This window comes from Lycorma delicatula, chromosome 13, assembly GCF_047948215.1.
Source record: "Lycorma delicatula isolate Av1 chromosome 13, ASM4794821v1, whole genome shotgun sequence".
Taxonomy (NCBI): domain Eukaryota; kingdom Metazoa; phylum Arthropoda; class Insecta; order Hemiptera; family Fulgoridae; genus Lycorma; species Lycorma delicatula.
The window spans coordinates 28,020,321-28,092,409 of NC_134467.1; positions in this window are offsets into that span (position 1 = coordinate 28,020,321).

The window sequence follows — 72,089 nt, forward strand, 5'->3', positions numbered from 1 at the left end:
GAGATGGGACAGATGCGTGACTGCCTCTTGGACAAGAAGAATGGTTCCTGACATCCATAGATGGATTAAAAGAAAACATGGTGAAATGAGCTTTTATACCACACAGGCCATAACAGGACATGGAAACTTCAAACATTACCTACATCGATTCGGACGTCGAGACTCCTCAACATGCATGTTTTATGTTGAGGAGGACACAGTGGAACATACCTTATTCACATGCCCCAGATGGTTACCCTTGAGATGGCGCTACGGGATACAGGTTTTGACTGCTTTAGACATGCTATCGTTCCTGACTGCCAATAAGAACAACTGGCATAAATTTGAATCTTTCGTGACCCAAGCAATAAGGATAAAGGATGACGAGGGAAGAAGGAGAGGATTTTAACATTAATAATGGGGTAATAAAATTCAAGACCGAGTCCCGGCCCTGCTGGGCGCGGTTGGGAACGACATAGTCGGGCCATGCCGGTGTTCAGCGGGGTTAGAGGCAGGCAAAGTACAAGACCGAGACCCGGTTCCTGGGGCTGGGGCTGGGGACGGCATAGCCGGACTCGGTCCTGGTCCTGGGAATTTGAGGCAGGCAATAATAAAAGAAAAGATCTGACCGGGGGGGCCAAACTGCCCTGCCGGACATACAGCCGGTGGGTGGGGCCCCCTTAGAGTAAAAGGACACTCCCTCGGGCTGCGTATACTTAATTGGATAACCAGCCCGGGGGAGTAGGGAAAAAAAAAAAAAAAAAAAAAGTTAAGGAGTGCATACTGGTGTTGTTTGATGGTTGGGTTTCAATTAAGTACACATCTCAGCAATGGTCGAACTGAGACTGTACAAGAATACACTTCATTTACACTCATACATATCATTCTCTGCAGTATTATCTGAAGGTAATTACCAGAGGCTAAAACAGGAAAAGAGGAGAAGAAAGGAATGACGTAAGGATATTGTTTATCAACAATATTGTTTACACCCTTTATGTCAAGGAAATGTTGAAAGGAATTTTGGATGACCAAAAAGAAGTAAGCATAGATGGAAGAAATATAAATTTTGTCAGATTTGCTGTTGATCTGTTGATTATAGTTAAAGACACTCAGACATTACATGGAATGATAAAAGTATTAGAAGTATTAGAAGAATAAAGAAATAAATGAGGAAAATAAAAGTTATGAAGGTGGAAGATATGGATGTTGTAACAGCAGAAGGAAATATTGAACAAGAAAAAAGATACAGATATTTCTGGACAGTACTAAGTGAAGACTGGCAGAGTAAAGAAGAGATTAAGACGGTAATTGTAATAGCAAAGGAAGCCTATTTTAGAAAGAAAAAACTTACTATGAAGCAACATTGATCTGAACCTGAGGAAGAAACATATTTTTGTATGGTAGTTAAACATGGACATTGGAGAAAAACGAAAAAGATAAGATCGAGACTTTTGACATATGAATCTGGAAAAGGATGGAGAAGATAAAACAGGTGAACAGAATAAGTAACTTAAAAGTGTTAAGAAAAAAGATGAAGATAGAACAATATTGGTGAATATCAAAAAGAGGGAAGGAAACTGGATTGGGCATATTATTAGGGGAACCAGAATAATAAATACAGTTTGTGAAGGCTCCATTGAAGGTGACAAAAGAGAAGGAAGGAAGAAGCTGAAGTTAATAAATAATATAAAAGGTAGTGAAGGTTATGATGAGATGAAAAGAAAACCACGTGACAAAAAAAATATAGGTAACAGTAATGCCAGGGACCTGCTAACAGGTAGAATATCTTATGATGATGATATTGATAAGTTTTTAATTCCTTTCAGATAATTTTATAAATTTTGATCCTTTTATTAGCAAATTTCTACTCATTAAATTTTTTGTAATGTTTTAATGTATCAGTTTTTTATTGCATTATACGAATGTTCTAAATATCTTTTTAATTTTATAAGAATACATTAATTTTATTTTTTATATTTTAGTCTTTTTATTAAGTGTAAAACGCAGTAAACATTAGAATGATATGTCCAGTACGTATGATAAATGGTTTTTTTTTCGTAGGTAGGTAAGAAAGCTTAAAGTAACGAGTACCTGATTCGTCTTCCCGAAAATTTCAACATATTTTCGTGTTTCATATTCCTCTGACCACAAAAAACCACTATCAGCTCAAACGTATATATATATATATATATATATATATATATATATATATATATATATATTTCATTCTCTTGTGGAAACGATAACTGCCGTAATTTTGCGCCAATCACTTTCAAATTTTTCCTTAAAAATAACTCGTCCCAAAATCTTGGTGAGTACGTTAACAGCCAAAATCGGATCATGGAGGGGGGGGGCTTTTTCGAAAAAACAAAATATCCCTATAAGATTTTTATTAAGTAAAATATCAAATTCGTTTAAAGTTCGTACTATTCTTTAGGTAAGGCTCTAAAACTTATCTAAGTAAAGTTTTTTTTTGATATCACCAGCCAATGTTGGAAAAAACTAATAAATATTCCAAGGCCAAAAGACATAAAATATGTTTTCGAATAAACAAAAATATAACAATCTAAAAAAAATTTTAAAAAATAACCAGAAATAAATTTCAATATGTGCACACCATATTTCCAATCATTTTCTGCCCATACTCGAAATTAACAAATCTTCTGTTATTGTTACAATTGCTTCATTAATCCTCTCCTTTAAAGTAAACTACGTCACGCATTTTTTGAAAAAAAAATATTGTTTTTATATACCCCCACAATAAAATAATCACAAGGTGTCTAGACTCGTTTTTGGTTCCACGGGGTTGAAAAAATGGGGGAATTTGAAGACAAAAAATCATATCTCCCTTAATAGGCACAGTATCGAATCGAAAAAAAATGGTCGTTAGTCCTCTAAACATTACCTAAAAACTTTTGTCTGAAACAATTTTTAACATGACCAACCCTTACGGCAAGGGATGACCAAAATCTTGCTGGAATTAGAAGAAGATGGTCCTTGTCGTATACTATAACATGCAAAACTTTTTTTCACATGCAACCGTTTTTATATTGAGTAAATTTGTTCTTAACTTTAAGGTAAATATATTTTTATCTCCTATTTAGCACCGGTGAAATCAATTTCCGCCTTCCGACGTGTCAAAAGGATTTTTTTATTACATTATACGTATGTTCTGAATATATTTTTAATTTCACATTTATTTTTTTTGTAAGGTAAGGTAAAGGTTGGTAGGCTAGAAAATTTAAAAAGGGAAATGGGTAGGACAAATGTGGATATAGTAGGAATTAGTGAGGTTCGGTGGGAAGAGGAAGGCGACTTTTGGTCAGGTGATTTTAGAGTAATTAACTCAGCGTCAAATAATGGGCAGGCAGGAGTAGGTTTCGTGATGAACAAGAAGATAGGGAGGAGAGTGGAGTATTTCAAAACGCATAGCGATAGAATCATTGTAATAAGGATAAAATCAAAACCTAAACCGACAACGATTGTTAACGTCTATATGCCTACAAGCGCCCATGATGATGATGAGGTAGAGTATGTATACGAAGAGATTGATGAAGCAATTAAACACGTAAAAGGAGATTAAAATTTCATAATAGTTGGAGATTGGAATGCAAGCATTGGAGAAGGCAAGGAAGGAAATATAGTGGGTGAATACGGGCTGGGCAAAAGGAATGAAAGAGGGGACCGACTTATAGAGTTTTGCACGAAATATAATTTAGTAATTGCCAACACCCGATTTAAAAATCATAATAGAAGAATATACACTTGGAAAAAGCCAGGCGATACTGCAAGGTATCAGATAGATTATATCATGGTTAAGCAAAGATTTAGAAATCAACTCGTTGACTGCAAAACTTACCCTGGAGCAGACATTGATAGCGACCATAATTTGGTGATAATGAAATGTAGCTTGGGGTTTAAAAACCTGAAGAAAAGGTGTCAGATGAATCGGTGGAATTTAGAGAAGCTTGAGGAAGAGGAGGTAAAGAAGATTTTTGAGGAAGACATCGCAAGAGGTCTGAGTAAAAAAGATAAGGTAGAAAATGTAGAAGTAGAATGGGAGAATGTTAAAAAGGAAATTCTTAAATCAGCAGAAGCAAACTTAGGCGGAATAAAGAGAACTGGTAGAAAACCTTGGGTTTCAGACGATATATTGCAGCTGATGGATGAACGTAGAAAATATAAGAATGCTAGTGATGAAGAAAGTAAAAGGAACTATCGGCAATTAAGAAATGCTATAAACAGGAAGTGCAAACTGGCGAAAGAAGAGTGGATTAAAGAAAAGTGTTCAGAAGTGGAAAGAGAAATGAACATTGGTAAAATAGACGGAGCATACGTATTTGGGGTATTTGGGCTATTATGTATTTGGGATACATAAATTAAAATCTAATAACGTGTTAAACAAAGATGGTACACCAATATATAATACGAAAGGTAAAGTCGATAGATGGGTGGAATATATTGAAGAGTTATACGGAGGAAATGAATTAGAAAATGGTGTTATAGAGGAAGAAGAGGAAGTTGAGGAGGATGAAATGGGAGAAACAATACTGAGATCTGAATTTAAGAGAGCATTAAAAGATTTAAATGGCAGAAAGGCTCCTGGAATAGACGGAATACCTGTAGAATTACTGCGCAGTGCAGGTGAGGAAGCGATTGATAGATTATACAAACTGGTGTGTAATATTTATGAAAATGGGGAATTTCCATCAGACTTCAAAAAAAGTGTTATAGTTATGATACCAAAGAAAGCAGGGGCAGAAAAATGTGAAGAATACAGAACAATTAGTTTAACTAGTCATGCATCAAAAATCATAACTAGAATTTTATACAGAAGAATTGAGAGGAGAGTGGAAGAAGTGTTAGGAGAAGACCAATTTGGTTTCAGGAAAAGTATAGGGACAAGGGAAGCAATTTTAGGCCTCAGATTAATAGTAGAAGGAAGATTAAAGAAAAACAAACCAACATACTTGGCGTTTATAGACCTAGAAAAGGCTTTCGATAACGTAGACTGGAATAAAATGTTCAGCATTTTAAAAAAATTAGGGTTCAAATACAGAGATAGAAGAACAATTTCTAACATGTACAGGAACCAAACAGCAACAATAACAATTGAAGAACATAAGAAAGAAGCCCTAATAAGAAAGGGAGTCCGACAATGATGTTCCCTATCTCCGTTACTTTTTAATCTTTACATGGAACTAGCAGTTAATGATGTTAAAGAACAATTTAGATTCGGAGTAACAGTACAAGGTGAAAAGATAAAGATGCTACGATTTGCTGATGATATAGTAATTCTAGCCGAGAGTAAAAAGGATTTACAAGAAACAATGAACGGCATAGATGAAGTCCTACGCAAGAACTATCGCATGAAAATAAACAAGAACAAAACAAAAGTAATGAAATGTAGTATAAATAACAAAGATGGACCGCTGAATGTGAAAATAGGAGGAGAAAAGATTATGGAGGTAGAAGAATTTTGTTATTTGGGAAGTAAAATTACTAAAGATGGACGAAGCAGGAGCGATATAAAATGCCGAATAGCACAAGCTAAACGTGCCTTCAGTAAGAAATATAATTTGTTTACATCAAAAATTAATTTAAATGTCAGGAAAAGATTTTTGAAAGTGTATGTTTGGAGTGTCGCTTTATATGGAAGTGAAACTTGGACAATCGGAGTATCTGAGAAGAAAAGATTAGAAGCTTTTGAAATGTGGTGCTATAGGAGAATGTTAAAAATCAGACGGGTGGATTAAGTGACAAATGAAGAAGTGACAATTGCGGCAAATAGATGAAGAAAGAAGCGTTTGGAAAAATATAGTTAAAAGAAGAGACAGACTTATAGGCTGCATACTAAGGCATCCTGGAATAGTCGCTTTAATATTGGAAGGACAGGTAGAAGGGAAAAATTGTGTAGGCAGGCCACGTTTGGAGTATGTAAAACAAATTGTTGGGGATGTAGGATGTAGAGGGTATACTGAAATGAAACGACTAGCACTAGATAGGGAATCTTGGAGAGCTGCATCAAACCAGTCAAATGACTGAAGACAAAAAAAAAAAAAAATTTATTTTTTTAATATTTTTGTCGTTTTATTAAATGTAACATACATTAAACATAATGATGATATGTGCAGTACGTAAACCTTTTTGATAAACCATTTTTTTAATTTTTCAATTATTCGGATACAGCTTTGCAAAGACCAATTTGGATAATCAACGTTGTATTATAATTATGTATCCTAAAACTAATATAAAACAGCATTTTAAATACAATTTATAATTAAACAAATTATTTAACATGAAAATAATAATAAAGTTCGTTTAATATTTAAATAATTTTGTTTAACCATACAGATTATAAATTTAGGTGTGGGTATCTTACTTAACTTTAAAATAAAAAATTAAATTTAATTCTATCCGACCACGATAACTGCTAGGCGAATGTTAACACATTATATTCTAATCAACTTGCCAACACGTGATAGTAGTTTAAATTAACTACGCTCCATATACCTGGACTGTGGACGGGAAACCGTCCCCACGTTTATAACAATCAAGAATAAGAGCTAGTCAGTGGTATTTAAGCAACGATTTTAAACTGAGTAATTCTATTCTAATTTGTGGTTTCAATTACTAATTGCAATTTAAATAAAAATATTGGTATAAATATACTGGAAAGTAATTAATAAGGTTTAACGTAAAAATTCCATTTTCAATAGTTAAGTAACATACAGGTTGTTTCTAAAATGGTAAGCTGGCTATACTTTTTTTGGATTCTACTTGTAAAACTAAACAAAAAATATCCTTAGGAAAAATAACAATTTTTCCTTTGTTTTCTTCCTGTCCGCCATTTTGTTATTTTTATATTAAAATTTATATCTCAAGTTGGGATAGATGACTCATATTAATATTTGGTAAGCGTCTTGATAATAGTTTTAAAAATTAGCAAAAGGTCAGGCTTTAAATATCTTCGGAAATTGCAAAAAGCGGTCATGTTTATTTTTCAATCCATTATATCACCATAAATATAAGTTTTATCAAAGTATCTGTTTATACCAAAATATTAAGCCTTTTATTTTGAACAAAATGACATTTTATTTTTTCAAATTGGTTAACAAAAAGTCGAGTTACAGTAGAAAATTGATGATGTAATTTTGTTTCTGTTTTCATGTCCTCCACTTTATGTTCAATCTGATTAAATATTAATTGTTTTTATTTATTGTTAATTCTAGTATTGTAAATTAGAATCAAATTAAGTAATAATTAATTCTTTGGTGGTTGGGTTTCAATTTACCATACATCTTAGGACCGGTCGACCTGAGACTGTACAAGACTACACTTCCCTTACACTCATGCATATCATCCTCATTCATCCTCTGAAATAATACCTGACGGTGATTCCTGGAGGATAAACAGGAAAAAAAGTAGATGACGCAGTTGTCATTCATCTCATCGTCTAAAGTAATACCTAAAGGTGCTCCCGGAGGTTAAAAAAAAAGAAAAAAGTAGAAGTGAGGATTAATCACGCTAGGAAATGTCTTGTATGCAATATTTGCTAATCCGCTAACTTACATTTAATTTTTTAATTTATTTCTATGATCATTTATTTATAAATTATATTTATTTATTGATTCTGTTTTAAATATATTTTGTAGATACAGAGTGTCCCACGAAGAAACGGAAAAACGTTCTGGTAAAAATAATGGAAAATATTCATATAATCATAGATACGCTTTGTTTCCGAGTTATGGCTAACGAAAGATTTCGCATGGATTTCAGCTCTTCTAATTAAAAAACCCTACGGTATTTTTGCGACCTAAATAAATTATAGTTTTTCCGATGTACTTTTACTATTTTATTTTTTTTTATTTTCCCATACCTAACGTTTAAAAATATCGTAAAATGATTTGATTTGCTGATAATATAGTAATTTTAACTGAGAGTAAAAAAGATTTAGAAGAAACAATGAACGGCTTGGATGAAGTCCTACGCAAGAACTAGCGCATGAAAATAAACAACAACAAAACGAATGTAATGAAATGTAGTAGAAATAATGAAGATGGACCACTGAATGTAAAAATAGGAGGAGAATAGATTATGGAGGTAAAAGAATTTTGTTATTTGGGAAGTAGAATTACTAAAGATGGACGAAGCAGGAGCGATATAAAATGCCGAATAGCACAGGCGAAACGAGCCTTCAATCAGAAATATAATTTGTTTACATCAAAAATTAATTTAAATATCAGGAAAAGATTTTTGAAAGTATATGTTTGGAGTGTCGCTTTATATGGAAGTGAAACTTGGACGATCGGAGTACCTGAGAAGAAAAGATTAGAAACTTTTGAAAAGTGGTGCTACAGGAGAATATTAAAAATCAGATGGGTGGATAAAGTGACAAATGAAGAGGTGTTGTGGCAAATAGATGAAGAAAGAAGCATTTGGAAAAATATAGTTAAAAGAAGATATAGACTTACAGGCCACATACTAAGACATCGTGGAATAGGTAGTTTAATATTGGAGGGACAGGTAGAAGGGAAAACTGTGCAGGCAGGCCACGTTTGGAATATGTAAAACAAATTGTTAGGAATGTGCAATGGATGGCCTCTCCCTGGGGGAACCGCCTTCGTGATCACGGTAACCCCTACGCAAGGTCAGTATTGTGAAAAATAAAAGCGTTCAAGAATCTAGGAGGTACCAAGCGAAACCAGGTGAAATAAAGCAAGATATCTCTACTATAATGTGTAGTGATGCTTCTACGATTCAATTTCCGTTTGTCAATATTTGAGAGAATGGGCAATATTGAGATATAGCTTTGAGTGTGGTTTACACGTTTACACACCAAAAAAAAAAAAAAAAAAATTTATAAAATATATATAAAAATGTATTAATATACTGAAAACTTACAAGAGGAAATTGTTTTTTGTTGAGGGGAAGCTGATGATGGAGCTCTGGTTTGTAGGTTTTATCGGATAAGTGGTGAAGGAACTTATAGATTCTTAAACTTTGTGTTTCTTATATTATAAGTTTATAAAAATTTGTTAAAAGATACTGAAAACTGTCATAAGGTAACTGTTTGTTGTTGACGGGTAATTTAAGGTGGTGCTCTTGCTTGATTGTGATGACGGACAGCCGAAGGTGGAGCTCATACTCGTTCGTGCTTGCGTGGATGGGCAGAGAGGTGAAGAAATCTGAGGACTCCGTGGCTTAAGTTTTAAACTAATTGGTTGGGTTGGTATGATATCATATAAAAAAAAGAGAGAGATTAAAGAATAGGGGTGACTGTAGCTGAGAGAACAAGGGTGGTGGACTCTCAGTAATCAGTGTATGATGAATATCTATAAAATAAATAAAAGAGTTAACCGGTGAACTGACCTGCCGTGCCGGACATACAGCCGGCGGGCGGGGAGGCGAGCTAGAGTAAAGGACACTCCTCTGGCGCGAGTCAAACTTGATTGTAGATCCGTTCCAGAGGAGTAGGTGGGAATATAAAAAAAAAAAAAAAAAATTGTTAGGAATGTAGGATGTAGGGAATATACTGAAACGAAACGACTGGATACGGAATATAGAAGACTAGAACCCGAAGACATCCTAACACGTGGTTGCATACCGGAGACATTAACTTCGTCACAACTCGGTGGAATGGTCTGTTTTTTCTGAAGGAAAAGGAGAACCATCTGGCCATCCAATCAATCTGTTATTTCTATGATTCCGCCAGATTTGCTGAAGGAAGAGAAGTCTAGCAAAACTATAATGTGTTTTCAGCTGATCTTCAAGTTACAGAAGCTGTAGAACTTTCAAAATCATTTTCTTCATTCACACGAATACTAAACATATTTTCATATTGTCGTTGATTCATCCACAATTTGGAAAATAAATAATCTCATATTATCAGATTTGTCACCAGATAGGGAATCTTGGAGAGCTGCATCAAGCCAGTCAAATGGCTGAAGACAAAAAAAATCGATACAAAAAAAATCGATAGATTATAATCTGTTTTTTTAAAATTTGTATACCTATTCTTTCTAATTTATTAAATTTTATTATTTTCAATACGTAACAATATTATAAAGAAGATTTAAAAGTAGATAAAATGAAAAAAAGAAAGTTTAAATTAAAATAGATTTGAACGGGGTTTGCGTAATTATTATAATCTCACACTGCATCAACCGTGAATGATAAACTGGTAAAATTCTCTACTGGTTGGTTGAGTTTTAATATAGCGGAAAATTTTCTGCATTCTTCATAGAATAAATGTGTTTTTTTTTTGTTTTTTTTTTTTAAATACAACGGTCTATTCCGGTCGAAAAGTTGCGTATTAAAGATTAAATAAAAAAAAATTTAATTAAATATTTGATATACAATTTAAAAAAAATTTAAATTCCATTTTACTCTGCTCAAATAATCCATTTATTTTCATTTCCAACTGGAATTTAATAAAAAATAAAAATCTAAAAATTGTTAAATATTCGGTTTTAAATTCTGATGGTAAGTTAGCTAAGTTTACAAAGTTATACTTTGTAAAACCATGAATGATAATTTCTTAAAATTCTATTAGCAGATTGGATTTTTTCATTTATTTCTACATTCATTAAATACCGTATGATTCAAAAGAACTTCACAGATTTAAAAGCGTATAAATATTTTTTTAGATAACTTACAGATTCAGTTGAGGTCTCATTTCATAGAAAATCATATAAAGTTTTTCACCCAACATTAAGTTTGGTTCGATATGAATTCCATTTGTAATGCGATATACATCCCAGCTGAAATCGATTTTATTTCAGACTGTAGCCAGCTAGTCAGGAATTACTTCTGTAGCTGCGGCATTCGCAAGTCTTACTTCAAGAAGATCAAGAGATAAAGGCGGTACATAAACCTGATCTTTATTAAGACCTCACAAGAAAAAATCTATCGGGGTCAAATCTTTCTTTCTTTTTCCTGTTTAGCCTCCGGTAATTACCTTTCACATAATACTTCAGAGAATGATATGTATGAGTGTAAATGAAGTGTAGTCTTGTACATTCTCAGTTCGACCATTCCTAAGATGTGTGGTTAATTGAAACCCAACCACCAAAGAACACCGGTATCCAAGATCTAGTATTCAAATCCGTGTAAAAATAACTGACTTTACTAGGACTTGAACGCTGGAACTCTCGACTTCCAAATCAGCTAATCTGGGAAGACGCGTTCACCACTAGACCAACCCGGTGGGTTATCGGGGTCAAATCTGGAGAGCGAGGTGGTCACGCAATTGGATCTATACGACCGATCTACCGACCTGGGAATCGAGTATCAAGACCATCTCGGACTTGTAGGCAATAGTAAGGTAATGCCCCGTCTTGCTAATAGTAATGGAATCCATCTTAATTATCATCGTCTAACTGAGGAGTTACAAAATTTTGAAGAATATCCAAATAAACGATATTATTTACGTCTTTCTTCTGGAAGAAGAATGGACCGTACAATCTTTGTTTGCTTACGGCACAAAAAAATATTGACCTATGGGCTATCACGAATTTGAAAAGTTTCATGAGAGTTTTCACCAGCCTATATTTGGTATGGATGTTCACCTTGCCATTGATGTGAAACGTTGACTCGCTAAAAAAATTACATTGTCTAAAAATGTATTGTCTACAATTCTATTCAACATTTCCACACAAAACTGCAACCAAGTAACTTTGTCGTCATCAGTAATGTGTTGAACCAGGTTTATTTGTACGGCTTCTAACGTAATCGTTTACGAAATACGCGCCAAGCATCGTTTATGAAATTCCAATCTCACGTCACGTACATCGAGTTGATTTCTTCGGACTACATGCAATGCTTTCTCTGAGATATTCCACAGCAGATTCAAGGACGAGTGGGCGTCCTGGTATTGTATATTTCATAGAAAATCCCGTCCCAATGAAGGTTTGGTGCCAAGAGTAAATTGTATTCCTACTAAAGAGGCTTCCTACCGTACTCTACAAAAATTACGTTGGATTGGAGTTGCTGACTGCAAATCATGAAACCAAAATACACAACGAGCACGTTCCGCACCATTAAATATATCCATTTTTAACAACACTGGTGGCCAAATTTAGTACTAAAGAACTACGTGAGTCAAAATTTGATATGTTTTGCTATGAAATGAGACCTCAATCGAATCTATAAATACGTTTTTATATTCTTTTAAAGTTGTGAAGTCATTTTTGACTCACCCGGTATAAATGAACGAATATTTTTACTTCCTTGTACCAAGTATTGTGATCGCGAAAAATTTCGGTTTTCAGATTTCAACGGAAATATCCATTTTGGCCATCCCTAAATCCTTTTTGACTAGTTTCGTCATGATGCCTTTACTTATGTATGTATCTCGCATAACTCAAAAACGATTAGCTGTAGGATGTTGAAATTTTGGATTTAGGCCTGATGTAACATCTAGTTGTGCACCTTCCTTTTGGATTGGAATCGAATGAACCAAAAATATCCAAAAAAGCCCAAAATCGGAAAAGAAAATTGGATTTTGGACTTTTTCTTAATCGCAGTGATAAGCCCTCATTGAGAGCTTTTCAACGATGTATCATATAAGTGGTACTTATTTTCATCGGTTCTAGAGTTATAGTCAAATGAAATTTTAATTAATGAAATATTTGGATCTTACAAGGGGAAGACACATCGGTTCAAATCAGACTTCATTCCTTTTTTTTAACTTTCTTTTTAAATTAAATATATTGATTTATTAATAAATTATTAACTTCTGATTGTTGTAAAAATGTTTTACAATAAATAATAATAATAATAAAAATATGAAAAAATATCAGAAGTAATTTACGATATAAAATTTTGTGTACTTTTCATTTTAAAAAAAGTGTATATGTGATTTAATGTGATGTGATTTAAGTCATGCGGTGCCCACATCAGATTTTTTCCCCGTTTTTGCCTAAGGAAATGATACTGTATGATTATTCAAAGAATATTAACTTTGTAATTTATTAAATAATTAAAAATAAATTTTCCTAATTAAAAGACAATTAATTATTCAGTTTTTTTTTCTTTGCACTAATCTTATTGAAAATACTTCTTTTTTTTTTTTTTTTGTCTTCAGTCATTTGACTGGTTTGATATGCAGCTCTCCAAGATTCCCTATCTAGTGCTAGTCGTTTCATTTCAGTATACCCTCTACATCCTACATCCCCAACAATTTGTTTTACATACTCCAAACGTGGCCTGCCTACACAATTTTTCCCTTCTACCTGTCCTTCCAATATTAAAGCGACTATTCCAGGATGCCTTAGTATGTGGCCTATAAGTCTGTCTCTTCTTTTAACTATATTTTTCCAAATGCTTCTTTCTTCATGTATTTGCCGCAATACCTCTTCATTTGTCACTCATCTGATTTTTAAAATTCTCCTATAGCACCACATTTCAAAAGCTTCTAATCTTTTCTTCTCAGATACTCCGATTGTCCAAGTTTCACTTCTATATAAAGCGACACTCCAAACATACACTTTCAAAAATCTTTTCCTGACATTTAAATTAATTTTTGATGTAAACAAATTATATTTCTTACTGAAGGCTCGTTTAGCTTGTGCTATTCGGCATTTTATATCGCTCCTGCTTCGTCCATCTTTAGTAATTTTACTTCCCAAATAACAAAATTCTTCTACCTCCATAATCTTTTCTCCTCCTATTTTCACATTCAGCGGTCCATCTTTGTTATTTCTACTACATTTCATTACTTTTGTTTTGTTCTTGTTTATTTTCATGCGATAGTTCTTGCGTAGGACTTCATCTATGCCGTTCATTGTTTCTTCTAAATCCTTTTTACTCTCGGCTAGAATTACTATATCATCAGCAAATCGTAGCATCTTTATCTTTTCACCTTGTACTGTTACTCCGAATCTAAATTGTTCTTTAACATCATTAACTGCTAGTTCCATGTAAAGATTAAAAAGTAACGGAGATAGGCAACATCCTTGTCGGACTCCCTTTCTTATTAGGGCTTCTTTCTTATGTTCTTCAATTGTTATTGTTGCTGTTTGGTTCCTGTACATGTTAGCAATTGTTCTTCTATCTCTGTATTTGAACCCTAATTTTTTTAAAATGCTGAACATTTTATTCCAATCTACGTTATCGAAAGCCTTTTCTAGGTCTATAAACGCCAAGTATGTCGGTTTGTTTTTCTTTAATCTTCCTTCTATTATTAATCAGAGGCCTAAAATTGCTTCCCTTGTCCCTATACTTTTCCTGAAACCAAATTGGTCTTCTCCTAACACTTCTTCCACTCTCCTCTCAATTCTTCTGTATAAAATTCTAGTTAAGATTTTTGATGCATGACTAGTTAAACTAATTGTTCTATATTGAAAATACTATTCTTTTTATATTAAAACATTGCAGATATTTTCGTTTAAATGTAATATTTCAATGTTATATCTATATAATCGATTCTGAATGGCGGTAATGTAATTTAAAGTAAAACTATTTATACTGCGAATAGATTATGAACAGAAATTTAATTAAAATCTTATTGGTCGATTGGATTTTAATATAATATACAAATTTTTTTGTAATAAATATCTCGTTCTTCTTAAATAGTCATACATAATCTACTGATAAAAATAATGAAGAATTTTTTTACTTCCTTGTACAAAATAAAGGAAGCATTGTGAAGATGAAAAATTTTGGTTTTCAGATATCAACGGAAATATCCATTTTGACTAGTTTCGGCGTAACATCTATACGTACGTATGTATCTCGCATAACTCAAAAACGATTAGGATGTTGAAATTTTGGATTTACGATTCTTGTACAATCTAGTTGTGCACCTCCCAGTTTTGATTGCAATCGACTGGACCAAATGTGTCCAAAAAGCCCAAAATAAAAAAAAATTAGATTTTGAACTTTTTCTTAACTGCAGTAATAAGCACTCATTGAGAGCTTTTCAACGATATATCGTAAGTGGTACTTATTTTCATTGGTTCCAAAGTTATAGCCAAATTAAATTTTAATTAATGATCTTACAAGGGGAAGGCACATCAGTTCGAATCAGATTTCATCTCCTTTTTTTTACATTTTTAACTTTATTTTTTTTTTAATTTTTTTTTTTAAATTAAATATATTAATAATTATTAACCCGTGATTATAATAAAAATTATTCAATAACAACAATAAAAAAAAATATTTAAAAAATCAGAAGTTTTAGTGAAATGAAATTTTTATGTACTTTTAAAACTGTGTATTTGTAATTTAATAGGGATTATTACATATGTTTATATATAAATGAGTGGGACTGATGATACAGTGGACCACGTCCTCTACGTCTGTCCCCGGATATACGAGGTCGAACGTTCACGAGCTGTTAGGGAACTTGAGAGAATACATTCCTTTCTGGATCTCCGTATTAACTCGATGATCCGCGAGAAGTAGTCTATAGTGGCTGGTTTTCTTCGCGTCCTTGCGGTGTATAGGTCTGCAGAGGGAGTTTAATCGAGGTACTCGATCGTGGTAGAATCTCGGGCGGTTAGGGTTCCAGCTTAGGAATTGGATTGGTTGGAGGTAGGCGCATTGGCATCGTGCCACGGTTATTTTGATATTGTTTGTGATTCGCTTTGGGGCTCCTCTGATGGGAGTGGCCGCGCCGCCGGGGTATGTTAACCCGTGCGAACGGGGGCGTGGCTTCCCTTCGCCGGTGGCGGTGCTGATGGTGACTTGGTAATGCCACGCGAGACACCATGATGTGACCGGGTGGGGATGCGGGGTTTGTCCCAGGCTCCTGCGCGGATTGGAATGAGGTTGCGTTCCTCTTGTTAGGTGACCTATATTGTTCGACTTAATTGGGTGTAGGTCTGAATTTCTATGTTACGTAAAAACATAATTTTTATTGGTATAAGTGTAGGACTGATTTAACTTTAAACTCGTTCGTTTTCTGAGGAATTCACAGTCACGAACGGTGCTGTCAAATCTTTACTAGGTGCGGGATTCGTGCTTCCGCGGTTTCGGTCTGTTTGTTTGAGGGAATCATGTTAGGTTGGATGTGAAAATGTCCGTTTGAGACCTACGTGAAGGAGAAATTTAATTTGTATTTTACTGATGCAAATGTCTGCCGAGGCATTTACATCGTTGGCATCCCAACCGAGCCTGGTTGATGACTGTCGGATGTAGTCAGTTAGAGGGTCTAAAGACGACCTTCGGTAAAGCTCCTCAGTGCTTGGAACAGTGGGGGTGGTGTGGTGACCGGTAACGTCACAAAGTGGGTGTCTTCCGTCTACTGGGTTGGAATATTTAGCCTCCGGAACCACCGTAAGGTATTACTTCAGAGGATGATATATATAAATGTAAATGAAGTATATTCTTGTACAGTCTCAGGGCGACCATTCCTGAGATGTGTGGTTAATTGAAACCCAACCACCAAAAAACACCGATAATAACGATCTAGTATTCAAATCCATATAAAAGTAACTACCATTTTAAAAAAGCAATATATTTTAAAAAAGCTGACAACAAAGTTGTAATACTTTCTGGCATTCGTTATTTTTTCATATAAATAGAAAAATAATTATACATAAAAAAATTTACCTAAGCTTTCTTTTTTGGGGTTAGGGTAATTTATGATTTTATTATAAAATTATTGTTATGATAAAAACAAAAAAAGTTTCAAAAATTAAAAAATTCGTTTTTTTCTGTTACCCAACTACAGAATCACATACAAAAAAATTATTTGATTTTTCTACGTTACTATTAAACTAAAATAAAAAATTCCACTAAAAATATACAACCAATAAAATGTTGTTACCTAAGATTTCTTTTTTGGGGAGGGGGTTAATTATGTTGAAATATTATTACTAAAAGTTTATTATTTAAACTTTTAATAATATTATAAGTTAATAATAATATTGCCAAATATATTTTTAATGGGTGATTTGCATTGTTAATATACGTTGAAAAAGAATTTAAAGAAATTGGTTAAATAATAAACAATAAATAAAAAGATTGTTTTTTTCTTATTTTTTTGTGGGAAGTGGGAATTTTGGGGCAAAATATTAAAAAGGAAAGATTAGATAAGCATGCACGCAAGTACCGAGCTTAATATAAAGTTGAGTTATTTTTCAAAATTTTGAAAAAAAATTGAACCCCGTAATAGAGGTAATGACGTCAAAATTTTACCAAAAAATTTCTTTATATACTTGAATCTTTTAAAAAATTTCATCAAACTCGGTTAATCTAGTCAAAAGTTATTAAGCTTCAAACATGCAAACCCACGTAAGAACATTACCCCTACTTTTTTTTGTTTTTTGGGGTTCCCAATTTTTTTTTGGGAAACCCCCCCTTTCATATCACCGCGATCCCGTGAGGGTTGCGACCGCCAGGTTGAGAAAAGATTGTCTGGATGAACTACTTGTATTCTAAAACTTAATGACTTTCAAAAAAACTCCCATTTTTGGCAGGAGACACCGGTAATACCACCGCGTTGATCTAGTGGTTAACGAGTCTTCCCAAATCAGCTGATTTGGAAGTCGAGAGTTCCAGCGTTCAAGTCCTAGTAAAATCAGTTATTTTTACACGGATTTGAATACTATATCGTGGATACCGGTGTTCATTGGTGGTTGGGTTTCAATTACCCACACATCTCAGGAACGGTCGAACTGAGAATGTACAAGACTACACTTCATTTACACTCATACATATCACCCTCATTCATCCTCTGAAGTAATACCTGAACGGTAGTTACCGGAGGCTAAACAGGAAAAGTAAAGAGATACCGGTAGGTGGATTACTGGACGGTCCAGTTGGTTACGGGTCATGGATCGTTCGAGGTCTACCTCCACTCTAGAGGGGTTCGCGGATCGATGAGGTGCCAATACATCGAAGGTGTGTACGATGTGTTGCACACCTTCATGAGATACCCGAGATGGGTAGCCGAAAGACCATTAGATCGACAGGTCACACCCGAAGAGATATATATGATGTGTACGAACGCCGGCTAAAGGCAATACACGAGTTTCTTCTAAAAATTTCTCGCTAAAAAATTAGGAGAGAAAGCTAGAGCATCGGGTAATGGCTGGTCCGGAAGTGCGGGTTGGAAGGCCAGCACCCGGGGTTGGGCGGCGTGGGTCCAACAAGATCGCCGTCGCTGGGTGTTCCCGGGGGACACTGGACGTTCTCAAGAAGGACAGCACTGGTAGGCCTGCAGATACGCGCGGTGGTGATGCTATATTTTGGGTGGTTTCGCCACCGCGTTGTTTGAGGGGAGAGGTTTTTTAGTGGGTCCCTGCTTCAGCAGGAAACTACACACACCTAGTAGTACGGGCTGCTGGGCGTCTGGTTGCAGATTTTCCCTCCTTCAAAGCAAAACAAAAAAAAACTATTTTTGATTTCATCATACTTTCCCGTTTATTTGTGTAGCTATTCTAGATATATTTACCGAGAATGTATAAGGTATTTATAAAATGAAAAGTTATTTTTATTTTAAAACATTACTAATACTTCTTCTATATAAGAAACTCTTATAAAAAACACAATAACATTACTGAAACGAAATTAACATTCTTCAGTAGGTCAGCCATATTAGATTTCTCATGTTACTGCTTTTTATTATTGAAAAATGTGAAGGTTGTACGAGTTTAGGTGAGAATATTTCGGTAGAGAATGTAAATTTTGAAACAAAATTACATTTGAAATTAAAATGAAAAAAATACTGAGTTGTAAAATGTTTATTATATTAGACAATCAGATGTGTATAGTTCAAGGTAAGGAATAATATAGCATTCTAAATGAATTTTGAAAAGAGTAGAAATGTTTAATAAAAAGAAAAATAGATATAAAAATGATGAAAGGGTTTTGATTATTATTTATTACTAGCAGACGCGGCAATGTTTCGCTATTGCTATATATATATATATATATATATATATATATATTGAGAGAGAGAGAGAGAGAGAGAGAGAGAGAGAGAGAGAGAGAGTGGGAGAAAGAGAGTTTAAATGAACACAATTGAAAATTTGATAAAAAATTAAAAAACTGAACTTCACAAATTTTACCTTTCACTTATTCTCCTTCCCCTTTTCCCTTTCCAACTTCTCCCTTTCCCCTCTCCAAGTCCTTTTTTTTACCCTTTCCCGTTTTCTCTTTTACTCTTTCCACCTTTTCCCATTTTCCCTTTTGCTCGCGCGTAAATCGGTCCATTAGTTTTTTGGTCTTTAGCGGACCACATACGAACATGCCTTTTATATATATATATATAATAAAAAGATGTTTGTATATTTGTTTGTTTCGTAAATATCTACACACCCGGCCCCACCTAGCGTGTACAGTTTTTGAAAAAATATTTTTTTTTTTTCACGTAACTAATATTCATATTCTGAATATGAACCAAATAGGTCCATAAATATAATTTTTCTAAATATTTCAATTTCAGCGCCATCTAGCGGGTTCATTTTTTGAAGAGATAATTCTTTCCATGTAAGTAATAAGTATTCTGAATATGAGGCAAATCGGACCATAAATACAATTTTTCGAGATATCTCGACGCCAGCGCCATCTAGCGGGTCCAAATTAATTCAGAAACCTTCCCTGGCATGCGTCCAACCATTTCCTAAAGTTTCATCGCAATCGGATGAACGGTTTAGGAAGGCATAAGAGACATACAGACAGACAAACATTCATATATATATATATATATATATATATATATATATATATTATTATATTATTATTATTATTATTATTATTATTACTATTATGCTTTTACGGCCAGCATGGGACCACTTAAGTCAATTTTAGTTGGATCTTTTCTGAGAAAAGCATGTTATTTTACTCTTTCGAGCTGCCCAGTATTTCTTCATCCGTTCAGATCTTGCTTTCTTTTCTTCATCCGTAAACACCCTCTTCGTTGTATTTTGTTGTTTGTCTGTCTTTTGTTTAAATCTAATGCTTTTATCTTTTAGCTTTGTAATTTTTCCAGTTTTATTCTGTAGGTCAGTCAGGGAAATTCCCAATTCTTTCATATCTTCTCTAATTTCTTTGATCCATCCTACTTCTAGCTTTTGGAACCATAGCTTTTCAATGATATTTCTTGACAGTCTTGTTTGCGGTGTCCTTATGAGATGACCGAAGAAAGAGATTCTTTTTTTCCGCACAGTATCAGTAACAGGCTCTATTTCTCGATACACCACCTCATTTGGCACAATCCACCATTGGCCTTCTTTTTGGTGTTTTTTATCGATACACGTTCTGACAATTCTCCTCTCTATTTTCAGAATTTTTTCAATTCGGTTTTTCTGAGTGATTTTGAAAAGGGTCTCGCTTCCGTAGGTGACTTCTGGCTGTACTACAGTTTTATAATGTTTAAGTTTTGTTTTAGCAGAAAGGCATTTTTTGTTATATGTTGACCAAGTTAATTTTTGAGATTTAATCATTTTATTTGTACTGTTTTGCCATGTCACTTTTTCATTTAAATTATAAGTTATTATTTCCCCTAGATATTTAAATTGTTTTACTATTTTAATTTTCTGATTGTTTACCGTAATGTGCTCTATTACCAGAGGATCTATGGCCATTAGTTCAGTTTTTTCGAAAGAGATATGAAGCCCTATCTTTTGTGCTAGTTTTTGAAGGCTCATGATTTGTGTTATGGCTTCTTGAATATTATTTGCTAAAAGAGCGAGGTCATCTGCAAATCCTAGGCAATTTAGTGTGATGGAGTTTTTCTTAGTACCCATTTTTATATTTTTGGGATTTATTTCATACCATTTTCTCATGACAAATTCGAGGGCGTAGTTAAAAAGGAGTGGTGAGAGGCCGTCTCCTTGCCTCAATCCAGTTTTTATGTAGAAGGGTTGAGAGAGTTCACCTCTGAATTTCACTCTGGACTGGGTATTGGTTAAAGTTAATTTTATCATGTTTACGAGTTTAGGATGAAGGCCCAGGTTTCTCAGAATATTCAGCATGGATGGTCGGTGTATACAATCATAGGCCCTTTTAAAGTCGACGAAGGTGATTATTAGTTGTTTTTTCCGTCTTTTATATAAGTCCATCATAAGTTTTAGGGATATTATTTGCTCCGGGCAACCTCTACATGGCCTAAATCCCACTTGGTATTCCCCAAGTTCCAGTTCAAGTTGGTCTTTGCATCGGTTGTATATGATTCTCGACAGGATTTTGTATGTGCAATCCAGGAGAGATATGCCTCTGTAGTTTTCAGGATTAGTTTTATCCCCTTTTTTATGTAATGGATGGATGAGGGCTGTGGTCCAGTGTTCTGGAAGTTTTTCTTCGTTCCATATTTTCACGAGGCATAGATGTAGGGAAGTTTTGACTGAATAAACTGATGAGTGTTTCCAGAGTTCTGCGAAAAGCTGGTCTTCTCCGCTTGCTTTGTATATATATATATATATATATATATATATATATATATATAGATTATTTTTATTACTTAAAATATATTAATGAAGAAATAATATCTTAAATGTTAAATGCAATTAATATCATTACATAAAAGTTAAATATATTAGTAATAGCAAACAAAGGTAAAAACAATTATGAAGAAAAATGGAAAATATAAAAAAAATTTAATAATAATAGGACAAATATAAGTTAAGAAACAATAGTTTTCATTAACAAAAAAATGAATGTGTTAAATAAAAGAAAGTAGTAGTTTGAAATGGTATGAGAAAATTAATAAAGAGCAGATAAAGTAAATCTAAAAAGAATGAACAGATTTTTTTTTAAATATTAAAAAAAATAGAAAGGAAAAAAATATTTTAATTTCAATAGTATAAAATAATAAATGATTTAAAACGGAGTGACTCAACTCTCAGGAATTACAATAGAGAAAAAATAAATTGTAGAAAGAAAGAAATTTTCCATTAAAAGATTAAATTCAAACAAATTTGTAATATTTTCCTTGCATTGATTATTTATTCTTATACAGAGTGTATCACGAAGTTCTTCCGGAATTTTTATAACCTATTCTACTCTACAAAATAATAAAAAAAATTCATATAAACATATGTCCTAAAATGCTTCGTTTGCGAGTTAAGGTTATTGGAAAATTTCGCTAAAATTTCAGCTACCCCTGGTGAAATGAAGTCGTACTGAAATTTTTACAACGTTAATTAAGAGACAAAATTAGTGATTTCGTATGGATTTTAACCTGAGAAATCGAATAAAATTCTTCCCATAATTTTATCTACAATAGTTTTAGAAAAATTTGGGGTAAAACAAAAAATTGAAGTAAAAATCCTGTTTTTTATGTTTGACGTGTAATAACTTTGATAAATTGGTAATAAACACGTAAATATTTTTAAAAAAACTTGTACAGAATTTAATTTTGAACAAAGTGGTTTAAGATAAGTTGAATAAAACAAAAAAAAATTTAGAAAAATTAGAATTTTATTTAGAAACAATATATTATTAGATTTGTCATAAAAGTACTTATTTAATGTAATCAAAAAAAAACAATTTTTTTTTTTTTAGTTACGTGGAAAGTTTTTTAAAAACATTTACTGTTAAAAAATTTAAAAAAAAGCTGGAAGTTACACAACAATTGTAAAATAAAAATTACTTAAATAATTTTTTTTTGAGGATTTTGAAGTCACAGTGGACCCCTTTAGTCAACTCTAGTTCGTCTTTTCTTTTTCTTTTTCTTCTTAATAGCTTCCTAATAGGTCTTCATTCGGTCAGATTTTGCTTTTTTAAGTTCTTCTGAACAACGTTGTTGTTTTCTTTTCTTTAATTTTAAATCTGGAATTTACTTCTTTTAGTATTTTTATATTGTCGGTTTTGAATTGTAAATCTTCTATTGTGATTTCTAGTTTTTGCATATCTTGTTGAATTTAGGTTATCCAGGTCGGTGTTTTGGACATTTTCCAGTATTTCTCGACCGGTTTCTGACGAGCCTGTTCGGTTCTTTTCTTATTATGTGTTCAAATAAGGAGATTCTTTTTTTTGTAAAGTAGTCTAGAGCTGGTTCTACGTCTACGTACATCTTGGTTTGGTATGAGTCACCATTCTCCCTCATCAGTAAGTCGTCTTTTATTTATGCGTGTTCTTAGAATTCTTCTTTTAATTCTTTGCATCTTTGCTTAGTAGGAAATATTGGATTTTAGTTTGAAGAGTGTTTCGCTTCTATATGATATTATAGGTCTGATTACAATTTTGTAATGTCTGAGTTTGGTATTTATTAAGATGCATCTTTTATTATGTGTTGTTTTGGTGGTATTTAGTATATAATTAAGCTTTTGTGTTGTTTCCTTCCAGTTTATTTTTTCTTTGAGGTCGTGTCTGATATTTTCTCCTAAATATTTAAACCGGATTTTGTGTCCGTTTATGATTACTTGTTTCAATACCAGGGGATTTATGTCCATTATTCTAGTCTTTTCATATGATATTTTTAGGCCTATTTTTTCTGCTAGTTCTTCTAATGAAATTACTTAAATTCTTCCTTCTGCGATGTCATTGACTAGAAACGCTAGGTCATCTGTAAATCCTAGACGGTTTACTTTAATATGATTTTCATATTTTCTTGCTTCAATTGTTTAGTATGGTGGATTTTTTTTTTGTACCATTCTCTCATTATATATTCTAGGGTGCAGTTAAAGAGCAGTGGAGATAGTTCATCTCCTTGTCTTGAACCTGTTTTAATTAGGAATGGTTCTGATATTTCTCCTCTGAATTTTATTTTGTAGTGTCATTTATCGTTAGTTCTATCATTTTTACTAGTTTCAGGTGTAACCCTAGTTATCTTAGTATTTTCAGCATCGATAGTCTATGAATACTTGATGGCTTTTTGGAAATCTATGAATGATATTATTAGTTGTCTTCGTTTCATTTTTTATTAATGACAGAAATACAGTAAACTATTTGAAAAATTGTTATTTGAAAGTTGGCAAGAAAACAACAGCTGTCAAGAAATGTGTTGAAAATAGCAGGCTCATTTTTTGAACATTTGTTATAAACTTAGTACTATAATGATTTTGGTCTAGTGTACCGTTTCTAAATAAAATTCTAATTTTTCTAGCATTTCTTTCTTTTATTCGTGATACCTTAAATCATTTTGTTCAGAATTAAATTCTCTATAAGTTTTGTTTATAAGTTTTATGTGATTTTATCTATTTAACAAAGTTATTGTACATCAAACATTAAAAGACAGGATTTTTTACTCCAATTTATTAGTTTTCATCCTAGATTTCTAAAAAAAAGTACTACAGATACGATTTTGAGACTAAATCTATATTAAAATTTTAAGTCTAATACTATAAGAAATCGCTAACTTTGCTTCTTAATTAACGTCCTAAAAATTTCAGTACGACCTATTTCACTGGGGTGGCTAAAATTCCAGCGAAATCTTACACTAGCCGTAACTGACAAACGAAGCATTTTAGGACATATGTTTATTTGAACTTTTTCCATTATTTTCACAAGTAGAATAAGTTACAAAAGTTACGAGAGAACTTCATGATACAGAGTGTATAGTTGAAAAAAAATTAACTAAAATTCCTTTTTTGGAGTATGTGATAATAATGTAGCTTTATTGCAAAATGTATGTTGAGTCCTTGTGTTGGCGTGTTTGAAACCTAATTACTTAAAATACAATAAACCGATTTTGATGGAAATTTATACATAGGTTACTTACTGTATATAGAACAATTTGTTGGTACAATTTTGGGGTCAATACTCCTGAGAGAGCGGGGAAGTGTATTGGGAATCAGTTTTCTCAAAATTTTGCAAACATAACCCCACTTTATATTAAGTTTAGTACATGCATGAATCTTTTTTACCGTTTAGAAAAAATTCCCTTTTCCATTAAAATAGAAAGAATTCTAAGAATCTTTGTATTTATTACCCGGTTTTTAACCAAATTTTTTTAATATTTTCCAAGATTTTTTCTTTTTATGTTCAGCTTTCAGAACCACCGAAAGTTATTACTTCAGAGGATGAATAAGGATGATATGTATAAATGTAATGAAGTGTACTCTTGTACAGTTTCAGGTCGACCATTCCTGAGATGTGTGGTTAATTGAAACCAAACCACCAAAGATGAAGTCAGGGAAAACATACATAGAATCTGGCAGGAGAGATGGGTGGAGGCTGGAGTGGCTGGATGGACAAGAACCTTAATTCCAGAATTAACAGAATGGATAAACAGGCGGTATGGAGAAACTGTTTATTGGATCACCCAGTTCCTGACGGGACATGGGTGTTTTAATGGTTATCTCCATAAGGTGGGAAGAAGGAATGAACCCACGTGCATGTACTGCGAACAGGACGATGATTCTGAGCATACGTTTTTAGTATGTAATAAATGGATAAGGTTAAGACACGACGCGGGTATTCATGGAAAAACGCCGAAGGAGACCGTGGATTTCATGCTCAGCAGTAAGGAGAACTGGAGGAAGGTCGCTGATTATATAAAGACAGTACTAAAGAAGAATGAAGATGAAAGAAGTATGGGTTTCTAGTATGTTAGGTTGGGTGGACAGCCTCAGCGGTGAGAGCCAGTATGCTTAGGTGTGCTGGTTTCAATGATCCGCTGATGACTCCTTGGGGTGTGCTGTAGGGACAAGAGAGTATTATGAAAGATCCGGGGGTCACATCACGACTTGTAGGTATGATGTGGTTCCATAGAGAACATAATAGAGAATAAAAAATCTCAAAAGAGCCACCGGTAGGCCTGACCTGCCATGCCGGTATATAGCCGGTAGGCGGGAAGGACCTATTAGAGTAACGGACACTTCCCTGGGTGGCGTAATACCATCAAGTCGGTCCGGCTCAGGGGTGTAGAGAAAAAAAAACAAACCACCAAAGAATCAACGTTCTAGTATTCAAATCTGTATAAAAGAAACTTCCTATACCAGGATTTGAACTTCAGAACTCTCGTTTTCGAAATCAGCTGATTTGCGATGACGAAGTAACCACTAGACCGACCAAGATGGATTATTTTCCTAGGCTTAGTAGTAGTGCAAGTGACAAAAAAATTCTTTACTGCAGAAATTGTGGGTGGAAGAGGTAATCATAATTTTAAAAAAATTGATTTTTGAATTTCTCAAAAACGTTTTTCAGTTTATTTAAGCTTTTTATATTATTAAATGTTTAAATAATAAACTTTTAGTAATAATATTAAAATAAAAGTTGATAATAATTCACCCCTTACCCAAAAATAAGTTTGTATTGGTTGTAATATTTTTAGTGGATTTTTAAAAAAATTACTTCCTTTTAACATAGTGGCCGTAGAAAAATCAAAAACTATTCTTGGAGACTGATTGTGGAAGTGCGGAAGCAGGGAAAATAATCTGATGTGGGCACAACATAACTTCATTGTACTCCTATTAAATTACATATATACGTTTTTTTTTAAATGAAATTTTTTTTTTTTTAGTCATTTGACTGGTTTGATGCAGCTCTCCAAAATTCCCTATCTAGTGCTAGTCGTTTCATTTCAGTATACCCTCTACACCCTACATCCCCAACAATTTGTTTTACATATTCCAAACGTGGTCTGCCTACACAATTTTTCCCTTCTACTTGTCCTTCCAATATTAAAGCGACTATTCCAGGATGCCTTAGTATGCGGCCTATAAGTCTGTCTCTTCTTTTAACTATATTTTTCCAAATGCTTCTTTCTTCATCTATTTGCCGCAATACCTCTTCATTTGTCACTTTATCCACCCGTCTGATTTTTAACATTCTCCTATAGCACCGCATTTCAAAAGCTTCTAATCTTTTCTTCTCAGATACTCCGATCGTCCAAGTTTCACTTCCATATAAAGCGACACTCCAAACATACACTTTCAAAAATCTTTTCCTGAGATTTAAATTAATGTTTGATGTAAACAAATTATATTTCTTACTGAAGGCTCGTTTAGCTTTTACTATTCGGCATTTTATATCGCTCCTGCTTCGTTCATCTTTAGTAATTCTACTTCCCAAATAACAAAATTCTTCTACCTCCATAATCTTTTCTCCTCCTATTTTCACATTCAGTGGTCCATCTTTGTTATTTCTACTACATTTCATTACTTTTGTTTTGTTCTTGTTTATTTTCATGCGATAGTTCTTGCGTAGGACTTCATCTATGCCGTTCATTGTTTCTTCTAAATCCTTTTTATTCTCGGCTAGAATTACTATATCATCAGCAAATCGTAGCATTTTTATCTTTTCACCTTGTACTGTTACTCCGAATCTAAATTGTTCTTTAACATCATTAACTGCTAGTTCCATGTAAAGATTAAAAAGTAACGGAGATAGGGAATATCCTTGTCGGACTCCCTTTCTTATGTTCTTCAATTGTTACTGTTGCTATTTGGTTCCTGTACATGTTAGCAATTGTTCTTCTATCTCTGTATTTGAATCCTAATTTTTTTAAAATGCTGAACATTTTATTCCAGTCTACGTTATCGAATGCCTTTAAATGAAAAGTACATCAAATTTTATTTCATTTAAAATTTCTAATATTTTTTTCTTTTTTAATTATTTTTTTTTTTACAATCATACGTTAATAATTATTAATAAATCAATATATTTTAATTAAAAAAAAAAAATTAAGTAAAAAAAAAACGTAAATCGGATTTGAACCGATGTGCATTCCCCTTGTAAAATTCAAATATTTCATTAATTAAAATTTTTTTTAGTTATAACTGGAACCGATGAAAATAAGTACCACTTACGATATATCACTGAAAAGCTCTCAATGAGGACTTGTTGTTGAGTCCTCTCAATGAGGACTGCAGTTAAGAAAAAATCCAAAATCCAAATATTTTGGGTTTTTTGGATACTTTTGGTTCAGTCTTCAATCAAAAGAGAAGGTGCACAACTAAATGTTACAACAGTTAAATCCAAAATTTTAACATCCTACGTCTAAGTGTTTTTGTGTTATGTGAGATACATACGAGGTGTGGGAGAAAAGTAATGAGATTGGTAATCCTGCGAGCGATCTGGCAACGCTGTGTCTACCGGTCTATGCTAGACCGGTTTGTTCATCCTTTCTAACATGCTCAGTATGAGTTTCAACCCCGTTCAACCAACACATTATTTTTGAAAGCACCATCAGTGAAGTTGTGTTTTTGTTACGTGTTGCGAAAATGGAGCATCGGAATTTAGAACAACGTTGTGCGATCAAGTTTTGTGTTAAACTTGGGAAATCCGCGAATTTGACCTTTTAAAAGTTGAAACAGGCCTACGGAGAACATTGCTTATCAAGAGCACAAGTTTTCCGCTGGCAAAAATTTTTGGAAGCCCGAGAACACGTTGAAGATCAACCTCTATCAGGGAAACCTTCAACATCAAAATCTGACGAAAACGTTGAGCGTGTGAGGGTTCTTGTGAGATCAGACCGTCCTTTAACAATAAGGATGATGAGTGAACAGTTAAATTTGAACGCTTTCACCGTAAATCAAATTTTGACAGACGATTTGGACATGCGAAAGGTTTGTGCGAAATCGGTGCCGAAAACCTCACAACAGAACAGAAGGACAATCGAAGAAACGTTTGCGTTGATCTTCTTGAGAGTATTGACAATGGATCAAGAATTCTTCAATCGTGTGATCACTGGTGATAATCCTGGATATTTGAGTACGATCCGAAATAAAGCGGCAAAGCGAAGAGTGCCAACTCCATCATCTCCTCGACCAAAAAAATGCCAATGAGCAAATCGAAGATCAAAACCGTGCCGATTTACTTTTTTACAGTAGAGGTATCGTGCATAAAGAATTTGTTCCTCCAGGACAAACTGTCAACCAAGTGTTTTACAAAGATGTCCTTGAAAGACTGATAATCATTAAAAGAGTTATTCGCGTGAGACCAGACATTGCAGACAAGTGGATGCTTCATCATGACAATGCCCCGTGTCACACAGCCGTTTCCATCAGAGAATTTTTGACCTTAAAACGCATTCCTATGGTTCCTGATTCACCTGATTTGAGTCCTTGTAACTTTTCCTTTTCCCGAAATCGAAACATGTCTTAAAAGGACGTCATTTTGGAACTCTGGAGAACATTCAAAAGACTGTGACCGACCGGTTAAAAGCCCTACCGGTTGAAGCCTTCCAGCGCTGCTAGCAGGAGTGGAAACAACGACTCCGCCGGTGTATAGCTGCCCAAGAAAACTATTTGCTTTGAAGGGGATAATATTGTTGTTTGAAAAAAATAAAACTTTAGTAAGTAAAAAGTCAGTCTCATTACTTTCCTCACACACCTCCTACGTACTGACGTCACACCGAAACTAGTCAAAATGGATTCAAGGATGGTCAAAATGGATATTTCCGTTGAAATCTGAAAACCGAAATTTTTCGCGATCAAAATACTTCCTTTACTTTTTACAAGGAAGTAAAAATACCGATTTTTTTGAATTTTTAAACCATTTTTTTTTTTTGGTTTATTTAGTCATACAGTGATAATTTTACAATTAAACTACATAATAGATTACCCAAAAGTACACCAAAAAAAAAAATGTCTTAGGTAATTTTTTCATGTAAAATTATTTTCCCATTATATAAGATTATATAACTAATTCTAGGAAAAGTACTTTAACTCTGTTGTCAGTTTTTTAAGTATTATGCAAATTAATGTTTAAAATTAATATTTTTTTATTATTTATTCCACAAAACTCATCTATTATTACATAAAAAATTTAATCGGGCCTTAGATCCAATTAAAATAATACTTAATGATAGATGATTTTTATATCGTTTAAAAAAATACCAACTCTAACCGGGATTCGAATCCAGAATCTTTAGGATGAAAAACCGAGACCCTAATCGATTTCCATAGACATTAGCTTAATTATATTATTATTACATTAGCAAATATTAGAAACTTATAATATGCAAGATATTATTTTACTAAGACGTCCTGCTTGATTGGCAGATCCCGGTAATTGGTAACTGGATATTAGCATGTCTACCGCTGCACTCCCTTCTGGATCACTATACTATATATTGTTGGAGTTTAATCCTAGGAAATTTTGCTATTAATATTATAATTAGCGATCGCTTATATATTTATTTAAAGTTAAAATATTTCTTAAAAACTGTTAAATTATAGTACGTATTAAATGCTATGTATAGAATGAATGGTTTACGATTCCTAAATACTTTAATTTAATTAAAAATAATATATTCAACGAGTTACACCAGAACAAAGTTGGATCAAATCGGTTCTTATTTTAAAATAGAGAAAGGAATAAAACAGACAGATCCTTTATCGCTAGCTTATCTTCAATGCAATCTTGGATGAAATATTCAAAAATATTAAATGAGCAAAAAAATTTTTAATTAACGATAGATGATTGAAAAAATCTAAAGTTTACAGCAGATCTGATTTCATCTCCTTAAATATTAGAAGAAATTTTGAACGAATTGTAAAAACAAAGCCTAACAGCGGTTTTCATAATAATTAAATATATATTCCTTTAACCCAGCAGGTTGGTCTAGTGGTGAACTCGTAATCGCAAATCAGTTGATTTCGAAATCGAGAGTTCCAAAGTTCAAATCCTACTAAAGGCAGTTGATTTTATACGGATTTAAATACTAGATCGTGGATACCGGTGTTCTTTGGTGGTTGAGTTTCAATTAATCACACATCTAAGGAACGGTCAGGAATGAGACTGTACAAGACTATACTTCATTTACACAAATACATATCATCCTCAGTCATCCTCTGAACTAATAAATGACACTGATTCCCGGAGGATAAACAGGAAAAAAGTAAAAGAGTGAGAAAAAATAGTAAACAAATGTGAATTGAATTGATGACATTTGAATGAACTAGTACGGACGGGAGACTAAAAAGTAAAAAATCTGAAGTGGACACCACATGACTTCCTTGCACGCCTATTAAATTACATTTACATATTTATTTAAAAAATTAAAAGTACATAAAATTATATTTTATTAAAAACTTCTGAAAAGATTCGGAGTAACAGTACAAGGTGAAAAGATAAAGATGCTACGATTTGCTGATGATATAGTAATTCTAGCCGAGAGTAAAAAGGATTTAGAAGAAACAATGAACGGCATAGATGAAGTCCTATGCAAGAACTATCGCATGAAAATAAACAAGAACAAAACAAAAGTAATGAAATGTAGTAGAAATAACAAAGATGGACCGCTGAATGTGAAAATAGGAGAAGAAAAGATTATGGAGGTAGAAGAATTTTGTTATTTGGGAAGTAAAATTACTAAAGATGGACGAAGCAGGAGCGATATAAAATGCCGAATAGCACAAGCGAAACGAGCCTTCAGTCAGAAATATAATTTGTTTACATCAAAAATTAATTTAAATGTCAGGAAAAGATTTTTGAAAGTGTATGTTTGGAGTGTCGCTTTATATGGAAGTGAAACTTGGACAATCGGAGTATCTGAGAAGAAAAGATTAGAAGCTTTTAAAATGCGGTGCTATAGGAGAATGTTAAAAATCAGATGGATAAAGTGACAAATGAAGAGGTATTGCGGCAAATAGATTAAGAAAGAAGCATTTGGAAAAATATAGTTAAAAGAAGAGACAGACTTATAGGCCACTTACTAAGGCATCCTGGAATAGTCGCTTTAATATTGGAAGGACAGGTAGAAGGGAATAATTGTGTAGGCATGCCACGTTTGGAGTATGTAAAACAAATTGTTGGGATGTAGGATGTAGAGGGTATACTTAAATGAAACGACTAGCACTAGATAGGGAATCTTGGAGAGCTGCATCAAACCAGTCAAATGACTGAAGACAAAAAAAAAAAAAAAAAAAAAAAAAAACTTCTGATATTTTTACATATTTTTTTGTTGTTGTATTTTATTAAATTAAAACAATGACAGGTTAATAATTATTAATAAATCGACATATTTAAATTAAAAGAAAAGGAGATAAAATCGGAGTCTAACCGAAGTCCTTTACCCTTGTAAGATCCAAATTATTTTATTAATTAAACTTTTATTGAGCTATAACTCTGAAACCAATGAAAATAAGTACCGCTTATGATATATCGTTGAAAATTTCTCAACGAGGGCTTATTACTACAATTAAGAAAAAATCCAAAATCCAATTTATTTTTGGATTTTGTGCTTTTTTTGGACACTTTTAGTTCAGTCGATTTCAATCAAAATTTGAGGTGCACAACTAGATGTTGCACTAGTTCTAAATCCAAAATTTTAACATCCTACAGCTAATCGTTTTTGAGTTAGGCTAGATACGTACGTACCGATGTTCTTTGGTGGTCTTTTATATCATGATCTCCGGGAGGGTCGCGACCGCCAGGGTGAGAGATGATTGTCTAGATAAAGTAGCTGCAACTCACCGGGTTAGTCTAGTCGCGCCTCCACACGAGTGTGGAGACTCCTTACGGTCATACGGATTCGGATACTAGAGTGGTGATCATGCAGGGGCTGTACATACCAGCCGAATGCAGGTGTACATGCAGGGGCCGGATCTAAGCTATATGGCTTAGATCCGGCCCCTGCATGATAAGAGGGGAGGTATTTTAGCAAGTAAGAACCCCGCACTGCCATCAGTGTGGGCCTGACGGCGGCTGGCAGAGCTTTTTCCTACCCCTACGGAAAAAAAACAACATATTTTTATTATATTTAAAATTTTGCAATGTAGTTTTAATAACTAGGTTTTTAAATTTTAATTAATGATATTACAACATTCACAGTATATTTAACTAAAAACGTGGTTTTATGTTCTGATAGCCTACAACAATAATACATATAATTTAGCGGTTAAGTAAGTTTATACGATATGTTACATAAACATGTTTTCTTACTTAAACTTGTTTTAAAATGTTGACATGCTATTCGAGTACATAATTTATAGAAGTAATAAAGGACTGTGACAAGTATATATACTATGTTGGCTATTAAATTTTTTACCGACTTTTCCAAGAAAAGTACGATATAACTTTCGATCGCATGTTGAGAACGGGGAAGGAGAGAATATAAATTTTCTTTACGTTTTGAAGTATGAGGAATACATAAATATATCATTCATTTTAATGCAATTTCCTTTTATACAGAGTGTCCTTAAAAGGTGAGCCAAAATTCTAGGAAGTGATTCTACATAACAGTATTTTATAGATAAATAACAGCTTTATCGGCTTTGATAGTACAAAAATATGATTTACGCAACAAAATTCCCAAAAGTTCAAATAAAAAACTGTTTGATCTTACAGGCTTTTCTTTTCTTTGGGGAAAATTTAGGAAAAATTTATTTATAAAGAAATGAATTCTATTAAAAAAATTGAAAAAATAGTCTATAATTTTATGAAATGAATGAAAAATATTAGTTTTCATTTTGGGTCCAGAATATTATATAGGTACCAAAGCTTCTTTAATCTTTTAATAGCTCTTTAAATTACGAAGAAAAATATAATACCAGGTTCTTTTATAATAGAAATTACAAGAGGTAGAACCAGAAAGAAGAAAGAAAAAATATTTTTAAAGAGCAGGGAAATAAATTAAAAAAAAAAAGTATTTTCTAAAAATATTTATACACAGAATGTCCTCAAAAAGTGAGGCCAAACTCTAGGAAGTTATTCTTCTTAACATTTAACAAAAAAAGTTCAGTAAACATAGATTACAAAACGCATATTTTCCTGTCTGTCCTACATTTTATATTTTTTAAGAAAAAAATTATTTTTTAAGATCGGTTGAAGAGAACGCAATAAAATTTTGTACTTTATTTTAAACTAACGTTTTGGAATAAGAAAATAAATAAAGATACTTATCGTTGACAAATTTCAAAATGGCGTTCGTTTCAATTTTTCAGTCTTAAATATCTTAGAAATAATTACATTTATCAAATTGTGTTGTAGTATAAAATTTATGAAGTATTTTTTATGAACAAAACGACACCTTAGTCGTAAAAATCCGACGACAAACAATAGAGTTATTGCAAAAAAACTGATATGGCAGCAATCTTTTTTTTTTTTAATATTCTGATCTATTGTAGTTTCCGATAATAATTGTAATTTTAGCAATTTAAATCAAGGAATTTGATTTAGTTATCAAGCGAGTCACGATAATAAAAAAACAATAACTATTTTCAGACATGTGCATTACAATTTTTTTCCATTATTTTCACGAGTAGAATGAAAGTACCAGGAGAACTTCGCGATACATCCTTTTTTTTTCTTTTCCTGTTTAACCTATGGGAATTACCGTTTAGTATTACTTCAGAGGATGAATGAGGATGATATGGATGAGTGCAAATGAAGTGTACTCTTGTACAGTTTCAATTCGACCATTCCTGAGATGTGTGATTAATTGAAAATCCAACCGCCAAAGAACACCGGTATCCACAATCTAGTATTCAAATCCGTATAAAAATAACTGATTTTACCAGGACTCGAACACTGGAACTCTTGACTTCCAAATCAGCTGATTTGGGAAGACGCGTTCACCAGTAGACCAACCCGGTGGATTTTGTTTTCCTAATCTTTCTTCTTTCATCTTTCTTTTTTCTGTTTAGCCTCCGGTAACTACCGTTTAGATGATTCTTCAGAGGATGATATGTATGAGTGTAAATGAAGTGTAGTCTTGTACATTCTCAGTTCGACCATTCCTGAGATGTGTGGTTAATTGAAAACAACCACCAAAGAACACCGGTATCCACCATATAGTATTCAAATCCGTGTAAAAATAGCTTTACTAGGACTTGAACGCTGCAACTCTTGACTTCCAAATCAGCTGATTTGGGAAGACGCGTTCACCAGTAGACCAACGCGGTGGGTTTGTTTTCCTCATCTAAAATTCATTATCTGTACGGTTAAGCAAAACTATTAATTTGATAAATCTATATAAATAAAAATGTAAATGTTCGTTTGTTCAAAATCTTAAATCTCCGAATGTTCTTCACCGATTCATTTGAAATTTTGACACAACGTTGCATTCGAATACGCGCATGTTTTTATATACCTACTATTTATACACATAAGATGTCACATCTGTGACAAGTAAAAACATGTTGTTTTTTTTTTTAAAAAGCGTTATCTGTTGGACGTAAAAGCAATATAGATTATACTAAATATTTTACTATACCATTTTAATGTTTCCGATATGTGTGTCTGCTATAGAATAAAAAACTACTCGACCGATTTACGCGAGGGGGAAAAGGATTAATTGAAAAAGGTAAAAAGGGAAGAAGGAAAAAATGTTTAAAAAATGGGAAAACGGGGAAAAGGAAATGGAGTAAGGGGGGGAAAGAGGAGAGAAAAGGAAATAAAGGGAAGATAAATGGGGGAAGGAAATGGAAATGGAGGAAAAGGGGAAAATAGAGTAAAGGGAATTTTATAATCATTATTTAAATTATATTTAATGTTATCAAGAGGTGATCTTAAAGTTGCACAACCCAAATGACTACAAATGTTTTTTAGAAAGAATTTTATTAATATTTTTAATTGATATACAGAATAATATAAACATTTACAAAATAATTACTTACAAGTTTATTTTATAAGGGCTGGAAATGTCCACCATGAATTTCAATGCATGTATCAACGCGTTTTCTTACATTGTATGCGATATTTTTCAGTGTAGTAGCACTGATATTTGATGTACAGTCGTCAATATTTTTTTTTAAGTTCATCAATTTATACACGGGTTATTTGAGTATACATCTTTAAAAAAGCCCCAAAAATAAAAATCGGGAGGATTCAGATCCGGTGAACGAGGAGGCCGTAAACCACGACAAATTATCTTTTCCTGTTTAGCCTCCGGTAATTACCTTTCATATAATACTTCAGAGGATGATATGTACGAGTATAAATGAAGTGTAGTCTTGTACAGTCTCAGTTCGACTATTCCTGAGATGTGTGATTAATTGAAAACCCGACCAACAAAGAATACCGGTATCCAAGATCTAGTATTCAAATCTATATAAAAGTAAATGCCTTTACTAGGACTTGAACGCTGGAACTTTCGACATCCAAATTAGCTGATTTGGGAAGACCTATTCACCAATAGAACAGCTCGGTGGGTTTTCTGATACGTTCTATATATCGGGAAACATTCATAGAAAGGAAAAATAAAAATTTCTTATTTCAAAACTGAGGTATACTATAAGGTAGAAACAATTGCGGATCTACATAATTACAAAATTTCTATCTTATGGTGTGTTTGAAAGTTTTGTCTGGCATGTTGGATTCATCGTATTGGATCATACTTTTTTTTATAAGTAGAATGTTGGATATGTGATAAATGATTTTAATGTAAAATAATACAATAAAAAACGTTGGTGAAAGCAGTTTTTCAATAAATTCCTTCGTTTTTCATTTATAAACGAACAATTTTACAAAAATTAAAAATACGAAGTAGTTATAAAACGAGATAAAACGCCCCGAAGTAATTTTTTTATTTCATTATCTTCAGAATTACATACAATAAAAAAAACTTTAAACAATTAATGTTTGAATTAATGGCCTAAACACTAATAATAACGGACTTCAAACTAATAAATAACACTAATAATAATACACAATAAGTAATAATTTGCAACATTATTACAAATTAAATTAAATTGTAATTAAATACAAATTAAATTCAATTTAAAGGACGGATGCATTATTATTTGATTAAACTAAATGACTAAATGAAGGTAATAATAATAATAAAATTATAGGAGTAATATTTGATCCAATATTTCCAATAAGTAATTAATATAGAAACAATCAACTACTATAATCATATGTTGAAATAAAAGTTAATAACTTGCATTGTTATAACATAATACAAATTACATTAAAATAACGATTTAGTTTTCACTCTAATTTTAAAAAAATGTTTTTGTGTATTGCTCATATTTACAATCAATTTTCTGAACAATGAAACTACAGGTAAATTATAGAGTAATAATGACGTAAAAGGGAGATATCCATTGATACCTTCCAAGACAACATAAAGGTTTAAACAAAGTACAGTACAATAGAAAAGTATAACGATTAAAAATATAACTAAACGTAACAAAGTACAAACAATTTGAAATTTAGCTATTAAGAATAAAAAAAAAAGCTGAAAACACAGTTGCGCAGGACTTTTCCGTAACGCAGCTTTTTTCTGATGTACGGCTTACACACACTGCTTAAAATATTTATCATTTTATTTAAATGTAATATATTTTGTTTATTTAATTCAATGATTCTAACTATATCGTGCGCGCACACCGTATTTCATTGGCGCGGGTGTGGTGGTACTAACGACCACTTTAAATACTTTTTTACAATTTAAATATTATTTATTTAATTCTACCAATCATTTTTTCTCTCTTTCCACTGAGGTTGGATCTTTTCTTTCTTTTTCCTGTTTAGCCTCCGGTAACTACCGTTTTGATAATACTTCAGAGGATGAATGAGGATGATATGTATGAGTGTAAATGAAGTGTAGTCTTGTTGTACATTCTCAGTTCGACCATTTCTGAGATGTGTGGTTAATTGAAAACCCAACCACCAAAGAACACCGGTATCCACGATCTAGTATTCAAATCCGTGTAAAAACTGAGGTTGGACCTACGTCGAATACATTGCACAACCTCAGCGGGTGCCTTGCCTCAAACACTTCGAGATCCCGCAGGATATGACAAAGTCGTACCCCAAGAGGGTCGCTCACCAGGCAGGTCAGGACTCGGTCTTTTCTTTGTAAGACCTCAAACCAGGTCCCACCCGTGAGGGAGAGACCGAGCCGGGACAACGGTCTTTTATTTACTCACAAACACGAGGGGTCCCCTGTCAGTCATCCAGGGTAGCTTACCTCAGCGAACCACCCTCTCATGAGCAGGGCTGCCCTCGGAAATTCCTACCTGCAGATCATTCACCATCCCATTCCCTAGTTCCTTTTGCTTTGGTACCTAGTATTTTTGTGACCATTATTGCAACCTCATTCACGTCTACCTTTCATCATAAATAGGATAGTTTCTTCTGCTGTTATATTAGGATGTCCCGTTCTTTGATGAATCTTACTCATCCCATCTGTTACAAATATAGATTATATGTTCAGCAGTATCATTTTCATCGCAATACCTACATGTCGGCGTAGCTCGCTTGCCAAACCGGTGCAAGTAGGCCTCAAACTCGCCTTGTCCGGTAAGCAGTTGGGAAAGGTAAAAGCCCACCTTTTCTTTTTTTTTCCTGTTTAGCCTCCGGTAACTACCGTTTAGATAATTCTTCAGAGGATGATATGTATGAGTGTAAATGAAGTGTAGTCTTGTACATTCTCAGTTCGACCATTCCTGAGATGTGTGGTTAATTGAAACCCAACCACCAAAGAACACCGGTATCCACGATCTGGTGTTCAAATCCGTGTAAAAATAACTGGCTTTACTAGAACTTGAATGCTTGAACTCTCATCTTTCAAATCAGCTGATTTGGGAAGACGCGTTCACCACTAGACCAACCCGGTGGGTTGAAAGCCCACCTCATCTGCACCCATCTGTCGACCAGTGGGATCAGTCTCCTGATCCAAATTCCGGTGCTTGATGCATCCCAAGCCAACTGCCACTTCTCCAGCATGGTTCTTCGAGCCTTCGCCCTTGGCATACCATTATATATCTTCTGCAACATTACTTCCCTTAACTTAACCGGAGGGACACCGGATATAACCTCCAAAACGTTCCGCGATACAGTCTTGTAAGCAGAGACAATGTTCATTTTCGCTCAATAAACATTGTTTCTGCTTATAAGACTGTATCGCGGAACGCTTTAGAGATTATATCCGGTGTCCCTCCGGTTAAGTAAAGGGCACCGATTACCTGTGACGCCACAACATAACAGACGATTACAATAGTTGTACGTCATTGCTACACTAACGCTACTTGTAGTGACAAGAGATATAATTGATGCAGAATACCCACTTAGCCGCTAGTTTATTTAGATCATCTTTTGGTGTAGAGGTGCGATTTGGTAAAAGTTCTTTTTTGAAAAATTTTGAATCAGCGCTTGTGACAAGGGCAATTGGGTTTTCACCGAAGTCGGTCGAGTATCGATGCAGTTTTTGTTTTATCTCAAATTATAGAAAAGCATCGCGAATATAACTGTGAAATTCACATGGTTTTTATGGATTGAGAAAAAGTTTTTGATAACGTTTAGAAGCTCATGGTGTGAGATATAATCCTTAGAAATGAATATACGAGACATCTTCTAGCAGTTATTGATAGAATGTATGTTGACAGAACCGTAGTGGTTTTTTACGGTGGAAATAAAATTTTTTTTTTTTTTTTTTTGTCTTCAGTCATTTGACTGGTTTGATGCAGCTCTCCAGGATTCCCTATCTAGTGCTAGTCGTTTCATTTCAGTATACCCTCTACATCCTACATCCCCAACAATTTGTTTTACATACTCCAAACGTGGCCTGCCTACACAATTTTTCCCTTCTACCTGTCCTTCCAATATTAAAGCGACTATTCCAGGATGCCTTAGTATGTGGCCTATAAGTCTGTCTCTTCTTTTAACTATATTTTTCCAAATGCTACTTTCTTCATCTATTTGCCGCAATACCTCTTCATTTGTCACTTTATCCACCCATCTGATTTTTAACATTCTCCTATAGCTACGCATTTCAAAAGCTTCTAATCTTTTCTTCTCAGATACTCCGATCGTCCAAGTTTCACTTCCATATAAAGCGACACTCCAAACATACACTTTCAAAAATCTTTTCCTGACATTTAAATTCATTTTTGATGTAAACAAATTATATTTCTTACTGAAGGCTCGTTTAGCTTGTGCTATTCGGCATTTTATATCGCTCCTGCTTCGTCCATCTTTAGTAATTTTACTTCCCAAATAACAAAATTCTTCTACCTCCATATCTTTTCTCCTCCTATTTTCACATTCAGTGGTCCATCTTTGTTATTTCTACTACATTTCATTACTTTTGTTTTGTTCTTGTTTATTTTCATGCGATAGTTTTTGCATAGGACTTCATCTATGCCGTTCATTGTTTCTTCTAAATCCTTTTTACTCTCGGCTAGAATTACTATATCATCAGCAAATCGTAGCATCTTTATCATTTCACCTTGTACTGTTACTCCGAATCAAAATTGTTCTTTAACATCATTAACTGCTAGTTCCATGTAAAGATTAAAAAGTAACGGCGATAGGGAACATCCTTGTCGGACTCCCTTTCTTATTAGGGCTTCTTTCTTATGTTCTTCAATTGTTATTGTTGCTGTTTGGTTCCTGTACATGTTAGCAATTGTTCTTCTATCTCTGTATTTGAACCCTAATTTTTTTAAAATGCTGAACATTTTATTCCAGTCTACGTTATCGAAAGCCTTTTCTAGGTCTATAAACGCCAAGTATGTTGGTTTGTTTTTCTTTAATCTTCCTTCTACTATTAATCTGAGGCCTAAAATTGCTTCCCTTGTCCCTATACTTTTCCTGAAACCAAATTGGTCTTCTCCTAACACTTCTTCTATTCTCCTCTCAATTCTTCTGTATAAAATTCTAGTTAAGATTTTTGATGCATGACTAGTTAAACTAATTGTTCTGTATTCTTCACATTTATCTGCCCCTGCTTTCTTTGGTATCATAACTATAACACTTTTTTTGAAGTCTGATGGAAATTCCCCATTTTCATAAATATTACACACCAGTTTGTATAATCTATCAATCGCTTCCTCACCTGCACTGCGCAGTAATTCTACAGGTGTTCCGTCTATTCCAGGAGCCTTTCTGCCATTTAAATCTTTTAATGCTCTCTTAAATTCAGATCTCAGTATTGTTTCTCCCATTTCATCTTCCTCAACTTCCTCTTCTTCCTCTATAACACCATTTTCTAATTCATTTCCTCCGTATAACTCTTCAATATATTCCACCCATCTATCGACTTTACCTTTCGTATTATATATTGGTGTACCATCTTTGTTTAACACATTATTAGATTTTAATTTATGTACCCCAAATACGTATGCTCCGTCTATTTTACCAATGTTCATTTCTCTTTCCACTTCTGAACACTTTTCTTTAATCCACTCTTCTTTCGCCAGTTTGCACTCCCTGTTTATAGCATTTCTTAATTTCCGATAGTTTCTTTTACTTTCTTCATCACTAGCATTCTTATATTTTCTACGTTCATCCATCAGCTGCAATATATCGTCTGAAACCCAAGGTTTTCTACCGGTTCTCTTTATTCCGCCTAAGTTTGCTTCTGCTGATTTAAGAATTTCCTTTTTAACATTCTCCCATTCTACTTCTACATTTTCTACCTTATCTTTTTTACTCAGACCTCTTGCGATGTCCTCCTCAAAAATCTTCTTTACCTCCTCTTCCTCAAGCTTCTCTAAATTCCACCGATTCATCTGACACCTTGTCTTCAGGTTTTTAAACCCCAATCTACATTTCATTATCACCAAATTATGGTCGATATCAATGTCTGCTCCGGGGTAAGTTTTGCAGTCAACGAGTTGATTTCTAAATCTTTGCTTAACCATGATATAATCTATCTGATACCGTGCAGTATCGCCTGGCTTTTTCCAAGTGTATATTCTTCTATTATGATTTTTAAATCGGGTGTTGGCAATTACTAAATTATACTTCGTGCAAAACTCTATAAGTCGGTCCCCTCTTTCATTCCTTTTGCCCAGCCCGTATTCACCCACTATATTTCCTTCCTTGCCTTCTCCAATGCTTGCATTCCAATCTCCAACTATTATTAAATTTTCATCTCCTTTTACGTGTTTAATTGCTTCATCAATCTCTTCGTATACACACTCTACCTCATCATCATCATGGGCGCTTGTAGGCATATAGACGTTAACAATCGTTGTCGGTTTAGGTTTTGATTTTATCCTTATTACAGTGATTCTATCGGAAATAAAATAACGGGAAAATTAAAGATCAATAAGGGAGTGCGACAAGTTTATCCAAAGTCTCCGACACTTTTTAGTATCCATATGGATAAAATATTAAAGATTTGGAAACAACAGGTTGATACAGGCATTAGGCTTTGTGATGTTACTTAATAAATTCTTTATTGTAAGCAGACAACACCGTAATTAGTTTTGATAGTTTTTATATCCTAAATCAAACAGGTAAACAATGAAAATTTCGCCAGCAAAATCAATGATTATGGCTTTTAAAAGTAAATGGCCAGTACGCTCAAAATTAATCTTGGAAGGGCAAATTTTGGAACAAGTACTTTAATTATCCTGGTTGTGATCTATCATACGAAGAAATCCAGATGTTGATAAGAAGCTGAGCCGATTTCGAGGAGTCTGTGGTTTAATACGCAGGACGTTAGGGGAACAGACCAAACAGGATTCTCGGTTAAGATTCTACAAAACAATGGCCGTATCTATTCTTACTTATGGTAGTAAAGTGTGGGTTTTACGAAGTTGGGATGAGTCACGTATTCAGGCTGCTGAGATGACGTTTTTTGGGAGCGGTCGAAGGATGTTCTCGTGTAGACCGAATAAGGAATGAGGAGATAAGAAGACAGCTAAGTGTGAGCCCGTATCGGGTACATTAAAGGAATATCGTAAATGATGGAGTGATCATTTGATGCTTATGCCGCTTTGTAGATTTCCTTCTCAAGTATGGAGATACAAACCGAGGGGAAGAAGAGATATAGGACACCCAAAAAAGCGATGGATGCCGGAACAGACCGATGAGCCAAATCCATGACGGTTGATGATGATTATTTTTTAATATGTTAACAAATTTATCTAAGAAAAATAAAACTAGGCGAAATCTCGAGATACTAAAGGTGATATTGCTCTAAAGTCTCACCCTCTTGATCTTTTAAGTTGAAAATTTAATGGCAAAAATAAAGTAAAAAATTAATAACATTTTATACATAACGGATTATATTATTTTCTTAAAAAATAATATTAGTCTTCATTTGAAAGTAAAAATAAATAACTAGGTAATATCAAAAAATAAATTAAAAAAAAAAAACAGTGAAAAATCAAGCCTGCAAAAGACATTTTAAAAAAAGGAAAATATATTAAAATTTAAAAAAAATAAAGAATGAACATTTTAAAATAAAATGACAAGAAAAATATAATTTTGTCAATCATATTATTTGACAGATTGTAATTGCAAAAGCAACTTATATATAAGAGAAAAAACACATGCGCGCGCACACACACACACACACACACACACACACACACGAACGTATGTTCGTGTGTGTGTGTGTGTGTAATAATGTGTATTCACACATTATTGAAGAACAAACAAAATATTATCATCTGAATTCTATATTAACAAATACATTTTTCACGTTCATTCATTTTTCATTCTATAATTTGTTTAAATTATTTACACACACAATTACATATTTTATTTTTATAATAATAGTAATAAAAAAAAATCAATAAAACAAAATTTGCAATAAAACATAAAATGTGTTAACTTAAATGAAAATTTCGGTACCCTTTTTAGATAAATCCGTATCGAGAGTTACCATCACAAAAACGTTTTATAAAATCAAACAAAAATTCTAAATTCACCGCCAGCAACTTAAAATAATAACAATCTATAAACATTTTAATCCTAAAATAGTAATTTCTTTTAATAATTTGTTCAATAATTAGATTAGAACAATAGTTTTTCAATTTCATCAATCTCTAGAAGCCATGCATATAACACAGAGTTGTATTCTCTAAAATTTCTTCATTCATTTTTGTTATTAGGTAACAAATCCTACTTAACTTACTCTTGACATATATGGGCGTTTACATATTACAACTTTTATAAAAAAATGTTAGCCCTCTAAAAATATACAAATGTCTTAAGGGCAATATGCTAAGATTTAAAAAATATCTAATGTGGACACTACATGACTTCCTTGTACGCGTATTAAATTACATATACAACTATTTTAAAAAATGAAAAGCATATAAAATTTTATTTCATTAATAACTTCTGATATTTTTTTTATTGTTATAACTGAACTAGCAGACTCGGCAATGCTTCACTATTACTAGATTTGAGTGTATATATATATATATATATATATATATATATACAGAGTGTCCCATATAAAACGGAACCCACCAATCACTCATCTATGAAATTTCAAAAGTCGAGCTTACTCCCCTACTCGTTACTGAAATGGACTCGTCCAACATCTGAACATCGTGGCGACGCAGTTGAACACTACCGATAGTAACAACAATGCAATCATAACGTTAAGTGTATTGCTAAAGACAACATGGTGTTTTCGCTAGATGAACGTGTTTTCATTGTCGAGTCGTACTTCGGTTGCAGTGCAAGATTTGTTTCGCCATAAGTACCCAAATAAACCGGTTCCTAACAAAACATCAGTATTAAGGTTAGACGCAAAATTTAGAGAGACCGGTTCTGTTAATAACAAGGAACACAAAAGATCCGCGTCGGTGTTGAATACGGATACGGTCGCTGAAATCAAAGACCGATTACAAGCCTCGCCAAATAAATCGATCAGACGTTTGTCTGCTGAAATTAATTTGTCTTAATCGACTGTTCATCGGGCGACCAAACGATTACAATTACGACCTTATCGCATTCAAATGGTTCATCGACTTCTTGAGCCCGACAAAGAAAAACGGCTACAATATTGTCAACGGTTCCGTCGATTTCTGAGTGAGGGAATTAACGTTATGGATTCGTTATTTTTCACAGATAAAGCACGGTTAGATTCGGACGGCTACGTAAACAGCCAAAACTGTAGAATTTGGAGCGCTGAAAATCCCCACGTTTATCACAAAAAACAATTACACCCGCAGAAGTCGGGCGTGTGGTGCGCGATATCGCGGGAAAAAATAATCGGTCCTATTTTTTTCGAGTACACCATTAATGGAGAACGATATCAGGATATTTTATTTCAGTTCATCGCACTCTTGGAAGAGGAAGACGGTCACTGATGGCTACAACATGACGGTGCGACATCGCACTACGCAGGTTCAACTTCTGATTTCGTCGAGGAATTCTTCGGTAATCGTGTTATCGGTCGAGGCTTGTGGCCACCAAGATCTCCGGATTCGACTGCCGCGGATTTTTTTCTACGGGGTTACCTCAAAGAAAAAGCCTACAGCAACAAACCACGAACACTTGAACGATTGAAAGTCGATATTGAACAAGCTGTATTAAATATCCAGCCACAAACTTTGCAAGAAAAAAGTAACAAGAAACGCTGTAAAAAGAACTGAAGCTTGTATTCAAGAAGATAGCGGCCACTTCCAACATTTACTCCAAATGTAAGGTAATGGATGGTAATAATAAAAATTACATTTATGTTTACACATGCCTTTTTATTATTTCAATACCTACCAATATAAGGTTTGGTTGCGTTTTATATGGGACACTCTGTATATATATATATATATATATATATATATATATAGATTAAATGAACAATTTAATCTATCTCAAGGTTTGATAAAACATCAACAAAGTGAACATTACAAAATTTAACCTTTCCCTTTTTCTCTTTCTCCCTTTTCTGTTTTCCCTTTCCATTTTTCCCTTTACCTTTTCCCACTTTCATTTTTACCACAGCCCTTTCCCTTGCTCATGTCCCTTTTCCTCCCCCTTTCCTTCAACCATTTTTCTTTCCCTTATTTATTTTTCCACTTTCTCGTTCTCCCCTTTCTCCTTTCCATTTCCCTTTCCCCGTTTTTTCCCTTTTTTCTTTTTTTATTTTCGACTTCTTCCCTTTTTACCTTCTTCCCTATTACCTTTGTCGATTTTTCCCTTTTTCCCTTAACGATTTTTTCCTTTCTCTCTTTTTCCTCGTGTGTAAATCGGTCAAGTAATTTTTTAGTCTATATCGGAAACACTGCAATGGAATCGTAAAATATTTAGTATAGCGTGTGTTGCTTTTACGTCAAACAGAAAGCGCTGTTTTTAAAAAAAACATGTTTTTACCTATCACAGGTGTGACATCTTAGGTACATAAAAATACGCACGTATTCGAATGCGACGTTGTGTCGGTGAAGAACTTTCGGAGATTTTAAATTTTGAAGGAACAAACATTTACATTTTTATTTGTATAGATATAAACAAAATGTATCACGAAGTTCTATTCTACTCGTGAAAATAATAGGAAACGTTCACGTAAACATATATCCTAAAATGCTTCGTCTGCGAGTTAAGGTTAGTGAAAGATTTTGCTTGGTTTTCAGCTACCATGGTGAAATGAGATCATATTAAAATTTTTATGACGTCTTCGCATCTAAGGACTTCGCATGTCCCAGATGGGCTGATAATAGAAGGGAAATTTTAATTAATAGACTTACCCCTGACAATTTAATTAATTGGATGGTGTATAGTCAGGAAAATTGGGACCGGTTCAAGAAGTTCGCGGGGGAAATTCTCCGTATTAAAGAAGACGAAGACAGAAGACGGGGGTCGTAGTTAAAGTAGGGAAGGGAGGACAGTCCCTGCGTGGAGGACCCGCATGCTGAGGTGTGCGGGTTCCTGAGAAGGGAGGGAACTCCTGGGGAACTGCGGGGTAAAGTTAAGACCGAGTCCCGGCCGGCGGTATCGGCCCTGCGGGTGCCTTGGTGCTTAGCGGGGTCGGTGCCGCCGGTTTGAGGGATGGTAAAAGATAAAGACCGAGACCCGGTTTCCTGCCGAGGGGCTGAGAGACGGCGTTGCCGGATCTTGGTCATGAGGTGGGGGATTAGAGGCACGGCAAATGGAAAATAAAAGATCCGAGACCGGGGAGGCTAACCTGCCGTGCCGGACGTGCTGCCGGTGGGTGGGGGACGCCTCCTTTGAGTACATGGACACTCTTCCCGACTACTTATACTTAAATGGATATCCGGCCGGGGGGAGAAGGGGGAAAAAAAGGTTCCAAAGATTAGAACGCCTCAAAAAGATGTGGGCAAAAAGGAAAGAAACAAGAATAAAACAACTCACACGATTCGGAAATACGACCGATTACAGGACTGGCTCAGAAATTGAACTAAAGTAATCCTATGAGGTCGTAAAAGCAACAAAAAAAACATGAAATTTGAGAAATATTACATAGCTTTAAAAAGCCCGATATTCACTTTTAAACACACGTATATAAAAATAAAACGTACATCATAAAAGTGAGATAAAACGAAAAGGTATTTTGTTTTAATAAAAGTTTTTTTTTTTTTTTTGAAAGTAAATACTACTCAAAATAATGATCAGATTACCAAAATTTCTCTTTTCCATAATAGTACAGTTTAACTATTTAGTCGGGAATGTTAAAATGTTTTTCTTAGAAGCGAAATTTAAAAATCATTCCATTTATTTTTGTAAAATTATGCTCATAAATAATTTTTTTTTTAATTTCAAGAAAATAAAAATATTTTTATTAATGTAAATTTTTTTTTTTTTAAAGTTTATGTAACATTTAAAATTATATTTACGATTTAAATATTTATATATCTATACGATGAATAAAAAATTGGACCTAATATATTTTAAGTGAATTAGAAAAGAACTCCATTGATACGGTCAAAAGAAAAGAAGTTTAAAAATAAAATTTAACGTAAAGCGTAGAAAGGTTTACCTTCACACTAACGTTTTGCTTACGATGTTGTTAGCTGATGGTGGGAGAGTAATGATAGGCTGGGAGGGTAAAATTTTCGGTATCCATATGACGTCAGCAACTCTTGTAACGTCATCAGGAGGTAAACCCTGTTATACGATTACAACGCAGTCTACTAGTTGCTGCTGAAAGCTTTGTCATTACCCTTTCCCTAGTATAACCTTTCTACCTCACATTTCATTTATTTATTTATTATTTTTCTTCTCCTTTTTTTACGGCTACATATTTACCGTTTTACCTATATATATATATATATATATATATATATATATATATATATATATATATATAGCCATCCCTTGTACGATTTTCCATCACATCTAACCACCCCCGTCCTATCAAATTTTTACTTCACTGCTAGCAAACTTTTCTCCTTTCTCCTCTTCTTCTAAAATTCTAACATCCCTTTACATTAAAAATTATAGCGCCATTAGTTTATATATATACACTATGATTTTTAAACTATTTTTTTCTTTCACTTTGGTTGATGTTGACATGAATTGTTATTTTCTATAATATATAATGTTATATAGTGTGTTTTTCTTGATAAAAAAAATATATATATTTCAACGTAATTTTTATGGTTTTTATTTTTATAAAATTTTCATTTATTTTTCTTACTTATTTTATAAATTTTGATATTTATTTATGTATATAAAATAATAATAGAATTATTTTAAATATACTATTTATATATAAATAAGTTAAAAATTGTACGTATAAAATGTTATCTAGAATTATTTACAATAGAATTAAGGACCGACTAGAAAGCGAGCTAGGCGATTCCCAAGGTGGTTTTCGGCCTTGGCGCAGTTGTCCAGATCAAATTATTACTTATAGATATTTATAATAGAAAGCAAAAACAGATGATTATTTCTTTTATTGATTTCAAAAAAACGTACGATTGCATACATAGGACTTCAATGTTAAAAATTCTGAGAAATCTCGAATCGGATTCTAAATCAGTAAATATGATCGGTTTAACATTGACAAATACAAAATCTAAAGTGAAGTTTCGTGGCGAATTTTCCGAACCTTTTTATATAAAATCCGGACTGAGACAAGGCGACGGACTTTCGCCTTTATTATTTAATTGTGCGCTAGAATTTCTGATTCGCGAACGGTTTAAAATTAATCCAAAAAATATTCACATAGGATACAAAAGAGATAACTTAAATTTAAATTTCCTAGGATTTACCGACGACTTAGCTTTATTAGCTAATAGTATCGCGGAAGCCAGAATACAAATAACAAGTATAGAAGGACTTGCGAATAAAATTGGATTTAAAATTTCTTACGAAAAGACTAAAATGATGGCTATAGATCCTTTAGTTATTAATTCTGTGAATATTGATGGAAATAAAGTAGAACTTGTAGAAATATTTAAATATCTTGGAGAGATTGACTTGTAATCGTAACGAAAAACAAAATTGGACCGAAAGACATAATAAATTATTTAAAGGGCTAAAAGTAACCAAAAATACTTACAACAAAAAATCGCTCTCGATTAACACTAAAATTAGACGTTACAAAACTGTGGTTAAACCGTTAATTACTTACGCGAGCGAGACTTTATTTAGATTAAATCAGAAAAATAGGACTGAACCTTTGCTTAAAGTTGAACGCAGGATTATTAGAACCTGCATAAACAAAAAAATATAAACACTAAAATCGGTACAGATTATTGCCTAATAGATTTCTGTACGAAAACTTGGAATCCTTAATGGATACTATGAAAAAGAAGCGAATTTCTTTCTGCGCACACTTGTTAAGATTACCGCAGGATAGTATTACTAAAGAGAATTATCGATCGATTTCGGTCTTTAAAAAATCCGCCATTATGGATCAAAGAAATTAAAGAAGACATGCAAGAATTAAATTTGACTTACGAAGATTTACTTAATAAATCCGAAAAATTAAAATTTGTTATTAAAGATCCGAATACCGACTTTAAAGTAACAACTTTTAATTATACAAAAAAGGTTTATTCAGAAGAGGATCGTAAAGCAAGATCATTAAGAATGACTAAATATTGGGAAAAAGTAAAAGCTAAGAACTTAAAGGCCAAAAAATCGGCAAAAAAGACTTGAATTATTCTAACTAAAGTTGTCCTTTGCGGCCTTAAAAGTAAAAAAAAAAAAAAATGTTAAAGAGATGGGTCCAGTTATACGCAACTCATAGCATTTTATTTAAAAGATATTCTATTTTTGAAATAATATTACCCTTTCTATGAATTTTTAAATAACACCAATTAATTTGTTTAGTCCTAAATTTTCTACAACCCGTGTACAAAAATACAGTCTTAAAAAATTTCCAATAATACTGCTTATGGTAAATTATTTACAATTAAATAGCCTTCCCCATTGTGACTTCACCCACGCAATATGATTACATGCATTTCACATCGCGATCAAAGGATATGTAGTTGTTCAGTTCTCTGCCCTTCACGGACTTCCCTATGTTCATGAAACTAATGTTTGTGGGAATAATAATGTGTAATCTCTTCAGAGGAACAATTTGATCAGTACAGAACCATTAAATACGGATTTGAATATACTAGATCGTGGATACCGATGTTCTTTGGTGATTGGGTTACAATTAACCACACATCTTAGAAACGGTCAACCTGAGACTGTATAAAACCACCCTTCATTTACACTCGTACATATCCTTTGAAGTAATACCTGACGGTGATTCCCGGAAGTTAAACAGGAAAAAAATTTAAGCTTTTCTGTCGCGGCTTCGCTCGTGAAATATATAATTTATAATTATAAATATAAATTATCATCAGAATGATACCAAATCTCATAAACATTGATACTAGAATGATAAAAAAAAAATCCCTTTATGGTTTTTTACCCCTTAAAATATTAAAATTCAAAAAACACGAAAATTATTTTTAGGGTATTTATCTGGAACCCACCCGGTTGGTCTAGTAGTGAACGCGTCTTCCCAAATCCGCTGATTTGGAAGTCGAGAGTTCCAGCGTTCAAGTCCTAGTAAAGCCAGTTATTTTTACACGGATTTGAATACTAAATCGTGGATACCGGTGTTCTTTGGCGGTTGGGTTTCAATTAACCACACATCTCAGGAACGGTCGAACTGAGAATGTACAAGACTACACTTCATTTACACTCATACATATCATCCTCATTAATCCTCTGAAGAATTATCTAAACGGTAGTTACCGGAGGCTAAACAGGAAAGAAAGAAGAAGGTATTTATCTGGAGAATATTTGCAAACCCATTGGAGAATATTTGCAAGCACAAATAGAGTGAATATCTCGTTTATTATAGTCGGACATAAGGAAAATTTTCATTTATTCTTCTAAATTTTTTTTTTATACTTCACCCCTTTCAAGGTCGAATATCAGAAAATCTAGAAATTGGTTTTGGATATTCACATGAAAGAAAGCAGGGGCAGATAAATGTGAATACAGAACAATTAGTTTAACTAGTCATGCATCAAAAATCTTAACTAGAATTTTATACAGAAGAATTGAGAGGAGAGTGGAAGAAGTGTTAGGAGAAGACCAATTTGGTTTCAGGAAAAGTATAGGGACAAGGGAAGCAATTTTAGGCCTCAGATTAATAGTAGAAGGAAGATTAAAGAAAAACAAACCAACATACTTGGCGTTTATAGACCTAGAAAAGGCTTTCGATAACGTAGACTGGAATAAAATGTTCAGCATTTAAAAAAAATTAGGGTTCAAATACAGAGATAGAAGAAAATTGCTAACATGTACAGGAACCAAACAGCAACAATAACAATTGAAGAACATAAGAAAGAAGCCCTAATAAGAAAGGGAGTCCGACAAGGATGTTCCCTATCTCCGTTACTTTTTAATCTTTACATGGATCTAGCAGTTAATGATGTTAAAGAACAATTTAGATTCGGAGTAACAGTACAAGGTGAAAAGATAACGATGCTACGATTTGCTGATGATATAGTAATTCTAGCCGAGAGTAAAAAGGATTTAGAAGAAACAATGAACGGCATAGATGAAGTCCTACGCAAAAACTATCGCATGAAAATAAACAAGAACAAAACAAAAGTAATGAAATGTAGTAGAAATAACAAAGATGGACCGCTGAATGTGAAAATAGGAGGAGAAAAGATTACGGAGGTAGAAGAATTTTGTTATTTGGGAAGTAAAATTACTAAAGATGGACGAAGCAGGAGCGATATAAAATGCCGAATAGCACAAGCTAAACAAGCCTTTAGTAAGAAATATAATTTGTTTACATCAAAAATTAATTTAAATGTCAGGAAAAGATTTTTGAAAGTGTATGTTTGGAGTGTCGCTTTATATGGAAGTGAAACTTGGACGATAGGAGTATCTGAGAAGAAAAGATTAGAAGCTTTTGAAATGCGGTGCTATAGGAGAATGTTAAAAATCAGATGGGTGGATAAAGTGACAAATGAAGAGGTATTGCGGCAAATAGATGAAGAAAGAAGCATTTGGAAAAATATAGTTAAAAGAAGAGACAGACTTATAGGCCACATACTAAGGCATCCTGGAATAGTCGCTTTAATATTGGAAGGACAGGTAGAAGGGAAAAATTGTGTAGGCAGGCCACGTTTGGAGTATGTAAAACAAATTGTTGGGGATGTAGGATGTAGAGGGTATACTGAAATGAAACGACTAGCACTAGATAGGGAATCTTGGAGAGCTGCATCAAACCAGTCAAATGACTGAAGACAAAAAAAAAAAATTCACATGAAAATTACACACACCGAAAATAAAGTTGCTATCTACATTTCTTCTATAGAAAAATTAAAAAAAATAAATAATAAATCGCATTGTTACTCCATTTTTTTACCCTTTAAATTCAGAATATCAAAAAATCCTTTCTTAGTATGTACTTACACCGTAAGAAGAACATATGTACAAATTTTTCAATAATTTATCTTCAGTAGTTATTGCTGGGCGTTGTTGATGAATCAGTCAATCAGGACAAGTATATTCTTCATATATCTTTTTTTCCCATAAAAAGGATGGTGCGCAGGCTTTTTATTTTGTATTTTTGTTTGTTGTGTTTGTCATATGTGCTCTCGTTTTTATTCACTGATCTTTGTATAATTGGATAGAGGATCCCATATATTGGAATTGGTAAAATTTGAATCATAAACTAGCGCCACCAAATGAGTGACTAGAACTAAATAAAATGAAACGACGCATGCACTAAGATAAAACCACGTTTTAAATCGATACAATAGAAGTGTTCTGATTTTGTATTTTGATATATCTAACTATATATCTGATATGTATATAAATTTTCTATAACTGTCTGTATTATAAATTTCTGTCTGTATTGCGAAAATCCTTTAGTTAATTTGATTTGAGTAAAATATACATCCCTGCCATCTCGATTAAAGTCGCGCAAGCGTACAATGGTTTTATGAAAATCCTTTAGTTAATTTGATTTGAGTAAAATATACATCCCTGCCATCTCGATTAAAGTCGCGCAAGCGTACAATGGTTTTATGAAAATCCTTTAGTTAATTTGATTTGAGTAAAATATACATCCCTGCCATCTCGATTAAAGTCGCGCAAGCGTACAATGGTTTTATGAAAATCCTTTAGTTAATTTGATTTGAGTAAAATATACATCCCTGCCATCTCGATTAAAGTCGCGCAAGCGTACAATGGTTTTATGAAAATCCTTTAGTTAATTTGATTTGAGTAAAATATACATCCCTGCCATCTCGATTAAAGTCGCGCAAGCGTACAATGGTTTTATGAAAATCCTTTAGTTAATTTGATTTGAGTAAAATATACATCCCTGCCATCTCGATTAAAGTCGCGCAAGCGTACAATGGTTTTATGAAAATCCTTTAGTTAATTTGATTTGAGTAAAATATACATCCCTGCCATCTCGATTAAAGTCGCGCAAGCGTACAATGGTTTTATGAAAATCCTTTAGTTAATTTGATTTGAGTAAAATATACATCCCTGCCATCTCGATTAAAGTCGCGCAAGCGTACAATGGTTTTATGAAAATCCTTTAGTTAATTTGATTTGAGTAAAATATACATCCCTGCCATCTCGATTAAAGTCGCGCAAGCGTACAATGGTTTTATGAAAATCCTTTAGTTAATTTGATTTGAGTAAAATATACATCCCTGCCATCTCGATTAAAGTCGCGCAAGCGTACAATGGTTTTATGAAAATCCTTTAGTTAATTTGATTTGAGTAAAATATACATCCCTGCCATCTCGATTAAAGTCGCGCAAGCGTACAATGGTTTTATGAAAATCCTTTAGTTAATTTGATTTGAGTAAAATATACATCCCTGCCATCTCGATTAAAGTCGCGCAAGCGTACAATGGTTTTATGAAAATCCTTTAGTTAATTTGATTTGAGTAAAATATACATCCCTGCCATCTCGATTAAAGTCGCGCAAGCGTACAATGGTTTTATGAAAATCCTTTAGTTAATTTGATTTGAGTAAAATATACATCCCTGCCATCTCGATTAAAGTCGCGCAAGCGTACAATGGTTTTATGAAAATCCTTTAGTTAATTTGATTTGAGTAAAATATACATCCCTGCCATCTCGATTAAAGTCGCGCAAGCGTACAATGGTTTTATGAAAATCCTTTAGTTAATTTGATTTGAGTAAAATATACATCCCTGCCATCTCGATTAAAGTCGCGCAAGCGTACAATGGTTTTATGAAAATCCTTTAGTTAATTTGATTTGAGTAAAATATACATCCCTGCCATCTCGATTAAAGTCGCGCAAGCGTACAATGGTTTTATGAAAATCCTTTAGTTAATTTGATTTGAGTAAAATATACATCCCTGCCATCTCGATTAAAGTCGCGCAAGCGTACAATGGTTTTATGTAGTTCCCAGTCACTCATTCTGTAGTGCTGGAGTATGCTTCAATATTGAACACTTAATTGTATTTTATGGCATAAGGAGTCTCTATCCAGTTGTATAGAGATCACTTTTTTTTTATTTTAGCTGCTATTGGTGCAGAGCGGACCAATGGTTGTGCACCGGGCGGCTGCGCACGGCGACTCTCTTTCAACCGATTTTTTTTCTGCTAGAAGCAGTCCGTTGTCAGTTAATTTATAGAACATTCAATTTAATTTCTAAGCGTACATTATTTTTATTTATATTTTATATTTTAATTATTTATTTAATTTTATTAATAAAATAAAGGGATTATTAGTTAATATTTAGCAGTAAAATAAATCTGATGTTGACACCACATGACTTCCTTCCAAGGGAGCCTTTTGGACAACCCATCGGAATTAGGTAAGTTTTATATAGTTTCTTTATTTGATTATTTTAACTTTTATATCTTGAAGACTTCGTCTGCAGTATTAGTTTTCAGTTTTATTTTAGCTTCTTGACTCTTATTTTTAAAAAAAATTATTATATGATTAATATTAATTTTACACCTTATTAGTTTTATTATTTTTTAAGTTATTTTACCCTTTATTAATAAAATTCCGGGCGATAATAACGCCCAGGCGTTTTTCGCCCACAGACAAAAAAAAAAGATTTTCTTATACGCCTATTAAGTTACATATACACTCTTTTTTTTTTAAATGAAAAGTACATAAAATTCTATTTCATTAATAACTTCTGATATTTTTTCTTTTTTTTATCAGAGGTTAATAACTATTAATAAATAAATATTTTTAAATTAAAAAAAAGAAAGTTAAAAAAAAGAGATGAATTCTGATTCGAACCGACGTGCTTCTAATACACGAATATCTCATTAATTAAAATTTTATTTGGCTATAACTCTGGAACCGATTAAAATAACTACCACTTATGATACATTGTTGAAAAGCTCTCAATGATGGCTTATTACTGCAGTTCAAAGTCCAAAATCCAGATTTTATTTTTGGAATTTGGCTTTTTTGGACATTTTTGGTTCAGTCCATTGCAATCAAAAAGGGAGTTGCATAACTAGATGTTACAACAGTCCTAAATCCAAAATTTCAACATCCTACGGCTAATCGTTTTTGAGTTATGCGAGATACATTCGTACGTACACACATTTTTTCCCCTACATCCCCAAGTCGGACATCCAATTAAGTATACTCGGCTTGGGGACGTGTCTTTGCGAGTCTAAGAAGGCCCTCACTCGCCGCATATCAACCCGGCACAGCAGATCAGTCCCCCCCCCCCCCCCCCCGGTTCCGGATCTTTTAATTGCCTGCCTCTAATCTCCGACGGAAGAAATCAGGCCCGGCTATGCCGTTCCCAGCCCGAGGACCGGGTCTCGGTCTTTCCTTTTGCCATCCTTAAACCGACGGCGCAGGAGCCGAAGCGTATCCGGGAACCCACACCGCCGGCCGGGTCTCGGTCTTTTCATTAACCCGTACTTAACGGACCCCAGGAATCCCCGTCCTATCACGGCAACTCACACACCAGGGCATGTGAGCACTCAGGAACGGGGCTGTCCGCCCTGCCCTGCTATTAACTAAAACCTTCAGTATCCCAGTCGTCTTGCATCATCTGCTTTTATTCTGCGGACTGCTCTTGCAAGTATTGCATAATTATACCAGTTCCCGGACATAGCCAAGAGCCACTCCGAGAGCTGATCCGATCGGGTATGTATCAGTCCTACATTTATACGATGTTCCTCCATCGTCTGCAGTCGAAAATAGTGTGTTCAGCATCGTCAACCGCATTTGCAGTAACAACAGATCGGTGACTCTCTCCTGCAAACCTATGCAAGTATTGTTCAAACGCACCATGTCCCGACGTGAGTTGCGTTGTGTGGTAATCTAATTCGCCATGAGAGCGGTCTAGCCGATCATTAAGATCCGGGATAATTCTTCTGGTCCATGCGGCCACTGTTGAACCCGCCCATTCCACCTTCCATTGTTCCCGTATTATAGAATTGGCCTCATCTTTGGCTACATCGGACGCCCTTAGTTTTCGCCCTTTGATCTGCAGTTCAGTCGGAAGCACCGTTGAAAATACGCACAGTGCATCATACGATAAAGTTTCAGTACTCCGAAACTACGCCCAGTAGTGACTTCCTATGAGTACGTACGTACAGACATACATACGTACGTACAGACGTCATGATGACGAAACTAGTCAAAATGGATTTAGGGATGGTGAAAATGGATGTTTCTGTTGAAATCTGAAAATCGAGATTTTTCGCGATTACAATACTTCCTTGTACAGTAAAAAATCAATTTTTGTTAGATTTGATTAACGTTGCGCGATCCTAATCTCATATACCGAGAAAATACGAATAAACGTTTTCTTCAGCCCCCAATCATATATTAAACCAACATTTTTTTAGTAAAAGAAATAATTTTGTCATATATTTTTCTATTAATAAAAGTTAAAATAAATTTAAATTGGTAATAAAAATTTTAACTTTATTTTGTTTGGAAAGTGATTTAAATTTTAAGCTTTTTATAAATATTATAAATGGTTTAACAGGTGATTTTTGACAGCTTTAACAATATTATTTATATATAAATCTATAAAACAACTTTTCCATACTGATTTATTCATCAACGCACAGCAAAAACTACTGAAGATAAGTGTGCACGTTTCTTCTTACAGTGCAAGTTCACAATGCGAAAGGATTTTTTTTTAATTCTTAGTATAAAAGTTTAAAATTGGGTAACAAAAAATTTTATTTATTTTTTAATTTTTCGGTAGCAAGTGAAGATATCAACTTCATTTTTGGTGTGTATAATCTTCATTTGAATACCTTAGAATTACTAGATTTTTCAAAATTCTACCTTTAAAGGGGGTGAAGAACGGTAAAAATATTTTGAACAATGATTGCAAATTTTCCATATTTTTAACTGTAATAAACGAGATATTCAGTAGATTTGGGCTAATAAATAATCTTCAAATAAATATACAAAAACCGTTTTCCGATTCTAACGAATTTCGTTTTTTTAAAGGTTTCGACGGTATACGGCGCGGCGGTACTGTATGTGCGACACGACGGTTACACCCATCACCAGTTACTAAAAAAAAATAATTAAAAAAGTTTAGAAATTTAAAAAAAACAAAGAACGAAGTACGGTGGTGTTTGTTGGGTAATGCTAAGAACCGGGTAAAGTATTTTTACCCATACGAAGGATGGGTATCCGATATAATTACTATTTTTAAGATAGAGGCCGACTATTTTGAGACCCGCATTCTTCAAATCATTCAAAGTTTCAGGCCCTGTACAGACTAACCTGTTGCTCTGAAGAAATTACAATACATTAATAGTTTTGTTAAATTGAGCCGGCTTTATACAATTCATTTGAAAGGTCGTTGTGCATTATGCTTTAGAATTATGTAGTGCATTCTGTTTTTTCGGCGTTTGATTGGTTGCCTTGTGGATTCGTTGAGCGTTACTCAACAATAAATTTGTTGAGGTTATCGAGTTGTGATTGAATGTGCTTCGTTTCGTTTTATTTCATTTACTGAAATTATTATCTTGCGAGAAACTAAATGGTTCTTTCGGTAAAGGAACGCATTTTTCTGGTTAAACATGTTTTTCGTGAAGGTGACAATTATACTGCTTTAGTGAAGCAAATTTTTTTTGAAAAATTTTCAATTATTCCTGTTCCTCATTGGAGTGCAGCTGAAACTTTTATCGAAAAATTTTGAGCAAAAGGATCTGTTGAAGACGCTAATCGAAGTGGAAGATCACCTAAACTAAACGAACAGAATTTCTTAATATTTTGGATGAACTCGCAATGTTTTTTAATAGCAAACTTATTTTTTTATAAATAAAAAAAATAATTAATCAACAATATTATATTTAGTTTTTCATTAAATCCTGATAAAACGGTAAATAAACATTTTTATGAAAAATACTGAAGGAATATACGATAAACAATGAATTGTTGCCCAAAACTTAAATAAAGGAAGATAAAAAAATTGAACAAAATTTGTTAGATCAATCCATTTTATGAATGAATTAAAATAGTTCAACATAAAAGTCCAATAAAGATAAACAAAAAATTTATTACAATCCCAAATCTAGCATCCCCATGCGGCTTCACCCGTCCTCTATGGTTACTTGCGCTTCTCGTCACGATCAGAGGGTCTTCGTTTCGCTCTCCCTTCCCGTCTTCTCCCGTTTCCCTTTCCTTTTCCAGTTTCTCTTATTTCCCTTTTAACTTCCTCTTCCCCCATTTCCTTTCCCCCTTCCATTTATATTTTTTCTCTTTTACCTTTCCATTTCCTTGGGCCGTTTTCCCCCTTATCCCATTTTCCCCTTCTTCCCTTTCCCCATTTCCCCCTTCTTCCCTTTTTCCATTTTACCCTTCTTACCTTTTACCTTTTTTGATTTTTCCCTATTTCCCTTTCCCTCTTCTTTCCTACGCGTAAATCGGTCCAGTAGTTTTTTAATCTATAGCGGACACACATATCGGAAACATTGTAATGGAATCGTAAAATATTTAGTATAGTGTATGTTGCTTTTACGTCCAACAGATAGCGCCGTTAACACGAAATTTAGTTTTTTATCGATTTGAACCCCTTAAAATCAAAATTTCACAAAACCCTTTCTTAGTGCACCCCTACTTAAAGATACAAAGGTACCCTGAAAATTTCAGGTCACCACCTTCAATAATTTTGGTTGTACGTTGATTATAAGTCAGTGAATCAGTCAGGACATTCTCTTTTATAAAATATAAAATAAAAATAATAACTAATATAAATTATAGAATATATTAATATTATATATATATATATATATATATATATATAAATTTCCGAATAACCGTGTTCTGTTAGATCGAGAGTGTACCTGATGTATGCAAAAGTTAGCCTTCAATCTATTAACGAATACCCTGTTTGAATTTTAATAATCGGAGGATTGTTTTCAAAGATATAAGAGAATCAATTGCATCTGCCAAAAGAGCGCTCCTGGGTCACCACCCCATTTGTTATTAGTTGATGGTGTTGATCGGTATAGCCTCCCACGAGGTGCACACATACCTCACCATTCTAGCCTCACACACAGACCCCACGGGAAGTCAATTATTGTTATACAGAATTCTTTTTAAATTTATTCAATATTATTTTATTTAATGTAAATTTAATCCTATTATTTTTTATAATATTATTCAATTGATTTCAATAATTTTATTCAATTTTTATAATATTATTCGATTGATTTGATTCATTCAGTTCAAATCCAGGTCATACGGTGACAGAGGTTTACAATTCATTAAAATTTGTGCTTCAACCGGCGTATCTCCACTATTACATACATTTTTGTTTTCGAGATGAAATATATGTAAAAAAAACCTTCTCAGTTATGCCAATAAACAAGGGTAAAAATTTGGTTGCGATTGATGGAGTAGTGTTTTGTTTATACTGAAACAACAAAAACCTTCGTTTTTTTTTATATAAATAGTATTTTTTTTTTTTTTTTGTTCAGTCATTTGACTGGTTTGATGAAGCTCTCCAAGATTCCCTATCTAGTGCTAGTCGTTTCATTTCAGTATACCCTCTACATCCTACATCCATAACAATTTGTTTTACATATTCCAAACGTGGCCTGCCTACACAATTTTTCCCTTCTACCTGTCCTTCCAATATTAAAGCGACTATTCCAGGATGCGTTAGTACGTGGCCTATAACTCTGTCTCTTCTTTTAACTATATTTTTCCAAATGCTTCTTTCTTCATCTATTTGCCGCAATACCTCTTCATTTGTCACTTTATCCATCCGTCTGATTTTTAACATTCTCCTATAGCACCGCATTTCAAAAGCTTCTAATCTTTTCTTCTCAGATACTCCGATCGTCCAAGTTTCACTTCCATATAAAGCGACACTCCAAACATATACTTTCAAAAATCTTTTCCTGACATTTAAATTAATTTTTGATGTAAACAAATTATATTTCTTACTGAAGGCTCGTTTAGATTGTGCTATTCGGCATTTTATATCGCTCCTGCTTCGTGCATCTTTAGTAATTCTACTTCCCATATCGAGTTTATAAATAATATATATATATAAATAAATAAATGGTTTTACAAAATTTCTGTTACTAATTATTATTTTATAAAATTTTTAATTCTGTTTTTTGAGAAATAATTTTAATGAAATTTTATACTGGATATTGGAAAATAAATGTCACAATTATTTAATCGAAATTCTTCTGTTTTTTTTTTTTTATTTGTTGTTCTTTTTTTTGTTATTAATTAAAATAATAATGAAATCATGGTAAAATTGGTGAAATGAATTTATATTTATTTAGTTTTATTTTCACTCAACAAGTTTTTCCGGGGAATATCTATTGTACGTCTCTTTCAGGAAATGAAATTCTCCTAAACTGTTGTATTAGTACTGTTATTGGAAGGAAGATTTAATATTGAGTGAGGAGGAGAGAAAATTCCATCGGATGGTTTTGGAAGTAGTAGTAGTAGTAGTAATTCGATGAAATGTTTAGAATACTTAACATTGTCAACGTCTGTATGTCTTTCTGTCTGTATCTATACTCTCTCCCTTTTCTACTTCCTCACTCAAACTCTCTTTCTGTTACACCTCCCCTCTTCCTGATAACTGTTTTACCATTTATCTCTTCAGCTCATCATTCCAACTGGTCACAACTCTTACCTATCGCATTCCATTATATCATTTATCTTTACTTTGTCAAACAATGATACCGTTTGTAATATCAATAAATGGTATTTACCACCGATGTAGATTTACTAAATATTCTTTTACCACAATACCAATCGGGTAAGAATTCTTTTACCAAATGAAAAATCAACAACGATTTCAATATTTTCTATAATTGATTTTTCCTTCCCCCTTTCCCACAAAAATTAATTTTAAAAAATGTGACAACTAAGCTGTAATACTTTCCTGACGTTCACAATTTATTATTTATTTTTATGTATTGGAAAAATATATACATATGATAAAATGTACCTAATATTTCTTTTTTTTTATGATGGTGGGGAGAAATTTATCATGAATATTTATTGTTAAATTTCATTTATACAGGGTGTCCCATATAAAACGCAACCCATCAATCACTCATCCATGAAATTTCAAAAGTCAAGCTTACTCCCTTACTTGTTACTGAAATGGACTAGTCCAACATCTGAACATCGCGGCGACGCAGTAGAACACTACCGATAGTAACAACAATGCAATCATAACGTTCAGTGTATTGCTAAAGACAAGATGGTGTTTTCGCTAGATGAACGTGTTTTCATTGTCGAGTCGTACTTCAGTACGAAATCAGCGGTTGCAATGCAAGATTTGTTTCGCCATAAGTACCCAAATAAACCGGCTCCTAACAAAACATCAGTATACAAAATTTAGAGAGACTGGTTCACTGAACCACAAGGGACACAAAACATCTGCGTCGGTGTTGAATACAGATACGTCGCTGAAATCAAAGACCGATTACTCGCCTCGCCATATAAATCGATCAAACGTTTGTCTGCTGAAATTAATTTGTCTAAATCGACTGTTCATCGGGCGACCAAACGATTACAATTACGTACGACCTTATCGCATTCAAACGGTTCATCGACTTCTTGAGCCCGACAAAGAAAAACGGCTACAATATTGTCAACGGTTCCGTCGATTTCTGCGGGAGGGAATTAACGTTATGGATTCGTTATTTTTCACAGATGAAGCACGGTTTCATTTGGATGGCTACGTAAACAGCCAAAAGAGTAGAATTTGGAGCGCTGAAAATCCCCACGTTTATCACAAAAAACAATTACACCCGCAGAAGTCGGGCGTGTGGTGCGCGATATCGCGGAATAAAATAATCGGTCCTATTTTTTTCGAGTGCACCATTAATGCAGAACGATATCGCGATATTTTATTTCAGTTCATCGCACTCTTCGAAGAGGAAGACAGACACAGCCGGCTACAACATGACGGTGCGACATCGCACTACGTAGGTTCAACTTCTGATTTCGTCGAGGAATTCTTAGGTAATCGTGTTATCGGTCGAGGCTTGTGGCCACCAAGATCTCCAGATTTGACTGAGGCGGATTTTTTTCTACGGGGTTACCTCAAAGAAAAAGCCTACAGCAACAAACCACGAACAATTGAACAATTGAAAGTCAATATTAAAGAAGTTGTATTAAATATCCAGCCACAAACTTTGAAAAAAGTAACAAGAAACGTTGTAAAATGAATTGAGGCTTGTATTCAAGAAGATGGCGGCCACTTCCAACATTTACTCTAAATGTAAGGTAATGGATGGTAATAATAAAAATTACATTTACATTTACATATGCCTTTTTATTATTTCAATACCTACCAATATAAGGTTGGGTTGCGTTTTATATGGGACACTCTGTATGTTTAAATAAAACAAAAAAAAGTATTATATATTTTATTTTTTGTTTTACTTAGCCGTCAGACGCTATACAAGAGATATATTAACAGGGAATATACGAGGTCGATCCAGAAATAAGGTTCCCAAAGAGCTCCAGCCGCACGGGAAGGTGCGAGGCGAAATCCGGCAACACCGCTTTGCGCGGCTGTTCCTCCACTCTCGATTCCTCGATTCCGTCCGGCCGCGCTTCGCTTCGCCGCTCAGTCGTTGTTCGTTGTGAAGCAGCAAGTTGGAACGTTGACGTTTCTTTATCTTTGGTTTTTATTGTTAGCAATAATTTTTTTTTTTTTTTTAGTTTTTTTTAAATTTTTTTATTGTTGTGTGTTTTGACGAATAACCATTTTTATGAATTAGTTTTTTCTTTTTATGTAAAAATTTAGTTTAGAATGAGTTGATACTTTTACAAAAGGAAAAAGATAAAATAATGAAAGGTCGATCTTCTAATGCAGAACTGCAAAAGAGTTTTCTTTAATTTTTTTATAGTAGTTATAGAAAATAGAAATTTAGTAAGTTAAAATTACATATTATGTTACTTAAATTTACAAAGTTTTATGTCGCTTCGAGTAAGTGGTAAGGAGATATTCAACATTATTAGTTAACAATTTTTGCTTCATATCTAAGAAACCCAGTATCCAAAAAAATTAAAAATTCGCATAAATGTTTGGTTATACTAAGTCTGTAAATAAAGTAATGAAACTAGTTTTTATTTTGGCAGTCAAAGTGGCAACACTGTTAAGTTACTAGTAAACGTATAATTACATGAACAGCTGATTTATATTAGATATTAATATTTTTAGTTTATTTTTGCCACGTGAGACGTAAACAAACCTTTCGTGAGACAAGTTTTTGTTGTGCATTACAAAAAAGAGTGATACTAATTATGAGCAATGTTTTGCAATCAATTTTTATGTTAAACTGTAAGAATGCTATTAAAACTTTTTAAAAATTGAAAAAGGCTTATAGAGATAACGCTCTGTGTAGACCCCAAGTTTTTTAGATGGTTTAAATCATTTTCAGAAGGGCCGGGAATCGATTACGGATGATCCCCACTCTGGAAGACCATTAACGTCAAAAAGTGACGACAATTTTGAGCGAATCAGAAACTTGATATGGTACGACCGGCGATTAGCTGTCAGAATGATTACTGAACCATTGAATTTGAACCGTACTACAGTCCATGAAATTTTTACAAACGAATCGGACATAAAAAAAGTTTTTGCACAAAGTTGGTCCAAAAAACCTCACTTTTGAACAGAAAAACTACAGTGTAAGTATACTGCGATATTCTAGGGCTGATTGAAACTGATTATGATTTTCTAAAAAATGTTATTACTGGTGATGAATCTTGAATGTTTGAGTACAATCCAGAAACAAAAATTTAAGAGCAAGGAGTGACACACTTTAAACTCATCACGTCCCAAAAAAAAATAAAAAATGAGCAAATAAAAACCGTGATAATTTGTTTCTTCGATAGTAATAGCGTTGTCCATAAGGAGTTTTTGCCTACAGGACAGACTGTAAATCAATATGTTTACCAAGAAATTCTTGAAAGACTGCGGGAAAGAGTAGCTCCCGTGAGACCAGCCATCAAAGACAACTGGATGCTACATAATGAAAATTCATCTTGTCACACTGCACTCTCAATTAATGAGTTTTTGGCAAGGAAAAACATTCTTGTAGTTCCTCAACCACCTTATTCCCTGATTTGAGTCCCTGCGACTTTTTCCTCTTCCCGACTTTAGAAAAACACCTCAAAGGACACCATTTTGGAACAGTAGAAAACATTTTAAAAAATGTAACCGACCATCTGAAGGATATTCCGGTTTCTGAGTTCCAACACTGTTATAAAATGTGGGAAAACCGTTTGAAGGATTGCGTGGCTTCCCAAGGGAACTATTATTCCCAAGGGAACTATTCCCAAGAGTCCATATATAGCTGGATTGTAAATAAGAAGTTTTTCTGAGACCAGTCTCATTACTTGAACCTTGAAAGGAATAAAGAAAGATAAAAAATGTTGAACAATATTTGTAAATTTTTTTCATTTCCGATTATAATAAACAAGATATTCAATAAATTTGGGCTTGGAAATACATCTTTAGATAAATATCTAAAAATAATTTTGGGTTGTTTTTTTTTAATTTTGATTCTTTAAGGATATAACGATTTTTTGTACAGCGGCTCAACCAACGCAGTCACTGTTACTATTTTTATATGTACAATGCGAACGGTTGCAGCTTCTTCTGTTACTTGACTAATAAACATAAAATAAAAAATAAAAAATAATTGATTGCGACGGAAAACGCAAGTAAACATGTAGGGTAGGCAAAGCCGTGATGAGAATGCTGATATCTTATAAATTAATTACGCGCGCGCACGCATATACACAGACACACACAGAGTTAGAGAGAGAGAGAGAGGGAGTGAAAGAGATTGATAGACAGATAAGGAGGTTAGGTAAACTCATAGCTACTCACACACACACACACACACACACACACAGAGAGAGAGAGAGAGAGAGAGAGAGAGTGAATGAGAGACAGATTGAGGGGGTATGAAAGAAAGAGAGGAAGAAAAGTATAGGTAAAAGGAAATTAATAAAATTACAGGTTAAAAGCAAGGCACGTAAATCTATAGCACAATAACATATACGATATATCGTTTTGACAATATTTGACATGTGCACACAAATTGTAAGGAAGCACAAATTGAAGGAATTGCCATATAATGGGGAAGTACTGTTAGTAATTAGTGTACAAACTGTTTGTCATCTGAAACTAACCAATAAAGATATGAGTTGACGTAACAATGTTCCATTATATAACTTTATAAATGTAGTATATACATACATATATATATATATATATATACTACCTATAAAAGTTGGATGATTTATTTTTTGTTGTATCTTAGCGTACAATAATTTTTTGTTAATTTATTATTTTTTTTATTAATAAGATATTTATTTTTAATAAAAATAAAACTTTTATAGTATGCGTCAGAAGGGCTGAAATCTTTCGCTAGCCGTAACTCGAAAATAAAACGTTTCCTGACCTATATTTATATGACCTTTTTTCAATATTTTCACTAGTAGAACATTCTCTGAAAGTTTCTCCTTTTTTTCGTGGGACATTCTGTATATACAGGGTGTCCTATATAAAACGCAACCCAACCTTATATTGGTAGGTATTGAAATAATAAAAAGGCATGTGTAAATGTAAATGTAATTTTTATTATTACCATCCATTACCTTACATTTAGAGTAAATGTTGGAAGTGGCCGCCATCTTCTTGAATACAAGCTTCAATTCTTTTTACAGCGTTTCTTGCAACGTTTTTCAAAGTTTGTGGCCGGATATTTAATACAGCTTGTTCAATATTGAATTTCAATTGTTCAAGTGTTCGTGGTTTGTTGTTGTAGGCTTTTTCTTTGAGGTAACCCCGTAGAAAAAAATCCGCCGCAGTCAAATCTGGAGATCTTGCAAGATTACCGAAGAATTCCTCGACGAAATCAGAAGTTGAACCTGCGTAGTGCGATGTCGCACCGTCATGTTGTAGCCGGCAGCGTGTGTCTTCTTCCAAGAGTGCGATGAACTGAAATAAAATATCCTGATATCGTTCTGCATTAATGGTGTACTCGAAAAAAATAGGACCGATTATTTTCTTCCGCGATATCGCGCACCACACGCCCGACTTCTGCGGGTGTAATTGTTTTTCGTGATAAACGTGGGGATTTTCAGCGCTCCAAATTCTACTCTTTTGGCTGTTTACGTAGCCATCCAAATGAAACCGTGCTTCATCTGTGAAAAATAACGAATCTATAGCGTTAATTCCCTCACGCAGAAATCGATGGAATCGTTGACAATATTGAAGCCGTTTGCTTTGTCGGGCTCAAGAAGTCGATGAACCGTTTGAATGCGATAAGGTCGTAATTGTAATCGTTTGGTCGCCCGATGAACGGTTGATTTAGACAATTTAATTTCAGCAGACAAACGTCTGATCGATTTATTTGGCCAGGCGAGGCGAGTAATCTTTTGTGTTCCTTGTTATTAACAGAAGCGGTCTCTCTAAATTTTGCGACTGACCTTTATACCGATGTTTTGTTAGGAGCCGGTTTATCTGGGTACTTATGGCGAAACAAATCTTGCAATCCAACCGCTGATTTCGTACTGAAGTACGACTCGACAATGAAAACACGTTCATCTAGCGAAAACACCATCTTGTCTCTAGCGATACACTGAACGTTATGATTGCATTTTTGTTACTATCGGTAGTGTTCTACTTCGTCGACGGGATGTTCAGATGTTGGACCAGTCCATTTCAGTAACGGGTAGGGAAGTAAGCTTGACTTTTGAAATTTCATGGATGAGTGATTGATGGGTTGCGTTTTATATATATATATATATATATAAGAATTCTACGAACATTTATATATGTATATAGAATGTTTCTAAAATGGTGGGCTGGCTCTACTTTTTTGAATTCTAGTTGTAAAACTAAACAAAAAATATCCTTACGAAAAATAACAATTTTTCCTTCGTTCTCCCCCTGTCCATAATTTTGTTATTTTTATACAAAAATTTACATCTCAAGTTTGAATAGATGAATCATATTAGTATTTGGTAAGCGTCTTGGTAATAAAGTTAGTAAAAAATCAGGATTTAAATACCTTCGCAAATTACAAAATGGTGGCCATATTTATTTTTCAATCCGTTATATCTCCATAAATATTAGTTTTATCAAAGTTTATGTTATTTTATAAAATATTAATCCTTTTATTTTGAACAAAATGACATTTTATTTTTGAAAATTGATTAACAAATAGCCAAGTTATGGGAGAAAATTGATGTAATTATGTTTCTGTTTTCATGTCCACTTTAGGTTCAATTCGATGAAATATTAATTGTTAATTCTAGTATTGTAAATTAGTATCAAATTAAGTAATAATTTTCTCAAAACAATAGACCTAATAATTATGACACAAAATTACATAAATGATTTGCCGTAACTCAGTTATTTGTTAACCGATTTTATAAAATAAAATGTCATCTTCTTCATAATAAAAGGCTTAATGTTTTAGCTAAAACATACATTTTGATTAAAACTAATATTTATATATATATATATATATATATATATATATATATATATTTAGATATAACAAATAAAAACTAAACATAGCCGCCACTTTATAATTTACGAAGGTATTTAAGTTCAGATTTTTTGCTAATTTTAAAACTTTATTACCAAATATAAATGTTATTCCTCTATCCGAACTTGAGATAAAAATTATTTTTTATAAAAATAACAAAATGGCGGACAGGGGAAGAACAAAAGAGACATTACCATGTTAGGATATTTTTTGTGTTTAGTTTTACAAGTAGAATCCGAAAAAGTATAGCCAGCCCACCATTTTAGAAACACCTGTATATACAGAGATGATCGTAAAGTTAAGCAACCCAAACTTTTCTGCTTTGTAAGAATGACAGTTCAATTTGTAAAAGATATTTTAATTAGGATAATTTTTTGTGTGATAGAATAGTGTTTGGTAGCACTGCTAGATCACGCCTCCAGGCAATAGTGGGCGTGGCACCAAACAGTCTGCTTAGTCCGAGCAGCAATTTTTTTATGTAAAAACAGCGCGCGTCTTTATTATTCTTAATGGGGATTGAAATCGTACGCGAAGTGTCAAGAAGAATTTTTAAATGCTTTACCAGATGCTAATACGTCAAACAAATCCACGAATTGTCGTTTATTTAATCGTTTTCGGGATACAGATAATGTGTTTGACCGCAAGTATTCCCGCTCATCAAGTTTATTAACTAACGACAGTCTACAGAGGATAAATGAAACATTTCTTCATTCTCCATAAAGGTTTTTCGAAAACTTTCTAACCGGATCAGGCTATTTTACGGAAGTATTCATAAGGTTACTAAAGTTCTAAAATTACATACGTACCGGATTAACGTAAATCATCTGGTTCAAGAACCAAACAAAGAAAACGAATGCAATATTGCCGCTAGTTTAGAAGTTTAATTCGAAATTATGTATCTCTTGTAGATAAGGTTTTTTCAGCGATGAAGCTTGGTTTTATCTTAGCGAATATGTTAACAGTCAAAATTACAGTATATAGTCTTCAGAGAACCCACATGTATTCCATGAATAACCATTACATTCTCAAAAAATTAGGATGTGGTGTGATGTATCTCGTCGGAGAATTGTCGGGCCTATCTTTTAACTTTTTTTTTGTAGACCATCACAGCTGAACGATATCAAGAAATAATCACGCAGTTTATAGCTTTGGTACGTGTTGATGAACGTGGTTGCTGCTGGCTACAACAAGACGGAACAACTGCACACACACGGCGGACAGTAGTATGCAGTTTCTTCGATGACCGGATAATTTCTCCTTATCTACAGCCTCCTCGTTAACATGACCTGAGTTTTCCCGATTTTTATTTATGGGGCTTTTTGAAAGATATGTGTACTCAAACAAACCGCGTAAACTTGATGTACTTAAACAAAATATTAAGGAGTGTATATCAAATATCACTGATGATACACTGAGGAAGATCGCATGCAATGTAAGAGAACGGGTTGATCATGCATTGAAAATCATGGTGGACATTTCCAGCATTTATTATAAATTTGTAAATAATACTTTTGTAAATGTTAATATTATTTTGTAAATTAATAAAAAAGCTTTCTAAAAAACAATTTGTTGTAATTTGAGTTGTACGACTTTACGAGTACCCGTGATAAACGTAAATATAATTTAAATTATTATAAACATTTTTATTCAAATTACTCTTGTAATATTATATATTATTATTAATATTATTTCTTTACAACATTTCATATATTTTTATTACTTTACTTCTAAGATGTCTACTTTATAAATGTGTAATACTATATACTCGTTATATCTCAATTATTCATCTAACTCTGGGTGGTTTAATTTTCGTCAAATAAAATGGACAAAATTACCTCGCATAATATAAGAAAATTTCTCTAAGAAAAATTGCAACTACAAAGTAAAATATCTTACTCTTTTTAATTCATGAGAAAATATTATATATTATGTATGTGTGTGTGTGTGTTTTTAATATATAAGAAGAAAGTTTTGCAAGCAATGATCGATGGAAAAGATAAAAAGAGATAAATATAAAATGATGACTTTTTCTCAAGAGAGAGAGAGAGAGAGAGATAATGTGAAAGGGGGAGAGAGAAAGAAAGAGTCATCGTAACTCTAGAAAGAAAGGAAGTAGGAAAAAGAGAATACGAGAGAGAGTAATTTAGAAAGATGAAGAAATATTTTCTTTATGTTATCATTCTACGGTAAAAGAATTTCTTACTTATCCATAATTAAAATTTACCGTTGATTTAAGTTTACATATATACGAATGAATGTTTGTTTGTCCCGAATGAGTTCTTATACCATTCATCCGAATGCGATAAAACTTTAGTGAGTTGTGCGCACGCTCACGAAGGTTTCTGAAATAGTTTGAACCCGGTGGCACTGGGGTCGAAATATTTCGAAAAATTGTATTTGTGGTCCGATTTGGTTCATATTCAGAATATGAATATTAGTTACGTGAAAATAAATATTTTTGCAAAAACTATACCCGCTAGATGGGGCCGGTGTCGAGATATTTACGAAACAAACAAACAAATATACAAACAGACTTTTTTATTCTATAAGACATGTTCGTATGTGTGTCCGCCAAAGACCAAAAAACTAATGGACTGATTTACGCGCGAGCAAAAGGGGAAAATGATAAACGGGGAAATGTGGAAAGAGAAAAGGGGTAAACAGGAAAGGGTAAAAAGGAAACTGGGAGAGGGGCAGAGGGAGAAGGGTGAAAGGGAGAAGTTGGAAAGGGAAAAGGGGAAGGAGAATAAGTGAAAGGTAAAATTTGTAAAGTTCAATTTTTTAATTGTTTTATCAAATTTTCAATTTGTTCATTTAAACTCTCTCTCTCTCTCTCTCTCTCTCTCTCTCTCACTCTCTCTCTCTCTCTCTATATATATATATATATATTATGTAATATTATTTACTTGAAAAAAAAACGTTTTGCAAAAACTATACCCGTTAGATAGCGCCCGTGTCAAGATATTTACGGAAAAAAATATATACAAACAGACTTTCCTCTTGTATATATATATATAGTAGCGTACATCGTCGCCCACAATATAGATGTAGCTTCACTCGCAACGCTTTTTTAATAGCAAACTTATTTTTTTATAAATAAAAAATATTTAATTAACAATATTATATTTAGATTTTCATTAAATCCTGATAAAACGGTAAATAAAATTTTTTTATGAAAAATACTGAAGGAATATATGATAAACAATGAATTGTTGCCCAAAAATAGGAAGATAAGAAAATTGAAGAATCTTTGTTAGACCAATCCATTTTATTAATGAATTAAAATAGTTCAATATAAAAGTCCAATAAAGATACACAAAAAAATTATTACATTCCCAAATCTAGCATCCCCATTGCGGCTTCGCCCGTGCTCTATGGTTACTTGCGCTTCCCGTCATGATCAGAAGATCATGGCTCGCTTCGCTCTTCCTTCCCGTTTTCTCCTGTTTTCCTTTCCTTCTTCCGTTTCTCTTTCCCTTACTCCCCTTTTCACTTCCCTTTCCACCATTTCCCTTTCCCTCTTCCTCTTTTCTTTTTTCTCTTTTCCCTTTCCATTTCCTTTTCCCGTTTTCCCCTTTTTTTCTTTTTTCCATTTTCCTCTTCATCCCTTTTTACCCTCTTCCCTTTTTCGATTTTTCCGTATTTTCCTTTCTCTCTTCTTCCCCGTACGTAAATCGGTCCAGTAGTTTTTTAGTCTATAGCGAACACACATATCGGAAACATTAAAATAGTATCGTAAAATATTTAGTATAGCCTAAGTTGCTTTTACGTCCAACAGATAGCGCTGTTAACAGGAAATTTAGTGTTTATCGATTTGAACCCCCTTAAAATCAAAATTTCGCAAAATCCTTTCTTAGTGTACGCCTACTTAAAGATACCCTGAAAATTTCAAGTCTCTACCTGTAATAGGTTTGGTTGTTCGTCGATTATGAGTCAGTGAGTCAGTCACAACATTCTCTTTTATATATATATATATATATATATAAAAGGCAATGTTCGTTGTGTGTCCGCTACAACCTAAAAGACTACTGGATCGATTTACGCGCAGGTTTTTTTAGCAAAACGGTCCAAGTTGTCCGGAGAAGGTTTAAAAGTATTGAAATTCTTGATCTGACCAGTTGAAAGATAGTTAGGGGCGTTTTGAACCAATTAATGTGTTTAGAGAGTAATTTAAATTAAATCCGA